General features: G+C 34.9%; 1 protein-coding gene and 2 long non-coding RNA genes across 3 annotated transcripts; 1 reads left to right on the top strand and 2 right to left on the bottom strand.

The window, feature by feature from the left end:
* Positions 1-35202: 35202 nt before the first annotated feature.
* On the bottom strand, positions 35203-35995 carry LOC149249335 (uncharacterized). The gene is made up of 2 exons (XR_016265834.1): positions 35888-35995; positions 35203-35791 (listed from the first exon to the last, which is right to left on the bottom strand). It is a non-coding gene; the product is annotated as an uncharacterized LOC149249335 (long non-coding RNA).
* Positions 35996-36796: 801 nt separating this feature from the next.
* Positions 36797-41918, top strand: LOC149249334 (uncharacterized). Its single transcript, XM_089452710.1, has 9 exons — positions 36797-37501; positions 37611-37748; positions 37919-38054; positions 38247-38896; positions 39584-39657; positions 39760-40375; positions 40466-40521; positions 40605-41178; positions 41727-41918. The coding sequence occupies exons 1-9, from the start codon at positions 36797-36799 to the stop codon at positions 41916-41918; spliced, it is 3141 nt and encodes a 1046-aa protein (XP_089308836.1).
* Positions 41919-43192: 1274 nt separating this feature from the next.
* Positions 43193-44016, bottom strand: LOC149249333 (uncharacterized). Its single transcript, XR_016265833.1, has 3 exons — positions 43878-44016; positions 43704-43781; positions 43193-43619 (listed from the first exon to the last, which is right to left on the bottom strand). It is a non-coding gene; the product is annotated as an uncharacterized LOC149249333 (long non-coding RNA).
* Positions 44017-72089: the final 28073 nt, after the last annotated feature.

The raw sequence follows: 72089 nt of genomic DNA, 5'->3' as shown, positions 1-72089 counted from the left end.
TCATGAGTTTAATTCGACGATCATGAAATAAACAATTTATATAATTTAGTAAATTAAAAAGGAATCTTTCTTCGATCAATTTACCTTGGTATTAGAAAAAGATGGCAAACAGGTTGGTGGTAAGAAATATGAAGCACAAGACCATGAGAAACAACATATCAACTAAATCCATGGTTGTTGTAGTCTCACTAGTGAACATCAAATACATTTTTGTTTAAATATATGCATGTATATTTTTCTACCACATGGGGAAAATAAATAATTAAAAAATTTAAACAAAATGTTAAATATTTAGTATGCCTAGTCACAAATATAATTATGTCACAAATGCACTAAAATTCCTTATGAGTAGTCCACCGCTATGCCCTATTTTCATAAATAAAAATAAGGTTGTACTAGTATATTTTAAACAACATCGAAAATAAAATTTTCATAAGATTATACCTAGACATTGCAGGCATTTTGACATGGATGTATAACTCAATAAAGAGGTACAAATGAAGCGGCAATAACTATGACAAATGAAATGGTGATTGCATCCAATTATGGAAGGACATAATCCCAATTGTCAACTTAGAAGGAACCAACGCCGACATGGAAACTCTCTTAAGTAGTTGAAGGCCAGTGGCACTGAGAAAATTGTTGATATATCCCTCTGGAACAGAGATGGGGTCTCAACTGGTATACTATGCTGTTAAAAGAATCCCCACATTTTTCGCCAAGCCGACTTTGGAAGAACATATGGAACTCATCCACGGAAAAGTATTGACTGCATAAAACTTAAATAAAAGGAACATTTATGGGCCTTCACATCATGCCTTAGGTGAACAAGAAGAAGAGCACATTCCACATCTTTTTAGAAAATTCTCTTATGCTTTAGAAGTCTAGAAACATGCTTTGTATGCACTAGTATGCATAAATTAAGATTGAACACCAAATCCCCCGATCAGAATATAAGACATTCTAATCGTTTCGAAACAATCATAGCATTATTTAGTATGTTTGCTTGTTTTTTCTCCTCGAAAGTTTCACGAATTCTCCTCAAAAGGTTGACGAAAATAAATTTTTGAATTTGGCTAATGGCTCTTCCAATGAGCTACATTTACAAAATTTCCATTCTTTATTGATTTCTATACTTGCTATTGCTATTCAAGATATACGCCTAGGTTTTCCATAATCATAAAATTTCCAAAACGGATAAAGTGATTATGAGTTGCATAGGGTTTTAAATTTTAATCTTTATCTAAATGGTATCTATAATTTTTAAGCATAACTCATTTCATTCTTTTCTTTAAAGACCTTACCTAAGATCAGGACCTCGAGGGATCGGAATAAGGGGCATAGACCTGACCTTACTGATGCTAAAGCGCATTTGAGGACGTGCCAGCCGAGAAAGTGAAGGTAATCTCTATTTGATTAAGAAACTTTACAAACCGATTTTAAAAATTTTAATTTTAATTTTATTTTTAAATTGGAGATTATTATTCATAAGTTATAAGTCAATTTTTTAAAAATTAACTCTCTATATATAGATAGATATATATATTATTTTTATAATAAAATTAAAAAATATATTTCAAGAACTCATAACAACAAACAAACAAAAAAACAGGGAAAAGGGGAGCATTGTCTACGAACAGAATGTATATCCGATTTTTCCGGCGTTTTAACTTTTTGTGGCTTTCTTTTTCAGTTTTTTCCTCTTTTGATAACGTTCAAGTTTTATATAAATATGGATAATTATTCAAAATATTTTATCAATCTTTTTATAATTTAACTATAGTTATTTAAAATATTAAGAAAATAAAATAAAATAAAAAATAATTAGTTTATTATTTATATTTATAAAACTAAGGATCAGGATCGAGATGTAAAGGTGATAGTCATCTAATAGGGATTTGTTTGCACCTAGTATTTTTTTAAATTTGTTAAAAATTATTGTTATAATTTTTATTTTATTTGAAATTTAAATTTTAACCATTTTTTTATTATGATTTTTTATATTTTTTAAATAATTTAAAGGTGAAGTACTTTTTAGGGGTATAAGTTTTTTAAATTAAATTGATATTAAATTACATAGTATTCATTTTTTTTTCCATAGTAACATTAAAATCTTTTTGCCATGGACAATTAAATTGTAAATGCAAACGATGGTTCTGCGTGGTGTAACATTTGTTTATTTGTTTTAATTCTTTTATTATAAATTATGACGAGTATATAATTTAGTTGTTAAATAAAGTTAAGAAAATTACATTTTTAAAATTAATATTATTAATTATAAAAGCAATAATTAGATATCTACATTTAAAGGAACTTGTTAGAAAATTTTTAGTAGTGGAGATTATTCATCATTTTATTATATTTATTTTATAAGTAAAATTATTTAAAATATTATTCGTAAATATTATATTTTATTAATATTATTTTTAATTTATAAATAAGCTTGCTTAAAATATTATGAGTCAATATCATACTTTATTAATATTAGGTGAGAAAAAATTATGATTCATTTCACATTTAATATATTGTAGATAAATGTCCTAACATATGACTAATATTAGCAAGGAACTAATATTTCGATATTTATGGTTCTGATGCTGCGTTTTACTATTTATAGTTCCCTACCTCTTTATTACTATTTAAAATTTTCCTATATTATGATTAATTTTGTTTAACATAATTATTATAAATATACTCTTAACATTTTCTTTTTCCTTTTACATAAATCATATTTTATAACAATTTCTTAATTCTTTATCTTTATTCATTTTTTTGCGATATTATAAATTTATTTAATATATTTAAAATTATTAAATACACTCTTAACTACTTTATAAATATATAATATCTTTATAGCAATTCTTAACCTTATCCTTTATAAATCTATTAAAATTTTGTTATTATAATTAGTTTATTTAATATAACGAAAACTTCCAACAACTACTTTATATTAAATATACTAATTCTTATTTTGAGAGAGTTTTTTTAATTAATTATATAAAATTTTATCAAAATTGTGTAAAATTTAACTCTTTATTATTTATCTATAATTATAATTATTGATAATTAATTAAAATTTAAAAAAGTATATATTAAATTTTTTTTATATATTAAAATATTTGAAAAATAGTTTTATTTTAAATTATTTATAAAATAAATTATATATATATATATATATATATATATATATATATATATATATTTATTTATTTAAATAAAAATAATAAAGAAAAATATAATAAATTTATTAATTTTTAATTAATGAAAGTAAACTATTCCCATATACTTATTTGAATATACCTACAATATTTTTTTACTCTTAATATTTCACACTCTCTTACTTGAAGACCATGTTCTAGGGATTTCGAAAAATTTAAGTTATTGAGTAATAGGCCTAAACTACAAGGAAATATTATAACAATAAAATCACATTAGTATGTTAGTTTTTTTATTATCATAAAACCATCTATTTTTATGTCTTTCATTATGAACATCCAGTTCAACATCTTATATCATGTATTCCAGAATCAACGAGTTATGAATAACAAGTTCAACGTCTTATATCATGTATTTCAGAATGAACAAATTATGAATAACAACTTCAGTGCCTTATATCATGTATTTGAGAATGAACAATTAATTCAGTAATTACATCGTGTATTTCATAATGGCCAACAAAGTTCAATGTCTTATAAAGTGTATTGTATTTCAGAATGAACAATTAATTTAATAACTATATTGGATTTCCCATTCATGGTTATACCACCACTGCTTTGCCAACAATAGACAAGACATTTATTAAAAAATAAAAAAAATTACTTCCCTTACCATTTCAACATTGTACTCTGACCAATACAATTCGTTTAAAAACAAATCTGCAAAAATAATTTGAAAACAATTTCGACCAACATATTTTTATTACAAAATAAAAATTTACTTTTACGATTTCAGTATTGTACTATGAATAATACAAATCGTTTAAAAATAATTTCGAAAAAATTTCAACGGGTATGCCATCTGCAACGTAGACCTTCTGACAGAACCTGGCACGGACTACTAGCTACATGCAGCACTTGTTATTCATAAGTTATAAGTCAATTTTTTTAAAAATAACTCTATATATATAGATATATTATTTTTATAATAAAATTAAAAAATATATTTCAACAACTCATAACAACAAACAAACAAAAAGACATGCAAAAGGGGAGCGTTGTCTACGAACAGAACGTATATCCGGTTTTTGGGCGTTTTAATTTTCTATGTTTTTTTTTTTTCGGTTTTTTCTTCTTTTGATAACATTCAAGTTTTATATAAATATATGGATAATTATTCAAAATATTTTATCAATCTTTTTATAATTTAATTATAATTATTTAAAATATTAAAAAAAAATAAAATAAAAAATAATTAGTTTATTATTTATATTTATAAAAATAAGGATCGGGATCGAGATGTAAAGGTGATAGTCATCTAATAGGGATTTGTCTGCACCTAGTATTGTTATAATTTTTATTTTATTTGAAATTTAAATTTTAACCATTTTTTTTATTATGATTTTTTATATTTTTTAAATAATTTAAAGGTGAAGTATTTTTTAGGGGTATAATTTTTTTTAAAAATTAAATTACACAGTATTAAATTTTTATTTTTTTTCCATAGTAACAATAAAATCTTTTTGCCATGGACAGTTAAATTGTAAATAACAACAAATAAAATTTCTAAGTGAAATAGAGAAATCATAAATTAATTGAATCTATTAATTAAACATGAAAATAACAATAGTGCTTGGAATTGATATATTGACTAGAGGTATAGATTTAGTTTGTTATAGAAAGGTTACTCAGTGTTAGCCCATTCTTCCACCCCCAGCATGGTCCAATTTAAGGAAAAATTAACCAAATTAATATATTTTTGTTTTCATTTTAATCTTTTAATTGTTATTCTACTAAATTATATTTTTATTTTTATTCAATTTTTAATTCATTTTAAAAAAATTTAATAAAAATAATCAATTAAATAATTATTTATTATTTATAACATTTTTATAATTATAATTTAATAGAAAAAATAAACAAATTGTTAAAACATTATTCTATACTTCTTATATTTCTTCCGTCAACCATGTGGAATAAACATCAACTTCCCTCCCCCACTACTCACTGCCTCTCTTCCTTTCCCTCCCGCTTCCTTCCCCCCTCCTGCCCCCCTCTCTCTATCCTTATCTCCCTCTCCTCTCTCACCCTCCCTCCAACCCTCCCTCCGTCTCTCTCCTCTCCCCCTTGCCTCCCTCCCTTCGTCTCTCTCCCCCTCCCTCTCTGCATAATCCCCACCACTCGCTCCCTCTGTTCCTCTCTGTCCCTCCTCCTTCACCACTTCCCCCCCTCTCTCTCCCTCTCCCCTGACCCACCCTGCCTCCCTCCTCTCTCCTTCTCCCTCCTCATTAATCACTCCCTCTCTTCCTCTCCCTCCCTCGTCCTCCCCCCTCCTCTCCTACTCTCTATATCCTTCTCTCACTCTCCTTTCACCCCTGCCTCCCTCCCTCCATCTATCTCCTCCTCCCTCTCTTCATCTCCCCAACACTAACTCCCTCTCTTCCTCTTTGGCCCTCCTCCATCCCCACCTCCACCACCCCTCTCTCTCCCTATCCCCCCACCTACCACCTACCCCCTCTGCCTCCCTCTTCTCTCCTTCTCCCTCCCTCCCTCCATCTCCCCCTCTCTTCCCCTCCCTTCATCCCTCCCTCCATCTCTCTCCTCCTCTCTCTCTCCCATCCTCCGTCTCTCTCCTCCTCTCTCTCTCTCCCTCCCTACATCTCTCTCCTCTCTCGTGCTCTCTCCCTCTCTTCTTGTTGCCCTCCACCCCCCTTCGTCTCTTCCTCTCTATCCCTCCTCCTTCGTCGCTGCCACCCCCCTCACTCTCCCTCTCACTCCACCCCCTTGGCCTCCCTCCTCTCTCTCTCCTCTCTCCCCTTGCCTCCCTCTCTGCATACCCCCCACCATGCGCTCCCTCTCTTCCTCTCTGTCCCTCCTCCTTCACCGCCTCTCCCCCCTCTCTCCCCCCCTCCTTCTCTGCATAACCCCCACCACTTGCTCCCTTTGTTCCTCTATGTCCCTCCTCCTTCACCACTTCCCTCCCTCTCTCTCCCTCTCCCCTCACCCACCTGACCCCCCTCCTCTCTCCTTCTCCCTCCCCATTACTCGCTCCCTCTCTACCTCTCCCTCCCTTGTCCTCACCCCTCCTCTCCTTTGACACCCTACCTCTTACACTCCTCTGCCCCCCTACCTCCCTCCCTCCATCTCTCTCCTCCTCCCTCTCTTCATCCCCCCAACACTAACTCCCTCTCTTCTTCTCTGTCCCTCCTCCTTCCCCACCTCTACCACCCCTCCCTCTCCCCATCCCCCCACCTACCGCCTATCCACTCTGCCTCCCTCTTCTCTCCTTCTCCCTCCCTCCCTCCATCTCTCCCTCTCTTCCCCTCCCTTCATCCCTCCCTCCATCTCTCTCCTCCTCTCTCTCTCCCATCCTCCATCTCCCTCCTCCTCCCTCTCTCCCTCCCTACATCTCTCTCCCCTCTCGTGCTCTCTCCCTCCCTTCTAGTCGCTCTCCAACCCCCTCCGTCTCTTCCTCTCTATCCCTCCTCCTTCATCGCCGCCCATCTCTCCCTCTCTCCTTCTCTCCCTCCCTACATCTCTCTCCCCTCTCGTACTCTCTCCCTCCCTTCTTGTCGCTCTCCAACCCCCTCTGTCTCTTCCTCTCTATCCCTCCTCCTTCGCCACCGCCCATCTCTCTCCCTCTCCCTCCACCCGCCTAGCCTCCGTCCTCTCTCTCTCCTCTCTCCCCTTGCCTCCGTCCCTCCGTCTCTCTCCCCCTCCCTCTCTGCATACCCCTCACCACGTTCTACCTCTCTTCCTCTCTGTCCCTCTCCCCCCACCACCCGATCTCCCTCCTCTATCCTTCTCCCTCCCCCATTACTCACTCCCTATCTTCCTCTCCCTCCCTCTTACTCCCACCTCCTTTCCGCCTCTTTATATCCTTCTCTCGCTCTCCTCTCTTCCCCTGCCTACCTCCCTCCATCTCTCTCCACCTCCCTCTCTTCCTCTTTGTCCCTCCTCATTCCCCACCTCCACCACCCCTCTCTTCCTCTTTGTCCCTCCTCGTTCCCCACCTCCACCACCCCTCTATGTCCCTATGCCCCCACCTTCCCCCAACCCCCTCGGCCTCCCTCCTCTCTCGCCTCCCTCCCTCCCTCCCTCCATCTCCTCCTCTCTCTCTCCCACCCCCCACCTCTCTCCTCCTCTCTCTCTCCCCCCCCCACCTCTCTCCTCCTCTCTCTCTCTCCCTCCCTACGTCTCTCTCCTCTCTCGCCCTCTCTCTGTACCTTCATGTCCACTCCTCCCCTCCTCCCCCGCTCCTCCGCCTCCCCCACTACTAGCTCCCTCTTCCTCCCCCTCCCCTCCCTCTCCCACTCTCTATATCCTTCTTTCCATCTCCTCTATCCCCCTTCCTCCCTCCTTTGTCTCTCTCATCTCTCCCCTTTCCTCCCTCTCTGTGTCTCTCTCCTCCCTCCCTCTCTCCATCCCCCCCACGACTCACTCCCTCTCTTCCTCTTTGTCCCTCCTCCTTCCCCAACCCCTTTGCCTCTATCCCTCAATCTCTCTCCTCCCTCCATCTCACGCACTCGCTCCGTTGTTGTTCCCTTGCCTCCCTCGCTACTCACTCCCTCTCTTCCTGTCCCTCCATCCTCCCCTTTCCTATCTCACTCTCCCTTTCTCTCTCTAATTTTCATGATCAACTGTATACTAACCTAATTTGTCATATCATTTATTAAAATAAAAAATAAAAAATAGTAAATAATTATTTCAAGAGTAGTGAGATGTTTTATAATTTGGCATAAGGGATAAGTGTTTACACTAATATTTAAAAAAAAATACAATTCAATCTCATCTGAAACAACATATAGATAAATATATATGGAAAACTTAAACTATATATATATATATATATATATATACTCGGATCATAGGATGTCATATTTTATGTTTTATTTTACTTGGGTGAAAAAATTACTATAATTTGTTTTTTTATAACATTTTTTTCAATATTATATGTATTTTTCAATGTTCTTTTTACAAGTGGGAAACGTATTTTTCAGAATTCCATTAAAACTATTTGTATGATTATTATTTTTATTATATTTTTTTCAATAATTTATAAAAGTCATAAAAACATTATTTTTTTTTATAGATTATTGAAAAGAATGTAATAAAAATAATAATGATGCAAATATTTTTAATGGAAAACGTTTTCCCGCTTGTAAAAAAGAACATTGAAAAATACATATAATATTAAAAAAAATTACAAAAAAATTAACTATAGTAATTTTATAATTGACCTTCGCATGTTTCGTCCAATTTGTGCGTACAATCCAACAAGACACAAGCCAATTAGTTAGCTAAGCTGTCATGCTCCCGTACAATAGCAAATTCACAGAATGGGGTGGAGATGGAAATACTAAAATCATTATGTAACATCCAACTGAATAGAATCCACCAACCTAGATAGAATATTAGCATAACACTCTCGTGACTGGATATGATACTCACTGCATCTTGAAACCGGGTTTTTCGATGCGACGAATTAGGTTTAGGTTTAGGAAGAAAGAACAGAGCCTCATTCTTTTGTTTCGTTGAGAACAGAGCCTCTATTGCGTGTTATATTCCCCTAGTCAGCTGTTATATTCCGTCTAGAATATTAGCAGAACGTTCTGGTGATAAAACCATCATGGCTTAATTCATGGTGTGCCAGGGATGGCAGAGTTGTGGGACTCTGTATCTCCAAATTCTTAATAGCTAAGCCCAACCCAACCTCAAGATGAATGGAGAAAGACTGTGTTGGCGGCTGAGACATAGAAACAAAATTATGAAGATAAAAATTAAAAATGTTTTAAGAGTAGGGCCACCACCCAGAAATCAAACATCTAAACTAAAAACCGATTCAAATGGAGAGCAACCTAAAATCCGAAGATAAACTCTTCGCTTAAACTAAATTTGTTCAGAACTATTAAGCCATTTCTGCTTCAGTAATTCACCTTCATTTTCGTGATTCCTAAATCTACGTGAAGGATTGAGCTTGACAATGGAAAACTTATTCTTTAAGATGGAACTTATTCTTTATGTTCTCAACATATTCTGTGAAGCCCAACTTTGTATTAGTTAAGTAAATTGATATGTAAAGCCACAACACCCGAATCAAGAAGGTATTGAGAAGTAACTACAAGGTGCATTTTAACTATTTTTTGTGCGCTGAGTGCCTCCCACTCTCTTTTTAATTATGAGGTAATTGAGAGAGAAATCACACGCTATACTTATTTTCCATAGCTATTTCTATATTTCCATATCTACAAATTAGAAAAACGTCTTTATATTTTTTAACCAAAGAGTTCTGAATCTTATAGATAAATCGATTTTTAAATTAACTACACTACAATCAAGAAGGTATTGAGAAGTAACTGCCAGGTACCTTAAAACTGCTTGCTCCATAGTCGTGTTCACTCCCTGGTTTTTCCTTTCTAAATGCGCAGTAAAGAAGCTGCAATAATCAAGAATACCAAAAAAAAAAAATTCAGATATAATCAGTAAATTCACAATACTAAAATTAAAGAGATTTAATAAAACAAATGAAAACGAGATCTGCCTTATCTCATCCATCCATCGAGAAATAGCATGGAGATAGCACTGGATGGTTTGGTTATATATAATTGTATTTTTTTATTTTATAATAGTATTTCAAAAAATATTTTAATAGTTTATAAAATCACAACCGATGTTATGTACATAACCGTTTATACACAACACCAGATATACAACATCGACACATCACTGCATATAATACATGTACACAACACCATCACTGCATATAATACATGTACACAACACCACAGGTACAACATGTACAACATATACACAACAGTAGTACTTCACATGGAGAGACCACACTCTCTCTAGCAGGCAACCTAGCTTTTAGGGGAAACATTCTTAGAGCACTCTAGTATTCACTTGGATTGGAGAAAGAAGGCAAAGGAAAGCGAGAAAGCAAAGGAAAAATTTCGATCACTAACTACGGGTGGATTTCTTTGCAGTTATTGAGTTGTGTGTATGACTTCCTTGCTAGTTTTGGAATTCATGGTAAATGCATCTGGTTTCTTAGTTATGTGTTGTCATTGGCATGGAGGATTCCCTGAATTGACAGTGGTTTGAGCCTTGTCATTTCCTCGATATCCATGGTGTTGTGGGTTTCCCACTTGATTATTTTATTATTGTTGCTCATGCACTTATGGTTGTGCTTTGAGTTAGTAGTTCTTGGAGCCTTGGTTTGACAAACACTCTGGAAGTCCTAGAATAGCTTGGGTTGAGTTACTGATCCTGGAGCCTGGGTTGGAAAAACGATCTGGAGCCCTTGGTGGGTTAAGTTACTAGTCAGAGAACCTTGGCTGGATAAATTCTTTATAGCCTTGTGGCAGTTGTGGGTTGAGTTACTAGTCCTAGAGACTGGTTGGAACAAACACTATAGAGCCCTCGACACCTTGGGTAGAGACCGTTCTAGTTGGTGTTGGTGATGTCTAAGCATGAGGTGGAATCACTGGATGATGGTTGAGGTGGTTTGGAATCTGGAAGACTCGGTTTGGTTTTGGTTGGTTTATTCCATATGATCATACATTCATGCTTGGAATATGGCAAGGGGGTGATTGGCTGAAAGAGAGATTTGGTTCAACCCAATCTATGGTTAGGTGGTACGTGGAAGTCCCTGACTTGGTTGGATTTTTCATATGTTCATAAGAAATATTTTTCTCTTTTATTTCATGAGTATTTACACTTGCTATTATGTGGCTTTGAAGGTTTTTCCATCATTGTTATTATGCTGGTTATATGTTGGTTATAAGCATGGTTTTATAATAGGTTCTAGCTATGGCTCTTCATATGTTTGGAATTTTTGTGAATAGTTAATGAATGCATCAGATAATAGATATTATTGGAGCTATTATGCGAGTTCATTAGACCTTCTTGGAGAATCTCAAATAAGTACCAGGCCTCTATGTTCAGATATGCATTCATTACTTGTAGATTTCATGTTCACCATATGTTTGACGAAATGATTGTCATGGTTAGGCTTGGTTAGATAAATTTATTTACTAAGTTTTTTATGAATGGATTTGTCTTGATGTTATATATAATTCTAGAAAGTCTCACTAAGTTTTGGGCAGTGTTTGGGAGACAAGCCTTGAAAAGGTGGAAATTATTTTGGGGACGCAGGCTTAGAACTAAGCAATTGGGTGAGATGGATGTTGATGCTACTTTGGATCGGTTTGTGCATATATTTATGGTTATGATATTCATGTATGAGTCGATATAATTGTGATATTGTGTCATACTAATATGGACTGACTTGTGCAAATGTGATAGCCTCCCCTGAGATATATTGAGGTATGAGTGTGATTATGTCATATGTTTGATTTATCTAACATGATATGTTTAGAGTTTCTCTCAATGTTTGATTAATTGCATTATATGTGTATGTGTCTATAATATTGCATGAAAGAATTATCTTGTTTTAAGATTATTTTAGTATCACAATATGCGTTGGGACAACTAATATGCACTTGAGTGTAAGTCGATGCTAGTTGTAGTATTATGATTAATGACTGTGAGTTGATTATGGCATGACTATCAATCTTGGTAAAGGTTGATTTCAAATTAATATACATTATGTCTTGAGCTTTGGAGCATGTGACTGACATGTGTGAATAGTTGCAAGGTAACATGCTTGGTATTAGCATGACAAGGTAATAGTTGATTTGTTTATATGAATAATAGTAGGGTGATCTGATAGTACATATAAAGACTCCACTGTAGTAATGAAAAATATAAAGGAAAGGAATATGGTGAAAACTCATTTGGCTATGTTTGGAGACCTCTTGTTCCAAATGAATGAGTGCTTTGCATGAATACATGTAGTCTTCTTAACCTTTATTTTGCCTGACATTGTGTGGACATATGTTATATTCATGAACATGTATTTGATAGGTGTAACATCTGGTTTCATGTTATGGGGGATTCATCAAGGAATTGGAGTGCCTTGAGAGATAAAATATGTATGTGTTCAGTTACAAGGAAGTGTGCTCAACACAACAAGGTAAGGTGACAAGTATATTGTTACATTTATGTGTGCACTAATAGACGTGTTTATGGAAGTATGATGCAGGGGATTGCATGGAAAAAGAGATGGCCATGGAATCCTGGAGAAGGGTGAGATTGATCTTTCCCTTGGAGGCATTGGGAACCCATGGGGTTGAGTCCTGGTTCTTTTTTACTAGTCTTGTGATTTCGATGCTTTGTGATCTATTTGCACTTGATTTGTAGTTCATTTTATGTTTGGTACATGGCCATGCACTTTGTTTGTGGTATTATAATGTTTTTGGTTTTTCATGGTTTTCTTCATGTTCTTTCCTTTTATGTTTTGGGGGACTTGGGAATTCATTGGGGAAAGAGGGAAGTTAATGGATCTTGGGAAGAATTAAATGAAACCCAAGAGGTAATGTAAGACTCGAATGAAGCTTCGTGCATGAGTAAACGACAGTTGAAGGAAATAATATGACAGTCAGTTGGATTGGTTGGGTCCATTGGGATAAATGGATGGTGGTAGGACATTCATGAGAAATGTGATGGGAAAGGTAAAGTGAATGAATCTAAGGTATTAGATGTGTTGGCTATGTTGAGAATTTTCCTTCTCAATGTTGTGCATGTCATGGAGGGTAAAGAGAGTTATCTTAACCTTGACCTTACAATATTAGGTAATTATGTTCAGAACTAGATTATGTTGATGTTTATATATGTATACATGTATGTATGTCATTGGCTGACAGGGTTGTTAGGGATCATGATTATTTTATGCTAACGATTATATATATGTAAGTATGTATGTCATTGTCTGACAAGATTGCCAAGGATCATGCTTTTGGAGGAACAATTTCTTATGCAGGTGAATGGCATGAAGAGGTACTTGGCTTTGTGAGGAATCAAGTGGGAAGAATAACCTAGAAGATCCATGAGGTTAATATTTCATGGATGAGATTTGATAATGTATTCTTTTACTATGCCTATGTTGTTTTATGGATAGGTAATGATAAAGGATACATCGGCTAAATCAAATCATTGTGATCGGCGACATGTTGGAACATGAATGGAGAGTGGAAAGACCCTAGAAGCTAGGTTCCCTGTGAGAGAGAGTGTGGTCTCTCCATGTGAAGTACTACTGTTATGTATATGTTCTACATGTTGTACCTGTGGTGTTGTGTACATGTATTATATGCAGTGAAGTGTCGATGTTGTATATCTGGTGTTGTGTATAAATGGTGCTATGTACATAACATCGGTTGTGATTTTATAAGCTATTAAAATATTTTTTGAAATACTATTATAAAATAAAAAAGATACAATTATATAATTATATAATTATATACAATTTTTTAAAAATTAATTTAAATTAAAAATATAAAATATAATTCAAAAATAATTCAAAATAATTTAAATTAAAATTATAAAACATAAATTAAAAAATAAAAGGATAACATGTTATTTAACCTTTTTAGAAATAAATTAATGAATAATAACCTCTAACTTATAAATAAAAATTATATTAAAAAAATTTCATATCGATGGAAAACCTCCGCCAATATTTTAAATACCCTAAGTATTAAAAAGCAATAATGAATGGAAATATCATAAATGTAACTCATGGAAGTGATTTTAATGAAATTCAAAATTTTATTTTTACGAACCTTCCGAGGAGAAAAAGCAACTAAACCATATAAACTATACATACTAAATGATGCTATGATTAGAATGTCATGTATTCTGATAGGAGGATTTGGTGTTCAATCTTAAATATGTATCATTGTATTGTATAAAGCAGATTTCACATAGACTAGACGATCCAGAATGCGTTTAGTGATAACCTTTGTTTCGGAACGATGATTTGGATCGTTGTATGAAGATGCAGGATCATTGACATTGTGGTTTAAATGTTATGCTCTTAACCTGCAAAATAATACCCAGATACAGAATATGCGAAGAAGAGATACCCAGAACACAGAATATGCAAAGAAAAGATACCCAGAACACAGAATAGAAATGATGTTATTATTCAAAGAGCAATGTTCACATGCCTCTTTGAGGGGGCAACCTCCAATAGAGCAGAGCTCGATTACAAAATAAGACATGATGCTCCTCGCAGGGAGTCTCTATCCTTTATATATGACTCATACATGCAATACCACGGGCCAATATCGTGCGTTTTATTAATACCATCTATCTAATACTACGGCCCATTTGCAACTAACTGTGGTCCCGTCATTAATTGCGGGTTAACCACTTACAAATATTAATATGGGCTTTATTGACTCTTGACTATGACGTGATCCCATGACATAAATAAGGGGGTTAGGGTGGGACCCTAACATGCCCTCGCCCTTAAGACTAGCCTTGTCCTCAAGGCTGAAGCTGCGGAAACTGCTGAAGAATAGTGGCTGGTTCCCAAGTTGCATCTTCCGGGGAGGTGTCTTTCCATTTGACGAGGACTTCCTTAATCATGCGGCCACGCAGGTGCTTGTCTCGTGTGTCTAGAACCTGTTCGGGTTGAAGCCAGATTGACCCTTCTTCGTCCAATTCAGGTATACTGGTTTAAACTCGGCAATTGTTCCCAATCACTTTCTTGAGGCACGATACATGGAAAACTGGATGGATTTTTGCCGTAGGTGGCAAAGCCAACTTGTAAGCCACTTCTCCAATGCGTTGAAGTACTTGGTATGGTCCGTAGAATTTGGGAGAGAGCTTTTGACAACCCTTGTCTTTGAGTGATGTTTGCTTATATGGTTGCGGCCTCAAAAATACCTAATCCCCTTCTTGAAATTGGCACTCTGAGCGATGTTGGTCGACTTGTTGCTTCATGCGGTTCTCAGCTTGATGAAGATTCTCATGAAGATGGGCGAGCATGGTTGCGCGGTGTTGTAAGAGTTGATCCATTGCTTGTACTTTGGAGCACCCCTTGAGATAAGAAGTAGGGGAAGGCGGAAGTTGACCATAGACTGCTTCATAGGGAGTCATTTTGGTGGTGGCATGATAGTTGGTGTTATACCACCATTCGGCCAGAGGTAACCACTGTGCCCAAAGGTGTTGCTTTTCTGAAGTGAAACACCTAAGGTAAGTTTCTAGACATTTGTTGACGGCTTCGGTTTGACCATCTGTTTGGGGATGATATGAAGTACTGAGTTTGAGTTGAGTGCCTTGTATTCTGAAGAGTTCCTGCCAAAAATTGCTGGTGAAGATCGGGTCGCGGTCGGATACTATAGAAGTGGGCATGCCATGTAATTTGAAGATCTGATCCATGAAAGATTGAGCAACCAAAGTTGGTGTAAATGGGTGGGGTAGGGCGCAGAAATGAGCATACTTCGACAGTCGGTCCACAACCACCATGATGACTGACTTGTTCCTTGACTTTGGAAGACCTGTTATGAAATCCATAGAAACCTCCGTCCAAATTGATGCCAGAATGGGAAATGGTTGTAATGTGCCTAGTGTGTTGACAGTTTCCCCTTTGTGGCGTTGACAGACATCACATTTTGCTACGAAAGTAAGGATGTCCTTTTTCATGCCTGTCCAAAAGAATGATCTTCTCGTGCGAGCATACGTCTTCTGAAAGCCCGAATGTCCTGCGATGGGAGATGAGTGCAATTATGCCAAAATGCGACTTTTGAGGGTGGATGTTGGTGATATTACGACTCTGTCCTTGTAGCGAAGAATATCATTCGGCCACGAGTAGCCCTTGCTGGAATTAGGATCTACCTGCAATTGAGAAATGAGTTGGGAGAGCCTTGGGTGTGAAAACCATTCCCTGCGAGCCTCTTCAATCCAGTCTGGAATGGGAGAGAAAATTGCGAGCAGAGTACTTTCCTCCTCAAATTGGCGCGATAATGCCTCTGCTACACTGTTGTCTTTCCCTTTCTTGTAAATGATCTCATAATCATATCCCAACATTTTGGCTAACCATTTATTTTGTTGTGGGGAGGATAGGCATTGCTCAAAAAAATATTTAAGACTGTGATGATCTGTGCGGATTTGGAAACATCGCCCCAATAAGTAAGGTCTCCAAGTCTCGACTGCATGTAAGATGGCCATCATTTACTTCTCGTAGGTAGATTGGCCCAGATTCCTCCCAATGAGTTGTTGGCTTGTGAAGGCCAATGGTCGCCCTTCCTGCATTAAGACCGCCCCAATACCTGTACCTAAAGCATCACATTCAATGACAAAGGATTTGGTGAAGTCAGGTAGTGCTAAGACTGGAGTGGAACACATGGCGTTTTTGAGAGCGGTAAATGCCTATTGTGCTTCCTCGTTCCAGAAGAAGGAATTTTTCTTTAGGAGTTGAGTGAGGGGCTTCGCTATGTGGCCATAGTTGCGGAAAAATTTACGATAATAACCTGTGAGACCCAAAAATCCTCTCAAGCTCTTCAAGGTCTTAGGTTGAGGCCATTCTTTCATTGCGTGGATCTTTTTGGGGTCCACCTTGACACCTTCACGCCCCACAATGTGGCCCAAATACTCAACTTCTTCCATGCCAAACGAACACTTAGACATCTTGACAAATAATTTATGCTTGCAGAGCAGTTGCAAGAGTAGATCTACATGCTGAAGATGTGCCACCCAAGTGCCACTATAGATGAGAATGTCATCGAAGAAGACAAGGACAAATTTTCTGAGATATGGTTTGAGGATGTGATTCATAAGACTCTGAAAAGTAGAAGGGGCATTACAGAGACCAAATGGTATGACCAGGAACTCATAATGGCCTTCATGAGTTCTGAAAGCCGTCTTGGGAATGTCAACTTCCTTCATGCGAATTTGGTGGTAGCCGAAGCGAAGATCCAACTTAGTGAAGAATTGAGCCCCATTGAGTTCGTCCATTAAATCGTCAACCAACGGGATGGGAAATTTATCTTTGACTATCAACTTGTTGAGGGCCCTGAATTCGGGACACATCCGCCACTCCCCATCTTTCTTGAGGACCATGACCACTGGGGATGAATAAGGACTAATGTTGGGACGAATGACACCTGCTTCCAACAATTCCTTTATGATTTTTTCTATTTCATTCTTTTGGGTGAATGGATATCCGTATGGCCGCACATTTGGGGGTTGGGCCCCTGGAACCAAAGTGATGCTATGATCATGTTCCCCTCACGAGGGTGGAAGCTCATGAGGCTTGTCAAAGACCGTCCGATGGTTATTTAAAATCTGCTGCATCTCAGGATGAATTGGCAGAGACATGGTTTCGACGACCTGGATGGCATTAAATTGAGCTACCACTCCATGATGGCCCTTTTTTAACAATTTTTCCATCCTATGCGAGCTGATGATAGAGGGGGCTCCCGCCTGGAGTCCACGGAGGGTATGTGGGGAGTTGTTCTGCTTAAAACTCATATATAACTCCTGGAAATCCATTTTGATTGGCCCAAGAGTGCGGAGCCAGTCAGCGCCTAGGACAATGTCGCAACCCCCCATGTGTACGGAAAACATGTGGGTTTTCAACTGATAATCCCCCATTTGAAGTTTGACATTTTCACAACGGCCTTCACATTTCATTGTGCGCCCATCTGCAATTTGGACTTGGAAGTTAGAAACTGCCCGTACAAAACAATGCGCTGCTTCGGCGATTTTTTGATGGATGAAATTATGGGTACTTCCACTATCAATCAAGACTACTACTGGGCGATGTTTAAGAAAACCCCTGATTTTGAGAGTTTGAGGGGAAGAAATGCCTGCCAACGCATTTAGCGAAATCATTGGTTCGTCAGATACAATCTCCTTTTGGTTGTCTTCTTCGATCGCCTCTAGTTCCTCAAGTGGTGGATCTTCCTCGGTGGAGCTGTAGTCAGTGGCATCTATTTGAAAAAACTTGGGCTCCTTGCGTTTATGACCGGGGGAATATTTTTCATCACAGTAGTAACATAGTCCTTGCTTCCTTCTTTCGGCCATTTCTGTAGGTGACACCTTTTGGATCTCAAGTGTCTGAGTCGTGTTGTGAGCTTGTGGGGAACGACCTTTAGCTGGGAAATTGGGGCGGCTGTATTGGGCTGCTATTGCACGTTCCATCTTACGAGCTACCTGGCAAGCCTCCGTCCACGTGGGAGGGTGGTGGAGTAGAACTTGAGCTTTGATGGCTTCTTTAAGACCGCTGATAAAACATTCCATGTAGAACTCATCTGTGAGACCCTTAGTGCGAAAGTCTAAGGCTTCAAAAGCGGTAATATATTCATCCACTGTACCCGTCTGTTGGAGCTTAGTGAGACGCCCCAAAAAAGAGTCTTCCTGTTCAAAGCGATCTCGAAGAGCTTTGGTAAATTGGTCCCAATTCTGAAAAGGTCCATTGCAACATTGATGCCATTCCCCCCATTGCCATCGTTCATTGTCCAAATACATGGTTCCCACCATAAGCTTAGTCCCCTCATCTAGGATATGATTCAATTTGAAATACTGCTCCATTTGTGCTAGCCATGTGGACGCGTGAGAACCGTCAAATTTATGCATATCCAACTTGGGAGGTCACTGACTGGGTGGTGGATGGGCGTTCCAGACATGAGGAGAATGGCTAGACTCACCCTCATGGTATTCATGGCCATTAGACTCCTCCACTTGGGCTGGCTCCTTGCCCTTCTCGAGTACTTTCTGTACCTGGATACTTAGTTCGCCAATCAGACGGTTGAGGTTGTTCAGATCTTCTTCAATTTTGTCTAGCCTTTCATTGACCATCGCTTGAGCTCTAGTTTCTACCATACACCAAGTTGATGGACAATTGGGACCACCAAATTTTTTTTTTTTCTAATAAATTGAATGGTACCACCTTTCTCAGCTCGTCGTCCTGATGCTAATGGGCTAGATCACTAATAAGCGCCTCGGAATATCTTAGACTTCTTTTTTTTTTTTTTGGAAAACTTGTAACGGAGTATTACTCATTCTTGATCAATACTGCAGTCGCCAAATCCTCAAAATGTCAATGCTGCCAAACGTCCTGCGAAAAGTATACCCCAGTACAGGAACCCTTCACAACAACTCTGATCTGGTGGATCTGAGAGATCTGAATGGTGGAACAACTGCTGCTGTGGATCTGATGTCTGTTGCTGCAGTACGTCTTTGCACACGCGGATCTGATGTGTGATCCCCGATAGAAAAAGGAATTATGGTCTAGAGGAGTGTCACGTGCTACAGATTGCAATATACATAAGGGTCTGATAGTAGTACTCGGCCCAATGTTTCAGGGCTCTAACTAAGGAGGATCGACCGTACCCTTAGCCGTACAACCCGACTACCCTATCGTACGGGCAAGTAATATCTCCGAGTGCTGTTCTTGGTGTATTGTAGCCACAAGACGGCCGAAGGTTTATCTATGGCGAGGTTTCAAGGGAGCCTAGGGGGCTTCCTATATACCCAGAGGGTACATGGAAGACAGTCCGTGCGCGGTTCTGTCTAATGCGCTACTACTCGAAGGGGTACCCACAGGGGTTACAAGGGAGTCCAACAGACGTGACCACCTCTTGTATTTCCTACATGCATGCCTCTCCAAATCCACAGGTTTATGCGCTTAACGACAGATCCCGTGGTTTAAAGATGTCGGAACACGTCTCTAGCCAAAAAAAAAATTGCTAAAAATTGGAGATCCCACCGAGCCCTAGAAAGTGCTCTGATACCACTTGTTATGCTCTTAAACTGCAAAATAATACCCAGATACAGAATATGCGAAGAAGAGATACCCAGAACACAGAATATGCGAAGAAAAGATACCCAGAACACAGAATAGCAATGATTTTATTATTCAAAGAGCAATGTTCACATGCCCCTTCAAGGGGGCAACCTCCAATAGAGCAGAGCTCGATTACAAAATAAGACATGATGCTCCTCGCTGGGAGTCTCTATCCTTTATATATGACTCATACATGCAATACCACGGGCCAATACCGTGGGTTTTATTAATACCATCTATCTAATACTACGACCATTTGCAACTAATTGTGGTCCCGTCATTAATTGCGGGTTAACCACTTACAAATATTAATATGGGCTTTCTTGACTCTTGACTATGACATGATCCCATGACATAAATAAGGGGGTTAGGGTGGGACCCTAACATTAAATCTCTTTGCATGTTATATTGAATTGGATGCAATCTTCCATCATCTACAAATATGACCGTGAAGTCGACAAAGAATATGAGAGAAGTTAGCCTTAATACGACCGATAATTAATATGACAATTAATTACTTATCATTCTCCAATTTATTTAAATTGTCGCTGCACATATGTAGGATTTACAAAAACCTAACCATTATCTCTATATTTAGAATAAAATTTGACAACCTGGAAAAAGAAAGGCACACCAACTGCAAACCCTGAGAAAGTAAGATAGATGAAGAGGAAAAGCTAAAAAATCCCGATGTGATCAGTATGAGACAACGCTCACCTATTTCATCTATGTGTTTGTCTATTCTTAGGTTTCTATGTCTCTGTGTGGGTTTGCATGTATCTCATTATTATTTTTGTTTGTGTGTGTTCCTTTTCGGTGAAATAAAGTCTGTGAGCCACAAAGCATGAAGCAGAGAAGGGAAAATTCCTCAAGCAGGGGTATTTTAGTACTATTCTATAGCCTAACCAAACCATCCAATGCAATCTCCATGACACTTCTCGATGAATTGATGAGGTGAGGCAGATCTCGTTTTCATTTTTTTATTAAATCTCTTTCATTTTAATATTGTGAATTTACTGGGCAAGCAGTTTTAAGGTACCTAACAGTTACTTCTCAATACTTCTTTAATATACCTGGAAGTGATGATGCTACTGTGTGGTGATAGGTATTTGGTTTAGTGATATGTGATGGTCTCGGTATGTGATTTATTGATTGATTCAATGTGATAATGATTTAGACTTAGTTTTTCAGTATTTTGAGATTTGTATGTAGGTAGTCTTCATGAGAAGTGCGTACATACAAAGTTGTGATTCATAAGAGTAACTTATACCTTATGACATATGATTGACCAAGATTTGCAGCGACATGATCTAATTTATGTGATGTGAATGGTTATGCACTGATATGATATGTTATGAATTAGTTTGATCCAGTTCCATTGGTTGATTAAGATTCAGTTACTACTTTGATGATTCAATTGGTTGCGTGATTGAGTGATTTGATATAGTGATTTATTTCACAAGTGTTATTTGATATTGAGCTTAAATGATGGAAGTGCATCTAGTCTAAAAATATGATGAAAATTGGCCTACAAGTTTGATGGTTTGAGTTAGTTTAATCCAGTATGAAACATTATGAAACGTGGTTCATAAAAGAGATAAGGGTTGGAGCCTTGAGTTAGGGAGTTAAGGCTTTCTTCTATCGATAGCTGGTAAATCTATTCAGGGGTAGGAGATCCCCTCCAATGGGTGTTAGTAAATGAGATTGGGGGTTTGGAACTCCCTTCTAGTGGGTGTTGCACAATGAGAGAATGTTGTAGCCTTCTGTAATTTGCTTCCTGCATAGTGGTATGAGTCTGCGCCAGTACAATATTGTAATATGTTTTCCCCTATAATAAAAGAAGAAGATATATACGATGACAGTTGTGGTTTTCTACTACTTTTGGTTTCCACCTAAAATCCTGGTGTCCTCATGTGTTGTTGTGTTTCTTATGTGTGATGGTTTATTCTGCTCGTATTGTTCATGGTTAATGTTTAATTAATGCCTAATGAATTAATGATGCACTTATTCAAGTTAAATATATTGTGAATAAATAAAAAGTTAGTTAAATGGGTGTATGATGTTTGTCTTCATCGTAGTTGTGTGCATACATTATTGTACTTAATGACAATAGCATACAGAAATTTGAATAAGAAATTGAAAGGTTTATGTGAGTTTTAAAATATTGATTCACCGGCCCCCAGTATTTTTTCCAACATCCATCGATTCTCTAGAATGTATATTTTGTATGCCTTTGATGATTTGTTATAACAAAAAAATATGATTTATTTCCTAAAGGATCAAGATTGTTCCTCTTATATTTAGGAACATGAATATATATAGGAGAACCGAACATTCTCATGTGTCCAACCTATGGCTTCCTTTCAGAGAATGTTTCTTCAAGATCCATACCCACTAGAACTTTACGAGGGATTCTATTTTGAATGTACATGGTTTTCAGTGATGCTTCAACCCGTAAAAAAATAGAAATTCCAAATCATGCATGATGTCCTTGACAGTCTCTTCAATGGACCTATTCTTTCATTTTTCTACACCATTCTAATATGGATTATAGGGTACAATTAGCTCCCTTGTAATCTTATTATGCCTATAGGCTTGTGTGTGGTATAGATCGAAGTGCCATATAACCCTTAGTATGTGGTATTTAACAGTTGGTAAATTCATCACTCACCAAAATCTTGTGTAATGGAATAAACCACTAGGAAACAGTCATTTCAATAACTTAGTACAAAGTTTCATAGTTGAGCATAATTTAGTGTGGAATTATGCAACAAATATTTATTTTACTATGCTGCTTTTAGTAATTATTTAATGGGAAACCAATAATAATATAAATTCCATTTAACCAAAAAGAGGTTCTATGACAATACTATGCAAATACCTAGCTTAAAGTTTGGTACTAAGAAAATAACAATAATCTCAGAATAATGATTAGCTAGATGTAACATCATTATTTAATTAATTACATTTAGTCTCATCTCATGTATATGTCCATACCTTTACAATACATATAGCGCAATATATTTATGGAGAATGTAACTTAGTTCAATTCAGTTTATGAAAGAATTTGAGTGTAAGTATGGAGGTAACTTAGTGATCTCTTTACAAGATATAATCTAATATAGATTATACATACAGAGAGAAATTTAAATTAATTGGGTTTATTTTGAATATTTTAGAGTAATGATTATTATCCTCTCCCCTCAAATTTCATTTTTGAAAGTGATTTATAAAAATGATATGATAAAAATTTTGATAATAGATTTTAACATTATTGTTGAGTTTAATCCTTTTACTATTTAGATAGAAAAATCAAGTAAACTCATATTAATGGTAATGAAATCCCATCATGCTTGAATGCTATTTTTTTCTTTTTAAAATATTTTTTGCATTTAATAATTATATATAATGGCATAAATAGGATAATTGATGTAACTTGGGTAGTTCAATTGGAAGCCATGGGATCTAAGAGTGGTTGTAATAGTAGTAGTTGTTGAAGCTTCACTAGTCATATTTTCCTAATCATTATATTCGATTTAAAAAATCCAATCTCATATGATTAGCATGAATAAGAACTTACCACTAGAGACAGGTGACTAGTATTTTGATGGTCAAAAGCACAAAGAGGAGTTATGGAGGTGAGCTTCATTGAAATAATCTATAAAAAAACATTTCCAAATATTAATATAATAAAAGTGAAGAAATGAAATCCGATTACAAATTTAGATATGTTATTTCTGACCATTTTAACTGAGGTAATTCATACCTTTATCTAGCTTTTCAAGGACTACACATAGTTGATGATTTCCTCTAACACAAGTGTAAGCTAGTATATAACATACATCGTAATAATAATTTTCAATTCAATCGCTAAAACAACATTACTCGTTAATTCAACCATATTTAAAAAAACCATTGACTCAAAAAACAAAACCATATTGATCCATCATTAATTTAGCAATCAGATGTAAGTCATCAATTCAACAAATATGAAAAGAGAGAACATTTTTTCAAGCTCTCACTAGACTTTATAAGATTTAAATGACAACATAAGAAAATATTACTTTTACAAAATTGTGTCACGATAAATAAATTTTATCTTAATGCACCTACTGCCTTTTCTATATATGCATTGTATTGATACTTCAACTTTTTTAGTGTTGTGAAAGAAACTATGTAAAAAGAGCAGCAATATTACACTTTTGAGCAACCATGAATAAGGTTTTGTACAACATTTATGCGATCGCTAGTCTATGGCCTTTTGAATTACATTTCATTGAAATTTAATGGATATAAATATATTATGCGTCAAACCAATAAATTATTAATGTTTTATGCGTACATATACCCTTTCATTCTAGTTACGACTGTCTATAAACTGGCCTCTTCTTGATCTCATGTGGATATAACCCTTCTGAGAATACAATGTTTCATTTGACCTCTACTTCTTCTTTTCTATTGTTGATGATCTCAAAAGCCTCACGATCATGTATGAGAATTGGTGGAGTTTCATGTTCACTTAGGTCACGAGATGTTCTAGTCAACAAGATTGATGCATGGAAACACTATACAAGATTAACAACCGATGTTAGAAAAGTGTGAAAATGTTGAAAAAATTCAATCGAGTGAAACATCATACAAGGTAAAGAATGAATAAATAGAGCTCATATGCACAAAGAAGTCATGGAAATGATGTTGCATGAGTGGATCCATAAAAGCATTAATTAATTGTAGACAAGTTTTCCTTACTCCATTGCAAATACGAAGATAAATTAGTGTTGAAAAGCGGGTACCTGTGGGATCCATAAAGGCATCGTGCATTGCTCGCAGATATATTGTTTTATGCAGAAGACCTAATATAGGATATCCCACTGAATAAAACCCTTTTCCAATTCCAATAAAGGCAATAGTTGTTTGTGCATTCCATGAAAGGATAAGATGTATGGATATGACAATTGCTTGACAAAATGATTTGGTTAATCATTCTACGCCATTATTCAAATCTGAGGAACCCTGAGGTATTGTGTCATACACCTCACCCGTCACACACATCATCATAGTAACATCAATAAGCCAGTGGCCATGGTGTACTGGAGGTTCACATAATGACGTATCTCTATAGATAATGGTGATTGTATCCCCAGATGCATAGTCAAGGTGGAGAATGAGGCCAATGTGGTAAAGGAAAGTGTGGTTGTTAATGGAATATTTGATACTTGAAGGAAAATTTACCTATTGGCAAGTCTTTTCACGTGCACATCATATTACGTTCGAATGCTTTTTACTTTAGGGAAATGTTGTTCAAAAAATCAGGTATGATAAAGCAAATTCACCAGCCCCAATTTGTCAGTTTTAATGATGAATATTGCATCCTTTCATTTAATTCTTAATTGAGTTCAAGTTTTACAACGAAGATTCACTTTATTCTGTGCATGATACTTTGGAGATAGGCTTCTATCTTATAGTGTACTCCACCTGCAAATGATGAAATAACAAAATATAAGTAGTGAACTCTATGTTTCAACAATAAATTCCACCTGTACTTTAGACATGAGGTTTTAATCTTACACTATGCCCCACCCATAAGTAAAGAGAGTGGAACATTATTATTGTGCAAGATTTGGTTGATATTGAATTGTTCCTTTCTTAGCTTATTTCTCTTTAATGAGATTAAAACCTAATAGCTTATCTTAATTAGCACGTTAAAATAATGAGATTATATTTTACAAAAATTAGTTAATCTAAAAAAATTTAAAACCATTATTAATTAAACCTCTAAATATTATGTTTAAAAAATATATATTTTTAATGTATTAAAATAAAAGTGTTTAAGGTTCGTTGTAATCTTCTGATTGTTGTTTTAGAATTGAATTAGTGATGTCAATTACAAGTGGAAATTATATGCAAGTGGAAATTTTATTGAGTAACACCCCTTGGAATAAGATTTCTCTAAAGTATCAAATGAAAATGTCTCTACGGAGGTAGAATGGTCAAAGAATGCACATGAAAGTTGACTGAGCAGAAAGAATAAATAAAATGAATATATTTTAGATTAAAAATTCCACTCAATTTTTTCAAGATATTATTAAACAAACTTCAATACTACGGGTGAGGCCAATATTCTATAAAGTTTAACCTCCAACCATTGGTTGGGCCACTAACCATAAATGAAGAAAAAAATCATGTATGAATAGTGAAGTCTATAATGAATTTTTCCTACTTACATCAGTATTGCTCACTTAATGCTCAAAGGAAATGATTCTGTAACACCCCCTAGCTGATTATCCATGTAAAAAAGATATAAGATGAAGGTAATGGGACACATATTCTAAGATGAATGGTGAGAAAAACATCGTAGTAGGTGTCACTTTCGGTTTATTTATGGCTAAGGAAATTGGCAAAGGAAATGGAAAAGAAAAAAATGTATTAATTGGCATTTATTTATGAAAATAATGGAAAATAGGAGAAAAGGAAGGTTAAAGGTCATAAAATTGTCTGAGGCTGAAATTGAAAGAAAATGAAGAAAAATAAGGAAAATAGAGGTCTTAATGATAAAAAAGGCTTCTGAGGATCACTTGACAATCTTTCTTCAGTTCAATTTTGGTGCTCTATTCTATTGTCTCATTCTCTTCCCACTTGATTCCTCATAAAGCATGATCCTTGGAAATTTTGTGAGACAATGACATACATACTTACATATATATAATCGTTATCATAAAATAATCATGATCCATAACAACCCTGTCAGACAATGACATACACACATACATGTATACATATATAGACATCAACATAATCTAGATCAGAACATCATTACCTAATATTGTAAGATCAAGGTTAAGATAACTCTCTTTACCCTCCATGACATCCACAACATTGAGAAGGAAAATTCTCAACATAGCCAACACATCTAATACCTTAGATTCATTCACTTTACCTCTTCTATCACCTTTCTCATGAATGTCCTACCACCATCCATTTATCCCAATGGACCCAACCAATCCAGCTGACTATCATATGATTTCCTTCAACTATCATTTACTCATGCACGAAGCTTCATTTGGGTCTTGCATTACCTGTTGGGTTTCATTTAATGCTTCCCAAGTTCCATTAACTTCCCTCTTTCCCCAATAAATTCCCAAGTCCCCCAAAACATAAAAGGAAAGAACAAGAAGAAACATGAAGAAAACCATGAAAAACCAAAAACATTATAATACCACAAACAAAGTGGCATGGCCATGTACCAGACAAAAATAAACTGCAAATCAAGTGCAAATAGATCACAAAGCATCGCAATCACAAGACTACTAAAAAATAACCAGGACTCAACCCCATGGGTTCCCAATGCCTCCAAGGGAAAGATCAACCTCACCCTTCTCCAAGATTCCATGGCCATCTCTTTTTCCATGCAATCCCCTACATCATACTTCCATAAACATGCAGCTATTAATGCACACATAAATGTAACAATATACTTGTTACCTTACCTTGTTGTGTTGAACACACTTCCTTGTAACTAAACACATACATATGTTATCTCTCAAGGGACTCCAATTCCTTGATAAATCCCCCATAAAATGAAACCAAATGTTACACCTGTAAAATACATGTTCATGAGAATAACATATGTCCATGCAATGTCAGGCAAAATAAAGGATAGGAAGACTTCATGTATTCATGCAAAGCACTCATTCATTTGGAAAAAAAGGTATCCAAACATAGCCAAATGAGTTTTCACCAATTTTCTTTTCTTTATATTTTTCCTTACTACAATGGAGTCTTTATATGTACTATGAGATCACCCTACTGTTATTCATATAAACAAATCAACTATTACCTTGTCATGCTAATACCAAGCATGTTACCTTGCAACTATTCACACATGTTAGTCACTTGTTCCAAAGATCAAGACATAATGTATATTAATTTGAAATCAACCTTTACCAAGATTGATAGTCATGCCATAATCAACTCATAGTCATTAATCATAATACTACAACTAGCACCGACTTACACTCATGTGCATATTAGTTGTCCCAATGCATATTGTGATAGTAAAATAATCTTAAAACAAGATAATTCCTTCATGAAATATTATAGACACATACACATATAATGCAATTAATCAAACATTGAGACAAACTGTAAACATATTATGTTAGAAAAACCAAACATATGACATAATCACACTCATACCTCAATGTATCTCAGGGGAGGCTATCACATCTGCACAAGTCAGTCCAACACCCACTGGAAGGCAGTTGCAAACCCCTAATATTTTCAGAGAGAAGTGATTAAGTATCATTATGGATTGCAAATTATAACTTTTTGTTCTTGGAGGAGCTATTATATTACAACAAAGGTTGAATAACAAAAATTTTAATTACTATTAGGTTGGAATCATGTATTTACAAAATGTAATCCTTCATAAGCTATCGCTTTATAGTTTACTTATGCTTCAAATATTTCCTCACTTTATATTTTTCTTAGGCTTAGTATTTTAGATTAGGGAAGCAATATGAGAAGTTCAACTTATTTGAAGATAGGTAATTCTTGTGCAAACAACAAATGCCTTGATTTATTGAAAGTGAATTTTAATATAAAACCTTATTATTTTCAAATCCTCTTGATATATTCTAACAAGTTATATAAATTTCATTATTATTACATAGATATAGACAAATTCTTTTAGTTCACTTGTTAGTTAATTATTTTAGGAGACTCTATTGATGTTATTTCAAATACGTTTTTTTCTTCACCAAATAATCTTACAAATGAGATGGTTCTGCCACAATATTTCTGCTAGATTGAATTGACTCAATACATAATGAATATGAACCATAATATAAATACAACATTGAATGTAAAAGTATTATAAAAAATGAAATTGTATTGGCTATATATATATATATATATATATATTCAATTTTTTTGCTACAAGAAAAAGATTTCACCCTCAAAATTGTCCCTAGATGCAACTTTCAAATAATTCTAAATGCATCGATTTTTTATTATATTATATCATCTGTTTAATTATTTTTCCTACATTAATTTAAGATATGAATAAACCAAAATAAGTCATTTTTTATTTGAAATTAATTGTAATTTCTAACATCATTATTATTACTCTATTCCTTTTGTTTGTTATGTCATGTGAATCTTTATATGACTCACACCCTTAATCTTTGGTTTAAGTAGCCACGACTGAGGGATATCTAAGTTCTCAATATCTCTCGAGGGCACCTGAACTATGCTACAAAACCCTTTAACATGGATGGATTTTTTCCCATGAGATTTCGAACTGGTAATATTTTCAACATGGAGTGCCTTAACAAAACACTATGTCACTACCTATTATATGCCCTATAAACTTATTATTACTTTATTTTTAATGCTATGAAATAATATATTAACCTATTCTATAATATACAATATTAAAACAATAATAAAGTGTAAATCTTCACAAGAATCTTATTATATTACTTTTACGTTTATAGTATCCATAAATTGTTTGTCCATCATTTTTTTCTTTAAACAAAATTAACCATAAACATAAATATAATTTTCAAAATTCATAATTATTCTTAGTATAATGATATACTTCATAGTTTCATACTAACTTGATTAATACCCTACAATCACACGTTGGTGAACAATGAAATGTAATAATAAACATGTACGGTGAATCATGGCTACCTCCAACATGTTCAGGGTTAAAATTCCAATATGAGGAAGAAAGGGGAAGGGAAAGAAGAACCAAAGCGATTAAATACGGTGCGACTATTCTATTGGTACAAAAGAAATTGAATGGGATGGATCCGGAATAAAATCTACACAAACATGAGACTCCTAGAAACCTCAAAGACAAAATATTGGGATCATTGATTATTCTATTGATTTGAATTGATGGGCATATCTATACATTGGGGAAGTGATTTATGCTTAAACAAGTTATCCACTCAGGAAGTGGTACAATTAAGGAAAATAAAGATATATATATATATATATATATATATATATATATATATATATATATATATATATATATATATATATATATATATATAGATATATATAGATATAGATATAGATATAGATATATATATATATATATATATATATATATATATATATATATATATATATATATATATATATATATATATATATATATATATATATATATATACATATATATATATAAGTTTTGTGGGGTTTACTCCTCATTAGGTAATAGGTTCAAATATTATGGGGAGGGGTTGAGGATGGGAGATACCTCTAGAAAAATAAAACTATCCCAAGGGGTGCATTGAGATTCCAACATGCCTTAATAAAAAGATAGTATGAAACTTGTTATGTGCAACGCACGGAACTTGTTACGTGCAACACACAAAATCATAGAATTCAAAGTTTGTGGAACTTGTTATGTGTAGCACAAGAAATCATAGACTTGAAAGTGGGTGGTGAAATAGCACGCAACTATCACAATTTTAGGCATTTACTCTTGTTTATAGTTTTGTTGCAACATAGTGTTAGGTGCCTCTTTGGAGAAGACCATGATTGTTAAGGATCCTATCTTCAAGTTAGGCTCATCAATCGCTACAAAGAAAGAAGACAATTTCTTGGGTGGTTGATAGAGAGCATTCATTGGAGAACACATCTTGGGGATGATAGAGAGTCCATTATCATGGGAGCATCCTTCTTCTAGCTTACAAAAGTGCCTTCTTCAATTTGATAATAGATTTTGAGATCTGGGTGTTGCTAAGAACTTGTAGTACCTCTAAAAGTATTTAATATGGCTTCTAACACCTAGGGAGTACCTCTCTCTCCCTCCCTCTCCCTCTTCCCTCTCACTGTTCCTCTCCCTCTCCCTCTCCCTCTTCCTCTCCCTTTCTCTCTCTCTCTCCCATGCTCCCTCTCTCTCCCTCCCCCTCTTCTCTATCCCTCTCCCCCGTCCTCCCATCTCTCTATGTCTTTATCTCTCTACCCCTAACTCCCTCTCCCTCCTTGTTCCCTCCTTCCATCTCTCTCTCTCTCTCTCTCTCTCTCTCTCTCTCTCTCTCCTCTCCCTCTAAACCCCTCTCTCTCTCTCTCTCACTCTTGCTCCCTCTCCCTCACCCTCTTTCCCTCCCTCTCCCTCTTCCCTCTCACTGTTCCTATACCTCTCCTATTCCTCTCTCTCTCTCCCACTCTGCCTCGCCAACACGTCCCCCCTTCTCCCTCTTGCTCCCTCCTCCCATCTCCCTCTCTCTCTCCCTCTCTCTCTCTCTCTCGGATCTCCCTCCATATATTCTCTGCCTCCCCGACGTCTGTCTATCTGTGCATGTGACCCCCCCTCTCTCCTCCTCCCTCCCTTTTCCCATCACCTCTCTCTCTAAATAATAACAAAATACAATTCACATAGGTAAAATAAAACATCCCTCTCTCTCTCATAACAAAAGATAATAAAAAATAAAACATCTCTCTCTCGCTCTCTCCCTCACTAATAAAAAAATATATAATAATTTTTTCACATAGGTAAAATAAAACATGTCTCCCTCTCACTAATAAAAAGATAGAATAATTTTTTCACATAGGTAAAATAAAACATGTCTCTCTCACTAATAACAAAATACAATAATTTTTTCACATAGGTAAAATAAAACATTTCTCTCTCATAACAAAATATAATATTTTTTTCACATGGGTAAAATAAAACATCTCTCTCTTTTTTAGTAATATCTCTTTCTCATAACAAAATATAATAATTTTTTCACTTAGGTAAAATAAAGAATCTCTCTTAACAAAATATAATAATTTTTTTCACATAGATAAAATAAAATAACAAAATATAATAATTGTTTCACATAGGTAAAATAAAACATTTAATCCCATATTTGAGAGTATAATAGTCTCTCTCAAATATAATAATTTTTTCACATAGCTAAAATAAAATAATGAATCCTTTTTGGAAGATCCATTGTTTTATTTTACCTATTTGGAAAAATTATTATACTTGAGAGAAAAGATACAATGTTTTATTTTATCTATGTGAAAAAAGTATTACATTTAAGAAATAAATCCTATTGTACTTTGGATCATAAGATCTAAAAAAATTATTATATTTTGTTAAAATAAATGTTTTATTTTACAGAGACTCTATTATACGCTCTATCATAGGATCCAACGTTTTATTTAACAGAAAAACCAGAAACATAAATCTGTGTTTTATATTAACTATGTGAAAAAATTATTATATTTGAGAAAGTATAATAGGCCCTTGCATGCGTTATTCCAATGAAATATAACCGCAACAGTGTGATGACGTTCTTGCAATGAAATATAACCGCAACAGTGTGATGACGTTCTTCCAATGAAATATAACCGCAACAGTGTAATGCAACAGTGCGATGACGGTGTAACAACCAACCGAATACAATCCACCTACCTAGCTGAGCTGACACGCTCCTAACGAGAGATAAACGGGTTTTTTTTAAGAGACGACGGATTAGGTTTAGGAAGAAAGAACAGAGCTTCACTCTTTTCTTTTGATGTTTTATATAGTTATTTTTGACGTTGCATTCTGGATTCTAATGGAGAGAAGTTAATTGTTATAAGGTCTGGATTCCAATGGAGAGAAGTTAATTGTTGGCATTTATTCGGTCTAAGAATCATCTACACCGAATCATCTATATTTCCATCTACATAACAACACCAAAAAGTTAAGTAAATCGATATTTAAAGCAGCAACACCACAAAGTAACAATACCAAAAAGTTTCAAGTAAATCGATATTTAAAGCAGCAACACCACAATCAAGCAGGTATTAAGTAACTAAGGTACCTTAAAGCTGCTTACTCCATAGTGGTGCTCACTCCGTGGTTTCTCCATTCTATATTAGCAGTAAAGACGTTGAAATAAATCCATAAATAATTGGTAAATTCGGAATACTAATTCGTAATTCGTAATCAAATGAGAAAAGATCTGCCTCACCTCATCCATCCATAGAGAAGTGACATGGGGATTGCATTCGCCACTTTCATTGCCTATAGAATTTCTTGGAATTTTCACTTTTTTTTTTTGAAGATTAAGATGAGAAAAACAAAAAATGCAGAAATAATCAATAAACTTCCATTACTAAAACTAAAGAGATTAGAGATTTAATAAATCAAATGAAAACAAGCTTTGCCTCACCTCATCCATCGAGAAGAAGTATGGAGATTGCATTGACCAATTTAATTGTACAGGAATACTTGAGGATTTTTCATTCTCTCCTTCATGCTTTGTGGCTCTCAAACAAGAACAACCCAAATAGATTGTCACACCTTTGATCACATACACATAAAAAAAAAAAAATTAATGTATACCTCATATAAGGTACTTGCTAAATACTACATGATTCATCCCTTATGCATGTGGGCATGTTTAACTCTTGTCGAATATTCTCATACTTTATGCAATGTATTTACAGTTGATTAGCCTATGTTTAATTACTGTTGTAATCCTTGTTTACACATGCTACATGGCATTATATTATGTTGTCATATGGGTTTTAGTGTAAGCATTGACTTCACGATGGAGCCCAGCTATTAGACTACCAGTCTGCTGTGAATATTAATGTGGCGCGGGCTTTGGTGGTCCTGTCGCAGCCCTTGTGTAATGACCCTAGATTTATGTAAATTTGAAAGTTACTGTGGTAAAAGACTAATACAGTTGTTGTTATGTTTTAAACAAAACTGTGGCAAACTAATTCTGATTGAATAATTTAAATTTAAATATTTTCTTGGAATTGCTGGCAGCCTCTAAGAGGTGAATCTTAAAGAAAATGATCAGTTGGGATAACTGATGGAACTACCCTCCAAAAGGGGGAAAAGCCCTGACTGAGGGATTCTGTGCTGTTGGGACAGACAGAGGAAAAAAAAACAAATCTTGCTCCAAGAGTAAAGGAGAAGAGGGAGGTTAAGTCTGGTGAGGACCAGATAACCTGGCACAAGAAGTGCATTGTTCCTGTTGAGGGCTGGAGGCCTGTAGGAGTGCTCGGGGGGAGAACACCGTCTGAAGGATGGATTCTCATGGCTGGGAGGAGAGCAGAAATTTAAGCTCAGGTGACTTTTTGTTTGAGCAAAACCATTCCTGACCGAGGTGATCAGGTACGGTTCCAAACTAGCAGTCCCTGTTATGAAAATATTGTGTAGGAAATTTACAGTGATTTACTTAGGTGAGACTGTTTAATTCCTAGATACTGTTGCAAAAATAGTATAATGTGCATCTGGAAAAGCTAAAAGAGGAAACTGTTGTTAATGGGTCAACTGTGATAATACCCAGACAGTAATCATAGTGCAGAAATGTAGAATCGAAGAGCTGTACGGGTATACAGAACCCTACACCAGGACTGGCTACCGAAATAGCAGTCTCGATTCCATAGCCATTAGTAAAAGAGTTATTATTCACATTGTTAAACTTGGAACAATTAAGTAATAATATCTTTATATCCAGCAGACTGTGAGTGTCGTGGAACAGTGAATGAACGAGGGTTTATACCCTTGAGAGAAAGAATAGGCAATGCCTGTAATAAAAGAAATCTCGGGACAGAGAATGTACCCTGGTAGATAGCATAGGTTTCCTAAATCGTGTGTGTTCAATAGAGAAACTCTGCGCAGAAGAGCGATGGATGATGGGTCAATGCCCTTATGTTATATTAAGGGATTAACACCAAGCCTCAATGCTTTGGTACAAAACCCAAAGGGAAATCTGTAATAACAACCAGTTCTGCGAATAGAACGAATACATTTCCACATGCTGTGAAATACAGTGACGGAAAACATTAACTGAAACGAGGAACAAGATTCTGTGTATTAGAGCTAAAACCGATAACTATGAAAGCATATATTCATTGTAGTGCATGTAAACAAAAGAGGAACATTCATCTGTAAACCTGAGACGAGAACATGCATCTGGTAATAACATATAACCTTGTTCAATCCGAGCAAAAGAACTGTGCATGCGAGTAAAGAAATGTGACTCCATTGAAAAGTAAGTATATGTATGCAAACCATAACCCTTTCGGACTCATGCATGCGAGCAAAAAAAAGAAGGTAACCTTGTGAAACCGCAAGTCTGTGTATAAAAACCATAACCATAGACACATATATAATAGCCTGCGGGACTGTATAATGGAACAGAGGTCATGCATGCAAAGTAATCCTTTCCACAGGATAAGGAATTATTATTCAAACATTATTTATGCGCCAAACTATGATAAACCAGCTGGTGGAACCTTAATATTTTAATACAGAAATCTATAGCAAGATTATCATCATAATATGGTAGTATCAAGACAGTACTGTGCGGAAGGAAAAGACCAAAACCCGTATAGTATATAATCTCTAAGACTCTGTCCTGAGGAATGAACATTCAAACGAAAATACCCAATACATTAGCGAAATGTCTGTGGGTCGAGGAAAGTCTTTACAGAATTAAAAGACAAATTTATATCCTGAGCATATCCATACATATGCGAATAGAAAACAGTTCCATTATATACATTCATAATCATATCTGCGCGTGGAGGCCAGATATAAACCCTTGTAAACACAGTAATAGTTTAAGCCTGCCAATAGAGGCTCGGCAGTTCTCAAAAAGAGGCAAACTCGATGGTTACAACAAAACCCAGAACCTCTGTAAGAAATAATTTGTAATCGGTTAACACAGTCAACCTTAGCTAAGCAGCGAGCTGACTGTAAGGTTCTTCACCGAGATCACTCGGAAGTAAACGAGACAACCATAAGGGAAACAGAGACCTGCATAGACCATAGAGGGTATGCACAACTGTAAACCCTGAACCATATTCAAACGAACCAACCCTCAAATGCCGAGAAGCTTACCTAGTGTGGTTCGAGACCGCTGTCGAGCAAACCACTGTGAAAGTCGACCAAAGCATAGCCAGGGCAGCTGCACAAGAACTTGACAGGGAAAAAACGAGAACGCAATAAGTGATAAGTCGTGATATTCCAGCCATGAAACGAAACACAGAACTGAACAAAAACATTCTTCATTACCTGTGAGGTCGATGCGAATAGGATCCAGCTCCGGTCATGACAGGGTTGCAGTATAGAGCTGTTGGTAGCGAGCTCGTGGAGCAGCAAAGAGCCCGTCCGCAAAGACCGTGGACATCAAATGAAACAATGCAGTGTATGGTCGATTAAATATCAACGAAAAACCCTGAGTGAGCTCCAGCCCTCCGACCTCCGGAAGAGATCTGGACCGTCGGAGCATGGCGGGAGTAGCTGGCGGAGAAATCAAGGTTGGCGTTACCGAGAGGTCACATGGCTGGGGAAACCAGGCCATGCCACCTGCCCCCAGAAGGACGGACGAACATAAAAGCGACTGTGATCTGTCAATGGTCAAGTACTGTGGCGGGATCCAAGGAGCCCACGCCATTAATACAAGCAGCTAAATATCTGTGGTGGTTGAAGTAAATCAAACAATACATAACTTAGGACATGGTACCAGACATGATGCCGCGTGGGAGACTCAGCCGAGACCATAGCATAGGTGTCAACCAAACAAAATATACATGGTATAGATTGTGTAATGTAGTATCGTATGCCAACTGTACCGTGTAACCTATGTTCCATGAAAAGCAAGCCATAGACATATATATTTATAATTGTAAAGTGTAATGCGCACATAAAGCTGGTAACCATATGGTAAGCTCAAAGTAAAAGGTTAACATGCATGTAATGTATATTTACAATTTTTTTTTATGTATGTGTTAAAGTATGTGTGACAAATTGGTATCAGAGCCAAGTTTCAACACTGTGGCCTCAAAGTAAAGCATGTACAGTATGCAGAAGGGTACACCAATTAAACTGATGCAAACTAACAAACGTACTTAACTGTGTTCTGTTTATCTGGAATGAAATACAGAATTGCAATAGTTGGTAGTTAATCAAAGTGGGGACAAAATGCAAGGACCCGGCAGTAACCCTCAAGAGAATGCAGGACTGTGGGTGCAATTGGATGCAGAATCACGGAGTACTAATCTTGCAATCCTGGAAACTGTCCAGGAATTGAAAAATGAAATGGCACGGTTGCGAGAGGACAACGCACGTCTAACAGTTGAACAGGAAAAGATTCTGAAGAGCCTGTCAGACAGGCAAAACCCACCCCTGTCCAACCCCAGTGCAGAACAGCAAAGGATAACAGAAGATCAAGATTATCAAATGGAACCTGAAAATTCTGAAGATAAGGAGGATCACTCTGATAATGCACCTCAACAGAAAACATCAAAACGTCAGAAAGTGGAATTGCAGGGAGAATTTCGAAAGATTAAACCTCCACATTTTGATGGTGAGCAGGAGGAAGCTGCTGAAGCCTGGTTGATCAATATGAACAAGTATTTTCAGTTGTATGAGTACGACCACAACCTGAAAGCAAGATTGGCAATCTTCCAGTTACAGGGCAAGGCAACCTTGTGGTGGGAGGAAATCAAGATTGTCAAGGGGGTCAGCGAACGAACTATTACATGGGAAAAGTTCCAGAAGTATTTCAAGGAGAGGTACCTGACAGAGCGCTTCTATGATGAGAAGGCCAGAGAATTCCACGACTTAAGACTGGGACAACAAACCATGGACGAGTTCATTAACCGGTTTACCTCACTGCTACGTTATGTACCTTACATTAAGGAGGAGAAGGCCAAGGTTCAGAGGTTTGTGAGCAGCCTACCTTCATATATAAGGGAAAGGATTGAATTCGATAATCCTAGAACCATGGATGAAGCCATCCGTAAGGCGAGAATCTGTTACCAGCAGAGTAAACAGAAGGGGGACACTTCAAGTAAGAGATGGAATAAGAAAAGAAGTGGTCGGTTGGTTGGAAGCAGCAAAGGAGGTCGCAACAGTGGGAATAAGGGTGCTGGTAAAGGACTAAGTAGTAGACCTGTTGCAAGGAATGTGCCCCGGTCCAGACCAATGAGCGAATCTAAGGCGAATGATCAGTCTGTTAGACCAGATGGTGAGGGGATGACCAGACCACCAGTGCAATGCTGGGGTTGTGGAGGACCCCACTATGTTAAAAATTGTCCACAGAGGAAAGGAACAGACCAGATATCTCAGATACATGAGGCATCAACGGTTGGGGACGTGGCACGTAGCATACCCAGAATCAATGCAGCGCTGGAGGACCGTCAAGCGGAGTACCAGCCATCTATGATCGAGTTTGAAGGTAAAATCGCAAACCTATCCATAGCTGTTCTTATAGACCCAGGGGCTACCTTAAGTTATATTAGTCCAAAAATTGTAGAACAGTGTAAACTGCAAGCTGAAAAATTCAAGAATCCGTGGCTGGTCCAACTAGCTACAGGAGCCAAGAGACGAGTCTTGGCCAAGGTAAATAATTGTGCCTTAGCCTTAGCAGGGCAGCCAGTAGTGGCAGATTTGAATGTGTTACCGTTGGGCTCCTACGATATTTTGATTGGGATGGACTGGCTGGAGAAACACTGGTCCTTGGTGAACTGCAAGACCAAGACCATATATTATAAAGATGACCAGAGAGATCAGCAAGAATTACAAGGAATCAGACACCCTGTGCAGATCCGACCCATTACAGCTACCCAGCTAGCTAAGTGCATCAAGAAGAAATGTCAAATCTACGCTATCCAGGTGGGGTATGCAAATCAAAAGGACAAAACTGCCATGCTGGGTAACATTCCGATAGTGCAAGAGTTTGCAGATGTTTTTCCCGAGAAAGTGTCGGGATTACCACCAAAACGGGATGTGGATTTCACTATTGAGCTAATTCCGGGGGCAACACCTGTATCACGGGCACCCTACCGTATGAGTGTGCCAGAACTAACAGAATTAAAGATGCAGCTACAAGAACTGTTAGATAAAAACTATATCAGACCCAACGTGTCGCCTTGGGGAGCCCCAGTGCTGTTTGTCAAAAAGAAAGATGGAACCTTTCGGATGTGCATTGATTGTCGCCAGTTAAATAAGCTTACAATCAAAAACAAATATCCTTTGCCTAGAATCGACGAGCTCTTTGATCAGGTGAAGGGAGCAACGGTATTTTCAAAAATTGATCTGCGATCTGGTTACCATCAGATCAGAATAAAAGAGGAAGATATCGCTAAGACCGCCTTCAGAACGCGGTATGGGCATTATGAGTTCGTGGTGTTACCTTTTGGGCTGACAAATGCACCTGCCACTTTCATGTGTTTGATGAACAGTGTGTTTCATCGGTTTTTAGATAAATTTGTGCTGATATTCATAGATGACATCCTGATTTACAGCAAATCAAGGAAGGAACATGAGGAGCACCTTAGATTGGTGTTGCAAACTTTGCGGGAACATCAATTATATGCAAAGTTCAGTAAATGCGATTTTTACAAGGAGGAGATACAATATTTGGGCCACGTGATCACTAAAGAAGGCATTGCAGTGGACCCTGAGAAGATTAGAACTATAATGGAGTGGCCTATACCAAAGGACGTGGCAGATATTAGGTCCTTTATGGGGTTAGCAGGGTATTATAGAAGATTTGTCGAAGGCTTTTCGAGAGTAGCATACCCAATCACCTCTTTGCAGAAGAAAGGAAAAGTATTTAAGTGGACCTCAGAGTGCCAGAAGAGCTTTGAATAGCTCAAGCACTTACTCACTACTGCACCTATATTAAGTATAGCTGATCCTAACAAGGATTACGTGGTCTGCACGGACGCAAGTAAAGAAGGTGTGGGAGGAGTGCTGATGCAGGAAGGAAGAGTCATTGCTTATGAGTCCAGAAAACTGAAAGAGCATGAGCAGAAGTACTCTGCTTATGACATGGAGTTGGCTGCTGTCATTCATGCCCTGAAAATGTGGCGACATTACCTTTTGGGCAGAAAATTTTTGTTATTAACAGACCACCACAGTTTAACGAACTACTTCAGTCAACCCACCTTGAATACGAGACAAGCTCGCTGGGCTGACTTCCTAAGTGGGTTCGACTTTGAAATTAAGCATCTAAAGGGTAAGGAGAACCGAGTAGCGGATGCATTAAGTCGGAAGGTGCAATGCGTGTGCAAAATTTCAGTTAGTAAGTGGCAAAGTACCTTAGTGGAAAAGATAAAAATAGCGGCTGAACAAGATGCTGTTTATCAGCACATCAAACAGCAATTACAGCAGCAATCTGATAAGGAATTACAGCAAGGGTACAAACTAGATGATGCTGATATGTTGTGCTTTAATAATAAGCTGTATGTGCCCAATGAAGACAGCATTAAGAAGCTGATCTTGGATGAATTTCATACCAGCCATTATACGGGACATCCGAGCTACCAGAAAATGGTTACTGCACTCCGCAAAGAGTACTACTGGCCAAAAATGAAGAAAGAGATAGCTGAGTATTTAGCACGCTGTCTAGAATGTCAGCAAATTAAGGCGGAACACATGCACCCAGCAGGGCTGTTACAACCTCTACCCATTCCGGAATGGAAGTGGGAGACTATCTCCATGGATTTTATAATGGGACTGCCCAAAACCAAGAAGAATAATGATTCCATTATGGTGGTAGTGGATAAGCTGAGTAAGGCAGCACACTTCATACCTGTGCAATCGACATCTAAGGCTGTACAAATTGCCCATATTTTCATGCAGCATGTGTTCAAATTGCATGGACTGCCGAAAGTGATTATCTCCGATCGGGATGTCAAGTTTACATCAACCTTTTGGAGGACATTGTTTGCTGAACTGGGAACACAGCTGAACTTTAGTACAGCTTATCATCCCCAAACAGATGGCCAAACAGAACGAGTAAATCAAGTTGTGGAGGACATGCTGAGAGCATGCGTTATGATGAAGCCAACTCAATGGGAGGACATCTCCACTTAGTCGAATTCGCATACAACAATGGATACCATTCCTCAACTCAGATGAGTCCTTTTGAGGTTATGTATGGGCGGAAGTGCCGCACACCCGCAAGCTGGGGTGGACCGGAGGATAGGTTGCGAATAGGTCCTGATATGTTACAGGAAATGGAGAATACAGTAAAAAGGGTGCGTACTAACTTGAAAGCCGCTCAGGACAGGCAGAAAAGTTTCGCTGATCGAAAGAGAAGATTTAAGGAATTCCAGGTTGGGGATCATGTATTTGTGAGGATCCAACCAAGAAGGAGTACCTTGCAGTGGAGCGGATGTGCCAAACTAGCACCTCGTTACTTTGGACCTTTCCAGATCTTGGCCAAAGTAGGACCGGTCGCTTATCAACTTGCCCTACCAAGCCATATTAGGATTCACAATGTGTTTCACGTATCCGTATTAAAGCAATACGTTTACGATCCTAAACATGTGATTCAATGGCAGAATGTGCGGGTAAGAAGTAATCTGGTTATTATGGATGAGCATTGTTTATAAACTGAAAAATAACTAAATCTGTTGCTTCTTGCAGGTCGAGCCGGAAGGCGAGGTTCTAGTCGAACCACTGACCATTCTCGACCGGAGAGAAGTGCAGCTGCGAAAACGAGTTATTTCCCAAGCTAAAGTGCAGTGGCAGCACTATGGACCAGAGGAGGCCACTTGGGAAGATGAGGAACTCCTTAGAGAGGCTTATCCAAACCTCTTTACAGGAGATAGACATCGGGACGATGTCCAATCTCAGGAGGGGGAGATGTAATGACCCTAGATTTATGTAAATTTGAAAGTTACTCTGGTAAAAGACTAATACAGTTGTTGTTATGTTTTAAACAAAACTGTGGCAAACTAATTCTGATTGAATAATTTAAATTTAAATATTTTCTTGGAATTGCTGGCAGCCTCTAAGAGGTGAATCTTAAAGAAAATGATCAGTTGGGATAACTGATGGAACTACCCTCCAAAAGGGGGAAAAGCCCTGACTGAGGGATTTTGTGCTGTTGGGACAGACAGAGGAAAAAAAAACAAATCTTGCTCCAAGAGTAAAGGAGAAGAGGGAGGTTAAGTCTGGTGAGGACCAGATAACCTGGCACAAGAAGTGCACTGTTCCTGTTGAGGGCTGGAGGCCTGCAGGAGTGCTCGGGGGGAGAACACCGTCTGAAGGATGGATTCTCATGGCTGGGAGGAGAGCAGAAATTTAAGCTCAGGTGACTTTTTGTTTGAGCAAAACCATTCCTGACCGAGGTGATCAGGTACGGTTCCAAACTAGTAGTCCCTGTTATGAAAATATTGTGTAGGAAATTTACAGTGATTTACTTAGGTGAGACTGTTTAATTCCTAGATACTGTTGCAAAAATAGTATAATGTGCATCTGGAAAAGCTAAAAGAGGAAACTGTTGTTAATGGGTCAACTGTGATAATACCCAGACTGTAATCATAGTGCAGAAATGTAGAATCGAAGAGTTGTACGGGTATACAGAACCCTACACCAGGACTGGCTACCAAAATAGCAGTCTCGATTCCATAGCCATTAGTAAAAGAGTTATTATTCACATTGTTAAACTTGGAACAGTTAAGTAATAATATCTTTATATCCAGCAGACTGTGAGTGTCGTGGAACAGTGAATGAACGAGGGTTTATACCCTTGAGAGAAAGAATAGGCAATGCCTGTAATAAAAGAAATCTCAGGACAGAGAATGTACCCTGGTAGATAGCCTAGGTTTCCTAAATCGTGTGTGTTCAATAGAGAAACTCTGCGCAGAAGAGCGATGGATGATGGGTCAATGCCCTTATGTTATATTAAGGGATTACCACCAAGCCTCAATGCTTTGGTACAAAACCCAAAGGGAAATCTGTAATATCAACCAGTTCTGCGAATAGAACGAATACATTTCCACATGCTGTGAAATACAGTGACGGAAAACATTAACTGAAACGAGGAACAAGATTCTGTGTATTAGAGCTAAAACCGATAACTATGAAAGCATATATTCATTGTAGTGCATGTAAACAAAAGAGGAACATTCATCTGTAAACCTGAGACGAGAACATGCATCTGGTAATAACATATAACCTTGTTCAATCCGAGCAAAAGAACTGTGCATGCGAGTAAAGAAATGTGACTCCATTGAACAGTAAGTATATGTATGCAAACCATAACCCTTTCGGACTCATGCATGCGAGCAAAAAAAAGAAGGTAACCTTGTGAAACCGCAAGTCTGTGTATAAAAACCATAACCATAGACACATATATAATAGCCTGCGGGACTGTATAATGGAACAGAGGTCATGCATGCAAAGTAATCCTTTCCACAGGATAAGGAATTATTATTCAAACATTATTTATGCGCCAAACTATGATAAACCAGCTGGTGGAACCTTAATATTTTAATACAGAAATCTATAGCAAGATTATCATCATAATATGGTAATATCAAGACAGTACTGTGCGGAAGGAAAAGACCAAAACCCGTATAGTATATAATCTCTAAGACTCTGTCCTGAGGAATGAACATTCAAACGAAAATACCCAATACATTAGCGAAATGTCTGTGGGTCGAGGAAAGTCTTTACAGAATTAAAAGACAAATTTATATCCTGAGCATATCCATACATATGCGAATAGAAAACAGTTCCATTATATACATTCATAATCATATCTGCGCGTGGAGGCCAGATATAAACCCTTGTAAAAACAGTAATAGTTTAAGCCTGCCAATAGAGGCTCGGCAGGTCTCAAAAAGAGGCAAACTCGATGGTTACAACAAAACCCAGAACCTCTGTAAGAAATAATTTGTAATCGGTTAACACAGTCAACCTTAGCTAAGCAGCGAGCTGACTGTAAGGTTCTTCACCGAGATCACTCGGAAGTAAACGAGACAACCATAAGGGAAACAGAGACCTGCATAGACCATAGAGGGTATGCACAACTGTAAACCCTGAACCATATTCAAACGAACCAACCCTCAAATGCCGAGAAGCTTACCTGGTGTGGTTCGAGACCGCTGTCGAGCAAACCACTGTGAAAGTCGACCAAAGCATAGCCAGGGCAGCTGCACAAGAACTTGACAGGGAAAAAACGAGAACGCAATAAGTGATAAGTCGTGATATTCCAGCCATGAAACGAAACACAGAACTGAACAAAAACATTCTTCATTACCTGTGAGGTCGATGCGAATAGGATCCAACTCCGGTCATGACAGGGTTGCAGTATAGAGTTGTTGGTAGCGAGCTCGTGGAGCAGCAAAGAGCCCGTCCGCAAAGACCGCGGACATCAAATGAAACAATGCAGTGTATGGTCGATTAAATATCAACGAAAAACCCTGAGTGAGCTCCAGCCCTCCGATCTCCGGAAGAGATCTGGACCGTCGGAGCATGGCGGGAGTAGCTGGTGGAGAAATCAAGGTTGGCGTTACCGAGAGGTCACATGGCTGGGGAAACCAGGCCATGCCACCTGCCCCCAGAAGGACGGACGAACATAAAAGCGACTGTGATCTGTCAATGGTCAAGTACTGTGGCGGGATCCAAGGAGCCCACGCCATTAATACAAGCAGCTAAATATCTGTGGTGGTTGAAGTAAATCAAACAATACATAACTTAGGACATGGTACCAGACATGATGCCGCGTGGGAGACTCAGCCGAGACCATAGCATAGGTGTCAACCAAACAAAATATACATGGTATAGATTGTGTAATGTAGTATCGTATGCCAACTGTACCGTGTAACCTATGTTCCATGCAAAGCAAGCCATAGACATATATCTTTATAATTGTAAAGTGTAATGCGCACATAAAGCTGGTAACCATATGGTAAGCTCAAAGTAAAAGGTTAACATGCATGTAATGTATATTTACAAAAAAATTTTATGTATGTGTTAAAGTAGGTGTGACACCTTGCAGGCGCCAACACACCCTTGCCTTAATGATTTCAGTCCTTATCGAGGCAGGTGGCATGGTTTGGCTCCTTTGGCCATGTGACACCTCGGTTACGGTGTTCTCGACCTTCTCGCTTCATGTTCCCGCCTTGCTTGGACGGTTGGGATCTCACTCTTGGATCGAAGGGCTGATATGCATTCGAGGGTTTAAGCCTTTACATAATCACCTCCGAGCAGTCTCAAGATTTATTTGCTCGTTTGGCCTTTTCGGCTTCGTCTCAGTGTTCAATCTCTGGTTCAATACCACCAGCATTATCTTCTCACCCTGCAATTGCTCCAGAAGCTGTGAAGTGCCCACCATCAAGCCATCACAGGTATTGACCTTCGGCTCCTAAATTTACAGCATGCATTTACAGTTCTGGTTAATTGAACGATCCTTACTGACTTATTTCCGCTTCATTGTTAGGGCGTGCAGCTGGGTTATTCAAACCCCTCTGTCGGTGCCAAGGTGGCTATACACGACGGTTCAACCCTCTCGGCGGTCACAGGTAAGCTATCAGTTCTTGTTTACTCTGCCCTGCATACGAGAGCTCGAAGTTCGTAGGTCTTGAGCTGTGGTTTTTATGGTTTGGTGCAGACCGCCATTCAGAAGCGGGTTTCCTTGCTTCAATTGCTGAGGTATTCTCCACCGAGAACCCTCACGGTTTACATTTATGTTTGTAGTCTGGTCATGTCAATGACTCGCCTGTTAAGTTATTATCCACGGCGGAACTCCTGAGTTCTTTTACATGTGTTTGCGGATTCATTTTGTTTATATTGCTGCCCTTGCGGCATAGCCGGATTTTGGTTTGCTTTATCTGCTATCAGACATATGGCTTCGGATCTGGCCGTAATGCACAGATCTGGGCTAACGGATTCAGGTTCTGTTTGAGGTTTTTCCTTATCAATGTATGTACAGTTATATCCTTTCCAAGGTTTCACCATCCGGTGTTATTTTTGTAATTATATACATGGAACTGTGACTCTGTCTGAGCCCTCAGGCAACTTACGCTTTGCATCTTATATGAATCTATTTCGTGTACTCAACAGTATTAGAACAATGCATGGGGTTTATCTTGTTATTGCTGGTTTCGCTCGTCTCAATGACGACAACCTCATAGATTTACTCAGGTTATGATCATTGTTCCGAGTCACTCGCTCTGGTGTTCACCATGCGACTTACGTCTTTGCTAAAACTTGTACAGGATGGTTTCAGTTAATTATAAGAACAATATCATACTTTCTCCTTTCTTTATGGGAATGTCGAATATAAGTATGCCTGAAGTTTTTCTTCTTTAAAATAACATGCACAGGGTTTTTTTTTGTATATATATATATATATATATCTCGTTTCCTTTACCGCTCTTAACGAACTGGTTTCTCTGTTTTATACTTGTGAGCACTGTGTTTTAATAATGTTGGTATAATGGAATACGGTATGGTTCTCGCTCTCGGTTTTGCACAGTTTACAGATTAAAATCTCCTTGTCTGGAATAGCTTATTTATTTCTTCACATATCAACAGTCAATTATTATAGATAGCTGTATTTTATTTCCTTCCGTCGACAAATTAGAATCCGACTAGAGTCGGTACTCTCTACCCAGACTCAGAGGGTTCTAATTTCGTTCATGTCGACACATTAAAATAACTGCTGTTTATATTCAAGGTGTTCTGCACTGTTTATTCCATTATTCGTTGTTCTGTTATTAACACAGAGCCTCTGTCTCTCTGACGAGGTTGTGTCCTGTTTATTGTTCAATAGCCGGTTTCTGGGTAACTTCCCTTCTTATTCTATAACCAGTCTTTAATTTAACTACACCTATTGTAGCTTTATTTACCACATGACTAGTTTTAGATTATGTCTTTCGATTGGTAATTTGACCTTTCACTTAAAACTACACCTGTGCAGTTCTTAGACAATATAACAGTATCTAGGAGAATGAAACATAATCCTTATTTACCTACTGTAAATTCACTGTATATTTATATTCAATCAGAGACTCTGCAACTTGAAACCGTACCTAGTTCACCAGAGTCAGGAATAGGTTCTCAAGCAAGTCACATGTGCTTTGTTTCTGCTCTTCCACCCAGCCATGAGATCCATCCCTCAGACGGAATTCTCCCCCCGAGCCATCTTGCAGGCCTCAAGCCCTCAACAAGGTTTGTGCACCTCGTGCCTGGTTATCTGGTCCTTACCAGACTTAACCAGTTTTCTTTTGTATCTTTTCTCCTTTTTCCTTTCCTTGGAAAAGGTCTCTTCTGTCTGTCCCCACAGCACCAAACTTCCTCCCTACAGCCAGGACTTTTCCTGTTTTGGGAGGGTAGTTTCAATTAGTTATTATAACTGATCTTTTTCTTTTAAATCCACCTCCTAGAAGCTGCCAGCATTTCAAGAAAATATTTAAATTACTTAAATAAAATAGATTGTCACAGTTTGTTTTTAAAACATAAAACAACAACTATCATATTGTCTTTTACCACAGTAAAATCTCACATTTACATTGTCTGGGGTCATTACATAGATTGACAAGAACAAAACATAGAGACATATATAGATGCAAACCCAAATAGATGCACAAGAACAAAACACAGAGACATGGAAAAAGAGAGCGTTGTTTTATAGTGAGCATATCAGACTACCACCGCCTAGAAGAGCGAAATCAAATTCGAACAGAACGTATATCCAGCTTTTTCGGATTTTTCTATTTGTGTTCCCTGATTTTGAGGATTTTTCTGTGTACCGTGCTTTTCCTCTTTTGATAACGGTCAAGTTTTACTATATCTCCAATGCCATTTTAAATAAATTGGAAAATGATTTTCCTGGGTGATAATCAACTGATTTTCTCCTGATTCTTCTTCAACTTAACGGTCATCTTTCTAGATGACGGAAGATTACATCCAAACACATAGTATCGCATAGACAGTGGGAAATCCCCATCTTCATACAACAATGATCCAATGCATATGGAGAAAAGAGGACATTCATTCTATGAAGAAAAGAATATTATAAAAAAAAATATTATATTTTAATCATCAATATTCACATATTTAAAAAAAAAAAGATTATTTATGATTATAAATTTATCATAAAGAAAATATCTAAAATAGAAAATGATTAATAAAATTTGTATTTATAAAATAATTAATGATTTTTTTATAATTTAAATATCATTAGTCAAAATATGTTATTTTTTTTTTATGATTTAGTTATAATTATTTAAAATATAAAAAGATAACATAAAACCAAAGGTATTTATGAATCTTACTAGTTGTATTTATAAGATATTCAAATTTTAAATTTAAAGCTAAAAATTATTGGTATAATTTTATTTTAGGGGTATAATTTTTTAAAATTAAATTGATATCAAATTACACAATATTAAAATATCTTTACTAATATAACATTAAAATCTTTTTTCTATGGTTCCCGAGATTGTAAACTATTAAATAAAATTTTAAGTGAAATAGAAAAACCATAAGTTAATTGAATCCATCAATTGTACATGAAAATATCAATGGTGCTTAGTCCGATGGCTCAAGCGCTTTGGCAAAGGCTTAGTTATAATGCGTGGGAGGTCGAGTGATCGACCTCCCTCCCTCCTTCTCTAGCGCACACTACTCAACAAAAAATTTCCCACGGGGTTTTGGATTGATGGTAAACGGGTGCACTATTAAGGCACTCCTTGCGATATGTCACTAGTTCAAATCCAGTGTGGGTGCTTACCTACCAAAAAAAAAGAAAATGTCAATAGTGCCTAACTAGAAATACTAGACATGGTTTGTTATAGAACCGTTACTCAATGCTAGCGAGTTCTTCCATCCCCAATAGGATGCAATTTAAGGAAAATTTAGTCAAGTAGATATATTTTCATTTTCATTTTAATATTTTAATTGTTATTATACTCGAATATATTTTCAATTTTATTTAAAAAGTTTAGTAAAAGTAATCAATTAAAGAATTATTTAGTATTTATATCATTATTATAGTCATAATTGGATAAAAATAAGGAAGCAAATTGTCAAAATATTATTCTATATGTCTTCTCTCAACCTTCTGGAGTAAACATCAAATTCATTACTTCTTGTGTTTCTTCCTTAACTCAAGAGGTACAAGAGATCTTAAGAGTCTCACTTAGTAATGATCAACATCCTCATATAGTTAGTTAGGTTTATAGGCTATAGGAGTCATCAAGTCTAGAAATTGTCTAAACACCTTAACCTAGAAAGTTACATATTCCAACACCATGTTGTTTTCTCCAATAAAAATGAGGATAAGGTTAATAAAGATATGCCATCTAACAAAATCATACATTTAATCTAGTTAATTGGGTTACAATGTGTCTAACCCATATTTCCCATGGGAGCATAGACTTTATGAACTTCACGCTTCCTTTTAGGATAAAATCAAGCAAATGGGCATAACACATTCTAATCTCTAGAGGTAAAAAAGGTAGTAAGTTGCCAAAAAAAATATAATGGTCTACATCCAAAAAGTCTATTGTTTGTTACTCATAACCCCCAAATAGGAACCTCATTTTAGAAGCTTCTTCATCATTCATGGAACAAAATATTCCCTTGTAACATTTTTAATTTAATGGGGGAAAAGACAAGGATTAAGGATATGGGAGAACAAATGAGGAGGCACTCACTAATAGTGCATCTTATTTAAGATCAAGTTTAGTACTCCATAATATTGTCTTCCATTTCAAGAGAAAATAGAGGAGGACATTTTGTCTCTTAAACCTCTTTGATTTAAGAGAAATTATCATCGCATGTATAATTGTTCCTACCCTGGAAAAAAATACCATTATGCTAATAAGAAGCACATCGCAGAAGTATCATTATATCGCCTTCATTTCCCATGAATATCTCCCTATTTCTCCACAAAATGGAAAAGGATGTAGTGAAAGAATTCTAGACCATGTCAAGGTCTAGCTTCTTAGCGGTTTTCTAAGACATCTTTTCTCTACAAGGATACATCCCATAGATGTATAGATGAAGAACACACATGTTTCCTATTTGAAGCAACAATCAACACATACATGATGTTAGGTGTAAATATTTCCGATGTAGTTGGATTTGAAACAGATAAAATTGATGACCTGAAGCTTTTAATATAGAAATATATTGTAAAATTCCAATATAATATGGGAAAGATAAAAACAAATAATGAGTTTAATTCAGCGATCATGAAATAAACAAATTATATAATTTGGTAAATTAAAAATGAACCTTTCTTCTATCAATTTACCTTGGTATTAGAAAAAGATGGCAAAGAGGTTGGTGGTAAGAAATATGAAGCACAAGACCATGAGAAACAACATATCAACTAACTCCATGGTTGTTGTAGTCTCACTAATGAACATCAAATACATTTTTGTTTAAATATATGCATGTATATTTTTCTACCACATGGGGAAAATAAATAATGAAAAAATTGAAACAAAATGTTAAATATTTAGTATGCCTAGTCACAAATATGATTATGTCACAAATGCACTAAACTTCCTTATGAGTAGTCCACCACTATTCCCTATTTTCATAAATAAAAATAAGGTTATACTAGTATATTTTAAATAACATCCAAAATAAAATTTTCATAAGATTATACCTAGACATTGCAGGCATTTTTACATGGATGTATAACTCAATAAAGAGGTACAAATGAAGTAGCATTAACTATGACAAATGAAATGGCGATCGCATCCATTTATGGAAGGACATAATCCCAATTTTCAACTTAGAAGAAACCAGCGCCGACATGGAAACTCTCATAGCTAGTTGAAGGCCAGTGGCACTGAGAAAATTGTTGATATATCCCTCTAGAATAGAGATGGGGTCTCAACTGGCTGGCTACACCTGGACATCCTGTCAAATCTCAAACCCCATTGGTCAATTTTGTTCAATATTCTGAAAGGATATGCTCAAGTCGCCACTGCCAAGTTGGATCGATGAATTTGGACAGGATGCAAGAGCAATATGTACTTAGTCAAAGATGGCTATACTATGTTGTTAAAAGATTCCACACATTTTTCGCCAAGCCGGCTCTGGAAGAAGATATGGAATTCGTCCATGGAAAAGTATTGACTGCAGAAAACTTAAAGAAAATGAACATTTATGGGCCTTCACGCCATGCCTTATGTGAACAAGCAGAAGAGCACATTCCAAATCTTTTCAGAAAATTCTCTCATGATGCTTTAGAAGTCTAGAAACATGCTTTGTATGCACTAGTATGCTTGGTATGCACTAGGATGCATAAATTAAGATTGAACACCAAATCCTCCGATCGGAATATAAGACATTCTAATCGTTCCGAAACAATCATGGCATTATTTAGTATGTTTACTTGCTTTTTCTCCTCGAAAGTGTCTCGAATTCTCCTCGAAAGGTTCACGAAAATAAATTTTTGAATTTGGTTAACAACTCTTCCATTGAGTTACATTTACAAAATTTCCATTCTTTATTGATTTCTATATTTGCTATGACTATTCAAAATATACGCAGAAGCTTTCCATAATCATAAAATTTCCAAAACGGATAAAGTATTTATGAGTTGCATAGGGTTTTAAATTTTAATCTTTATCTAAATGGTATCTGTAAGTTTTAGCATAATCTCTATTTGATTAAAAAACTTTACAAACGCATTTTAAAAATTTTAATTTTAATTTTATTTTAAATTAAAGATTATTATTCATAAAAAGTCAATTTTTTTAAAAATAACTATATATATATATATATATATATATATATATATATATATATATATATTATTTTTATAATAAAATTAAAAAATATATTTCAATAACTCATAACTACACACAAACACAAAGACACGCAAAAGGGGAGCATTGTCTCATAGTGAGCACATGAGACTAGGAGGAGCGAAATAGAATTCGAATAGAACGTATATCCGGTTTTTCCGGCTTTTTAACGTTCTCTGGCCTTCTTTTCCAATTTTTTCCCCTTTTGATAATGTTCAAGTTTTATATAAATATACGGATAATTATTCAAAATATTTTATCAATTTTTTTATAATTATTTAAAATATTAAAAAAAAAAAAAAAAAAAAAAAAAAAAATTAGTTTGTTATTTATATTTATAAAAATAAGGATCAGGATGAGGTGTAAAGGTGATAGTCATCTAGGATTTTTCTGCACCTAGTATTTTTTTAAATTTGTTGAAAATTATTGTTATAATTTTTATTTTATTTGAAATTTAAATTTTAACCATTTTTTTATTAGGATTTCTTATATTTTTTAAATAATATAAAGGTGGAGTATTTTTTAGGGGTATAATTTTTTTAAATTAAATTGATATTAAATTACACAGTATTCAATTTTTTTTTTATCATAGTAATATTAAAATCTTTTTGCCATGGACAATTAAATTGTAAATCACATCAAATAAAATTTCTAAGTGAAATAGAGAAATCATAAATTAATTGAATCTATGAATTAAACATGAAAATAACAATAGTGCCTGGAATTGATATATTGACTAGAGGTATAGATTGAGTTTGTTATAGAAAGGTTACTCAGTGTTAGCTCGTTCTTCCACCCCCATCATGGTCCAATTTAAGGAAACATTAACCAAATTAATATATTTTTGTTTTCATTTTAATATTTTAATTGTTATTCTATTAAAGTATATTTTTATTGTTTAGATATCTTCGGCAAAATCACATAACCAATCTTTTGTCGACGCGTTTCGAACCAACCAGTGTGGTTCATCGTTAGGACAAGTTGAAGAACCAATGTGGATTATGCTTGATTAAATAGAGTGTGCAGAGACTCCAACAGCTATAATGCTAACGGCTAATTTTGACCCAATGATCCTGGTCAACCACCAAATTCGTAAATAGCTAAATTAGGTAAATAAAGTAATTCATATGTTAATTTAAATTAGATATATTAATATCTCAAATATTAAGAGAATCCAAAGTATTATTATTTAAATTATAATGGTCATTATATCTCATAATATAATAAATAATCTATATTTAATATTACTTAAATTAATAGATCATTATTATTTTATAATTTAGTTCTTTAAAATATATCATAATTCTTATTAAATATAAAAGTTCATTAAAATAATAAGTTATATAAAATAATATATGTTTATTAAAAAATCTTAATAATTTATAATTTCAAACAAAGTATTAAAACATTATTATTCCTAGAACTAAGATATATTAGGTAAAGTCCAATAGCATAACTGATATTGTTGGTACATCATAATTTATCCTAATGGTCAAATAATCAATAATGGTTCAATACTTTTTAATAAGAAAATTAAAGGTAAATAAGCCCTTAGGTAAATATATTATTACCTATAGGGTTGATAAAGCCCATGATTTTTTACCAAACCTAATGGTCAAATATCTATTAATAAACATTATTTATTCAGTATTTATTCATTTCAAAAAATATTAAAGTTCATTGCGTCATCAATATATTATTATTTTAATTATAATGTTCATTATATCTCATAATATATAATACATAATCTCTATTCGATATTATTCCAATATTATGATAATAAATCACTATTATTTTATAATTTAGTTACACCAGGTAATTGTGTAATAATCATTTAATGATCCATTGGTAAGTTAGATCCCTCACTATTTAGTTCTTTAAAATATATCATATTTCTTATTAATTATAAAAGTTCATTAAATTAATAAGTTATATAATATAATATATGTTTATAACAAATCTATATCTACTTAATAATTTATAATTTCAAACAAAACATTATTATTCCTAGAATTAAGATATACTAGGTAAAGTCCAATAGTATAACGATATTGATGGTCCAATATTTATTCATGTCATTAGGTAAATCTATTATTCTTTTAAGGTCTAAAAAGGGGGTTTTTTTAGACAATAGTTAAAGGGAAGACTCAATTCTAAGGCTATACTAGAAATAATTATAAATGTATAAATAATGAAATTATGGAAGAAATCAAATCTAAGTAAACGGGTTAAGGATAATACATTAATTCACCCGAAACTAATTCCTAACTTATTAAAGACTTAAACATTCCATAATAATTGGACAAATATGCCAAAAGAAAAATTAAAGGAGGGGGAAGGCAGAAACCCTAAGACAAAGCAAAAAGGCTAGGAAGATAAAGCTGGGACCCAGCAACTGCTAATCTTCCAGCCATCATTCCTATTAAGATTGTTCGGCCTTTTCTCGATCTCCAGGGCCTCTCTAAATTTGCGATGGTGAAAATGCGCAACTTTGGCAATGACTTGAGCCTCCTCTATACATACATGATGCATAGTTTTCCCCGCATGCTCAGCCAGGGCCGAGGACTTGGTCCTACCATGTCTTAAGTCAGCCGAATGCTCGCTAATCTGCTGATTGATAGAGCGACCAGTCTCACCAATATAAGGGGTCCCACAGGAACAGGGAATGACATAGACCCCCTTCATGTCCTTAGGGTCAATCGGGTCTTTCACAGACCTGAGGGAGCCACGGATAGTATTGAGAGGTCTAAAAGTTGCGGTAACACCATACTTCTTCCGAATCCTCGCAATCTTGTCTGTGGTTCCTTGGATGTAAGGAAGGTTCACACCCATGATATGATCATTAGGAACCTTACGGATTGAAGGCTCCTTCTTGGCCCTGAGGAAGGCTTTTTGACCGAGGTGCCTATTGTAACCATTCTTCTCAAAGACCTCTAGGAGGTGAGCCTTCTCCGTCTCCAGGCTCTCCTTATCCAAAATTCTAACAGCACGGGTGGCAAGCGTGCTAAGAACCCCTAACTTCTGAGCAGGGAAATGATGCGACGAAGCATGCAAGTATTGCTCAGTATGCGTCTTCTTTCTATACACCTGATGAGAAAAGGAGCCATCCACCTTCTTAGAGATGAGAACATCCAAGAACGGAAGACAACCATTATCCTCTTTTTCCATTGTGAATTTAATGGCGGTGGATTGGTTATTGAGGTGATGGAAGAAACGATCCAGCTCGTCAGGACCATGAGACCAGAAAACACCCGTGTCATCAATGAATCTTTTCCAAAGCTTTGGTAAGAGGCGAGAGGAGGCCAAAGCCTTAGACTCAAACTCCTCCATGAAGAGATTAGCCACGACAGGGGACAAGGGGGAGCCCATGGCAACTCCGCAAGTCTACTCATAGAATTCTCCTTCGAAGCTGAAAAAGGTAGAGGTAAGGCAAAGCTCAACTAACTTAGCCGTATCAGGGTCAGTTAGCTTATTAATAACCTTCATTGCCTCATTGATATGAATGCAAGTATAAAGAGAGACCACGTCGAAACTTACCAAAATGTCCTCGGGCTCAAGATTAATTTTCTTAAGATCCTCAATAAACGAAGCTGAGTCTTTTACAAAGGACTCAGTTTTCCCAACCAAGGGTCTCAACTTTGCAGCGAGGAATTTGGCCAGGAGGTAAGTCGGACCACCGATGGTATTGACAATGGGTCTCAGGGGGACCCCATCCTTATGGATCTTAGGAAGACCATAAATCCTAGGAGTGATGGGGTTACCAGGATCATTGGGTCAAAATTAGCCGTTAGCATTATAGCTGTTGGAGTCTCTGCACACTCTATTTAATCAAGCATAATCCAGATTGGTTCTTCAACTTGTCCTGACGATGAACCACACTGGTTGGTTCGAAACGCGTCGACAAAAGATTGGTTATGTGATTTTGCCGAAGATATATAAACAATGTTATGGATCACAGAAGTCTAAATTCCTTAATATATTTTTATTTTTATTCAATTTTTAATTCATTTTTAAAAAATTTAATAAAAATAATCAATTAAATAATTATTTAGTATTTATATCATTATTATAATTATAATTTAATAGAAAAAAGAAACAAATTGTTAAAATATTATTCTATATTTCTTATATTTCTTCTGTCAACTGTGTGGATTTATGCTTCTTTTTAAGGTAAAATGACCCAAATGGGTACAACAAATTGCTATCTTTCAAGGTCAAATATGGTAGTTAGTTTTCTAAAGAGCATTATTTATTACCCATACTCCCCCAACAATAAACAAATTCAAAAAAATTCTTCATCACTCTTGGGAAAAAATAGTCCCTTAACCCTTATTTAACATAAGGCGAAAAAGAAAAAAGCTCAAGGATATGGGAGAACAAAAGATAGAAATCTCATGTTTATTAATAAATAATATATTTTCCAAGAGCTAGTGGAGGAGGAATGTTTATCTTTGAAACCTCTTTCCTTTCATTGAAGAACACATATCATCGGATGTATAGTTGTCCCTACCCTAGAAACAAACTTGGCATTATGATGGCATGAAACACAAGGTGAAAGTATCATCATACCACCTTTATTGTTCATGAATATTATGAAGACACTTATGCGAGCATTCCAACTCAAACTTCTTGTTTCTCCACAAACTAGAAGAGGATTCTGTGGAAGCATTCTAGGCTTCACAAAGATGTAACTTATTAGAGGTTTTCTAAGATATGTTTTTCTACCAAGATATATCTGAAAGATAAAGGGTTTAATAATACATCTTTTTTCCCATTTGTAACAACATATAAATGAATTTAAGCACATATTTTTCCCACATAGTTAGATTCAAAAAATACAAAATAGTTCACATAAAAATATTGATATAGAGGAATATAAATGAATAATTTCTAATAAAAATCACTTTATGAAAATCCGTTTTCTCCTAAACCTTTGTAAGGTTCAAATATTGAAGGGACAATGTAAAAAAAAGAATAATAGATAAGAATTAGAAGCAAGTGGGTTTATGAATCACAACCTCATGTCACAAGAATTTTCTCTCCACCACCTTAAAGTTTTCCATATCAAAATTAATGGGTTCTATTTTTCTTAGCTCTGTATTATAGTATAAAATTATTCACAAGCTTTAAATTTGATTAACTATTTTGTTTAATAATAAATCATTTTATCTCTAATATTCAAGCTTCCAAAAATGTAATTTTTTATTTTTTAATACATCTCACTTTATAATGATGGTTCATATATTTTCATAGAGAAATGATTAAGTATCATTATGGATTGCAAATTATAACTTTTTGTTCTTGGAGGAGCTATTATATTACAACAAATGTTGAATAACCAAAATTTTAATGACTATTAGGTTGGAATCATGTATTTACAAAATATAATCTGTCATAAGCTATCCCTTTATAGTTTACTTATGCTTCAAATATTTCCTCACTTTATATTTTTCTTAGGCTTAGTATTTTAGATTAGGGAAGCGATATGAGAAGTTAAACTTATTTGAATATGGGTAATTCTTGTGCAAACAACAAATGCCTTGATTTATTGAAAGTGAATTTTAATATAAAACCTTATTATTTTTTAATCCTCTTGATATATTCTAACAAATTGTATAAATTTCATTATTATTACATAAATATACAAAAATTATTTTAGTTCACTTGTTAGTTAATTATTTTAGGAGTCTCTATTGATGTTATTTGAAATAAGTTTTTTTTTGTCTGTATCTCATTCACCATATACTCTTAAAAATGAGATGGTTCTGTAAGAAGATTTCTGCTAGATTGAATTCACCCAATACATAATGAATATGAACCATAATATAAATACAACATTGAATTTAAATAAAACTTTTAAGAATAGTAAAAGTATTATAAAAAATGAAATTGTATTGGCTATATATATAGATATATACATATACATATACATATTCAATTTTTTTGCTATGAGAAAAAGATTTCACCCTCAAAATTGTCCCTAGATGCAACTTTCAAATAATTCTAAATGCATCAGCTTTTTAATTATATTATATCATCTATTTAATTATTTTTCCTACACTAATTTAAGATATGAATAAACCAAAATAAGTCATTTTTTATTTGAAATTAATTGTAATTTCTAACATCATTATTATTACTCTATTCCTTTTGTTTGTTATGTAATGTGAATCTTTATATGACTCACACCCTTAATCTTTGGTTTGAATAGCCATGACCGAGGGATATCTAAGTTCTCAATATCTCTTGAGGGCACCTCACCTATGCTACAAAACCCTTTAACATGGATGGATTTTTTCCCATGAGATTTCAAACTAGTAATGAAAATCCATTTTCTCCTAAAACTTTGTAATGTTCAAATATTTAAGGGACAATGTAAAAAAGAGAATAATAGATAAGAATTAGAAGCAAGTGGGTTTATGAATCACAACCTCATATCACAAGAATTTTCTGTCCACCACCTTAAAGTTTTCCATATCAAAATTAATGAGGTTCTATTTTTCTTAGCTTTGTATTATAGTATAAAATTACTCACAAGCTTTAAATTTGATTAATTATTTTGTTTAATAATAAATCATTTTAGCTCTAATATTCAAGCTTCCAAAAATGTAATTTTTTATTTTTTAATACTAATATATCTCACTTTATTAATGATGGTTCATATATTTTCAGAGAGAAATGATTAAGTATCATTATGGATTGCAAATTAAAACTTTTTTTTCTTGGAGGAGCTATTATATTACAACAAAGGTTGAATAACCAAAATTTTAATGACTATTAGTTTGGAATCATGTATTTACAAAATGTAATCTTTCATATGCTATCCCTTTATAGTTTACTTATGCTTCAAATATTTCCTCACTTTATATTTTTCTTAGGCTTAGTATTTTAGATTAGGGAAGGGATATGAGAAGTTCAACTTATTTGAAGATAGGTAATTCTTGTGCAAACAGCAAATGCCTTGATTTATTGAAAGTGAATTTTAATATAAAACCTTATTATTTTGGAATCCTCTTGATATATTCCAACAAATTGTATAAATTTCATTAATATTACATAAATAAACACAAATTCTTTTAGTTCACTTGGTAGTTAATTATTTTAGGAGTCTCTATTGATGTACCCTGCTTTTTCGGCTTTTTCTCTTTTGATAATGGTCAAGCTTTACTATTTTCAAAAATCCTACATATCTCCAACGCCATTTTAAATAAATTGGAGAATGATTTTCCTGGGTGATAATTAACTGATTTTCTCTTAGGATTCTTCTTCAACTTAACGGATCTTTGTAGATGACGGAAGATTGCATCCAAATGCATAGTATGCATAGACAACCGAAATGTTTTATGATCTTCCAGACACTGGGAAATCCGCATCTTCATACAACAATGATCCAATGCATCTGGAGAAAAGAGGACATTCTATGAAGAAAAGAATATTATAAAAAAAATTATTATATTTTAATCATCAATATTCACATATTTAAAAAAAAAAGATTATTTATGATTATAAATTTTACGTAAAGAAAATATCTAAAATAGAAAATGATTAATAAAATTTGTATTTATAAAATAGTTAATGATTTTTTTATAATTTAAATATCATTAGTCAAAATATGTTATTTTTTTATAATTTAGTTATAATTATTTAAAATATAAAAAGATAACATAAAACCAAAGGTATTTATGAATCTTACTAGTTATATTTATAAGATATTCAAATTTTAAATTTAAAGCTAAAAATTATTTGTATAATTTTTATTTTATTTGAAATTTAAATTTTAACTATTTTTTATTATAACTTTCTATACGTTTTAAATAATTTAAAAGTGAAAATTTTTTTAGGGGTATAATTTTTTAAAATTAAATTGATATCAAATTACATAATATTAAAATATTTTTTCTAATATAATATTAAAATATTTTTTCTATGGTTCGCTAGATTGTAAACTATTAAATAAAAAATTAATTGAAATAGAAAAATCATAGGTTAATTGAATCCATTAGTTATACATGAAAATATCAATGGTGCTTAGTCCGATGGCTCAAGCGCTTTGGAAAAGGCCTAGTTATAATGGGTGGGAGGTCGAGTGATCGACCTCCTTCCTCCTTCTTTGGCGCACACTACTCAACAAAAATTTTGCCCACGTGGTTTTGGATTGACGGTAAATGGGTGCACTATTAAGGCACTCCTTGCGATATGTCACTAGTTCAAATTCCCTATGGGTGCTTACCTACCAAGAAAAAAGAAAATATCAATAGTTCCTAGCTAGAAATACTAGACTTGGTTTGTTATAGAACCGTTACTCAATGCTATCGAGTTCTTCCATCCCCAATAGGATGCAATTTAAGGAAAATTTAGTCAAGCAGATATATTTTCATTTTCATTTTAATATTTTAATTGTTATTATACTCAAATATATTTTCAATTTTATTTAAAAAGTTTAGTAAAAGTAATCAATTAAAGAATTATTTAGTATTTATATCATTATTATAGTCATAATTGGATAGAAATAAGGAAGAAAATTGTCAAAATATTATTCTATATGTCTTCTCTCAACCTTCTGGAGTAAACATAAAATTCATTACTTCTTGTGTTTCTTCCTTAACTCAAGAGGTACGAGAGATCTTAAGAGTCTCACTTAGTAATGATCAACATTCTCATATAGTTAGTTTGGTTTATAGGCTATAGGAGTCATCAAGTCTAGAAATTGTCCAAACACCTTAACCTAGAAAGTTACATAGCATCAACGAAATCCACATTTAATAAGATAATCAAATATTCCAACACCATGTTGTTTTCTCCAATAAAAATGAGGATAAGGTTAATTAAAATATGCCATCTAACAAAATCATACATTTAATCTAGTTAATTGGGTTACAATGTGTCTAACCCATATTTCCCATGGGAGCATAGACTTTATGAACTTCACGCTTCCTTTTAGGATAAAGTCAAGCAAATGGGCATAACACATTCTAATCTCTAGAGGTAAAGAAAAGGTAGCAAGTCGCCAAAAAAAATATAATGATCTACATCCAAAAATTCTATTGTTTGTTACTCATACCCCCCAAATAGGAACCTCATTTTAGAAGCTTCTTCATCATTCATGGAACAAAATAATCCCTTGTAACATTCTTAATTTAATGGGGGAAAAGACAAGGATTAAGGATATGGAAGAACAAATGAGGAGGCACTCACTAATAGTGCATCTTATTGTATGATCAAGTTTAGTACTCCATAATATTGTCTTCCATTTCAAGAGAAATAGAGGAGGACATTTTGTCTCTTAAACCTCTCTGATTTAAGAGCAATTACCATCGCATGTATAATTGTTCATACCCTAGGAAAAAAATACCATTATGCTAATATGAAGCACACCGTGGAAGTATCATTATATCGCCTTCATTTCCCATGAATATCTCCCTATTTCTCCACAAAATGGAAAAGGATGTAGTGAAAGAATTCTAGACCATGTCAAGATCTAGCTTCTTAGCGGTTTTCTAAATGCATCGGTTTTTTAATTATATTATATCATTTATTTAATTATTTTTCCTACACTAATTTAAGATATGAATAAACCAAAATAAGTAATTTTTTATTTGAAATTAATTGTAATTTCTAAGATCATTATTATTACTGTATTCCTTTTGTTTGTTATGTAATGTGAATCTTTGTATGACTCACAACCTTAATCTTTGGTTTGAATAGCCATGACCGAGGGATATCTAAGTTCTCAGTATCTCTTGAGGGCACCTGACCTATGCTACAAAACCCTTTAACATGGATGGATTTTTTCCCATGAGATTTCAAACTAGTAATGAAAATCCATTTTCTCCTAAACCTTTGTAATTTTCAAATATTTAAGGGACAATGTAAAAAAGAGAATAATAGATAAGAATTAGAAGCAAGTGGGTTTATGGATCACAACCTCATGTCACAAGAATTTTCTGTCCACCACCATAAAGTTTGCCATATCAAAATTAATGAGGTTATATTTTTCTTAGCTCTGTATTATAGTATAAAATTACTCACAAGCTTTAAATTTGATTAATTATTTTGTTTAATAATAAATCATTTTAGCTCTAATATTCAAGCTTCCAAAAATGTAATTTTTTATTTTTTAATACTAATATATCTCACTTTATTAATGATGGTTCATATATTTTCAGAGAGAAATGATTAAGTATCATTATGGATTGCAAATTATAACTTTTTGTTCTTGGAGGAGCTATTATATTACAACAAAGGTTGAGTAACCAAAATTTTAATGACTATTAGGTTGGAATCATGTATTTACATAATGTAATCTTTCATATGCTATCCATTTATTGTTTACTTATGCTTCAAATATTTCCTCACTTTATATTTTTCTTAGGCTTAGTATTTTAGATTAGGGAAGTGATATGAGAAGTTCAACTTATTTGAAGATAGGTAATTCTTGTGCAAACAACAAATTCCATGATTTATTGAAAGTGAATTTTAATATAAAACCTTATTATTTTCGAATCCTTTTGATATATTCTAACAAATTCTATAAATTTCATTATTATTACATAAATAAACACAAATTCTTTTAGTTCACTTGTTAGTTAATTATTTTAGGAGTCTCTATTGATGTTATTTCAAATACATTTTTTTTGTTTTTTTGTCCACATCTCATTCACCATATACTCTTACAAATTAGATGGTTCTGCAACAAGATTTCTGCTAGATTGAATTCACTCAATACATAATTAATATGAACCATAATATAAATACAAAATTGAATTTAAATATACTTTTAAGAATAGTAAAAGCATTATAAAAAATGAAATTGTATTGGATATGTATATGTATATGTATATGTATATGTATATGTATATGTATATGTATATGTATATGTATATGTATATGTATATGTATATGTATATGTATATATATATATATATATATATATATATATATATATATATATATATATATATTCAATCTTTTTGCTACGAGAAAAACATTTCACCCTCAAAATTGTCCCTAGATGCAACTTTCAAATAATTCTAAATGCATCGATATTTTTATTATATTATATCATATATTTAATTATTTTTACTACACTATTTAAGCATCGATATTTTTATTATATTATATCATATATTTAATTATTTTTACTACACTAATTTAAGATATGAATAAACCAAAATAAGTCATTTTTTATTTGAAATTAATTGTAATTTCTAACATCATTATTATTACTTTATTCCTTTTGTTTGTTGTGTAATGTGAATCTTTATATGAATCACACCCTTAATCTTTGGTTTGAGTAGCCATGACCGAGAGATATCTAAGCTCTCAATATCTCTTGAGGGCACCTGACCTATGCTACAAAACCCTTTAACATGGATGGATTTTTGCCCATGAAATTTCAAAATGGTAATATTTTCACCATGCAGTGCCTTAAGAAAACACTATGTCACTACCTTTTATATGCCCTATAAACTTATATTAACCTATTCTATAATATAAAATATTAAAACACTAATAAAATGTAAATCTTCACATGAATCTTATTATACTACTTTTACGTTTATAGTATCCATAAATTGTTTGTCCATGATTTTTTTCTTTAAACAAAATTAACCATAAACATAAATATAATTCTCAAAATTTTGAATTATTCTTAGTATAATGATATATTTCGTAGTTTCATATTAACTTGATTAATACTCTACAATCACACATTGGTGAACAATGAAATGTAATAATAAACATGTACGGTGAATCATGGCTACATCCGACATGTTCAGGGTTAAAATTCCAATATGAGGAAGAAAGGAGAAGGGAAAGAAGAACGAAAGTGATTAAATATGGTGTGACTATTGTATTGATACAAAAGAAATTGAATGCGATGGATGTGGAAGAAAATCTATACAAACATGAGACCCGCAGAAACCTCAAAGACGAAATATTGGGATCATTTATTATTCTATTGATGTGAAGGAATATTGGGATCGTTTTGAATTAATTTGAATTGGTTAGGTGGGCATATCTATACATTGGGGAAGTGATGTATGCTTAAACAATTTATCCATTGAGGAAGTGGTATAAAGAATACATACATACATATATATATATAGATATATATATATATATATATATATATATATATATATATATATATATATATATATATATATATATATATATATATATATAAGTTTGTGTGGGGTTTACTTCTCATTAGGTAATAGGTTCAAATCTTATGGGGAGGGGTTGAGGATGGGAGTTCAAATCTTATGGGGAGGGGTTGAGGATGGGAGATACCTTTAGAAAAATAATACTATCCCAAGGGGTGCATTGAGATTCCAACATGCCTTAATAAAAAGATAGTATGGAACTTGTTATGTGCAACGCATGGAACTTGTTACGTGCAACACACAAAATCATAGAATCCAAAGTTTGTGGAAGTTGTTATGTGTAGCACAAGAAATCATAGACTTAAAAGTGGGTGGTGAAATAGCACGCAAGTATCAAAATTTTAGGCATTTACTCTTGTTTATAGTTTTGTTGCGACATAGTGTTAGGTGCCTCTTTGGAGAAGACCATGATTGTTAAGGATCATATCTTCAAGTTGGGCTCATCAATCGCTACAAAAAAACGAAGGCAATTTCTTGGGTGGTTGATAGGGAGCATTCATTGGAGAACACGTCTTGGGGATGATAAAGAGTCCATTATTATGGGAGCATCCTTCTTCTAGCTTACAAAAGTGCCTTCTTCAATTTGATAATAGATTTTGAGATCTGGGTCTTGTTAAGAACTTGTAGTACCTCTAAAAGTATTTAATATGGCTTCTAACACCTAGAGAGTACCCCTCTCTCCCTCCCTCCCCGTCTTCCCTCTCAGTGTTCCTCTCCCTCTCCTCTCCCTCTCCCTTTCCCTTTCTCTCTCTCCCATGCTCCCTCTCTCTCCCTCGCCCCTCCTCTCTATACCTCTCCCTCGTCCTCATGTCTCTCTCTCCCTCTTCTCTCCCTCTCCCTTTCCCTTTCCCTCTCTCCCACGCTCCCTCTCTCTCCCTCGCCCCTCCTCTCTATACCTCTCCCTCGTCCTCATGCCTCTCCCTCGTCCTCATGTCTCTCTCTCGAAGATCCATTGTTTTATTTTACCTATTTGGAAAAATTATTATACTTGAGAAAAAGGATACAATGTTTTATTTTATCTATCGTGTTTTATTTTAACTATGTGAAAAATTATTATATTTGAGAAAGTGTAATAGGCCCTTGCATGCGTTCGTCGAATGAAATATAACCGCAAGAGTGTGATGAAGGTGTAACAAGCAACCGAATACAATCCACCTACCTAGCTGAGCTTACACGCTCCAACCAATAGAATATTAGCAAAACGAGAGATTAGGGTAACTGCATCTTGAAACGGTTTTTTTTAAGAGACGACGGATTAAGTTATTTTTGACGTTGCATATCGTTATATGTTCTGGATTCTAATTGAAGTTAATTGTTATATGGTCTGTATTCCAATTGAGAGAAGTTAATTGTTGGCCTCTATTTGGTGTAAGAATCATCTACACAGAATCATCTATATTTCCGTCTACGTATTACTTCGTATTTACCAGATTTGTGTTTGTAGAGGTGGTCAGATTTCGACATGGATTCATTCGCAACATTTTTTTTTAGGAGCGGGTGGTAGCAGAGTTGTGGTGCTCTGTATGTCCATGACTCTCACCAGCTAAGCTCACCCCACTTCCATGCCCGATTTGATAGAGAAGAGGTCGAACCTTGAAATGAATGTAGGAAGACTGTTGGCAGCTAGGAAAGAGAAAATGTCTTAAGAGTATGACCACTACCCAGAAATCAAACATCTAAACTAAAATCGATTCAAAGAAGGAACAACCTAAAATCTTAAAATAAAACCTTTTGCTTAAATTATATTTGATCAAAACTATTAAACCGTTTCTGCTTCAGTAATTCACCTTCATTTTCCTGATTCCTTAACTCTACGAGAAGGATTGAGCTGGATAACGGGAAAACTAGGTGTAAGAGGCAAAATATGTTCTGTGAAGCTCGATATTTAAAGCAACAACACCGCAATGAAGCAGGCATTGCGAAGTAACAACACCAAAAAGTTCCAAGTAAATCGATATTTAAAGCAGCAACACCACAATCAAGCAGGTATTGAGAAGTAACTATAAGGTACCTTAAAGCTGCTTGGTCCATAGTGGTGCTCAATCCGTGGTTTTTCCATTCTATATGAGCAGTAAAGACGCTGAAATAATTCAGAAAAACCAAAAATTCAGAAATAATTGGTAAATTCGTAACACTAAAATGAAAGAGATTAGAGATTTAATAAATCAAATGAAAACAAGATCTGCCTCACCTCATCCATCCATAGAGAAGTGACATGGAGATTGCATTCGCCGCTTTCATTAGCTATAGAATTTATTGGAATTTTCCCTTTTCTTTTTGAAGCTGAAGATGAGAAAAACAAAAAATGCAGAAATAATAAAAAAATTGCCATTACTAAAACTAAAGAGATTAGAGATTTAATAAATCAAATGAAAACAAGGTCTGTCTCACCTCATCCATCGACAAGAAATATGGAGATTGCGTTGACCAATTTGGTTGTACAGGATTTTTTCATTCTCTGCTTTATGCTTTGTGGCTCTCAAACATAATTTCACACAAAATAATAATGACCTAAAACCCAGACAGATGCACAAGAACAAACAAACACAGAGACGTGGAAACATAAGAATAGACAAAGACATAAGAACAAACAAACACAAAGACAGGCAAAACGGGAGCGAAATCAAATTCAAGCAGAACGTATATCCGGTTGTTCCGGATTTTTCTATTTGTGTTCCCTGCTTTTGCGGATTTTTCTGTGGACCCTGCTTTTCCGGTTTTTACTCTTTTGATAACGGTCAAGTTTTACTATTTTTTTGAAGTCCTACATATGTCCAACTCCATCTTAAATAAATTGGAGAATGATTTTCCTGGGTCATCTTTAATTTAACGGTCATCTTTTATGACATAAGATTGCATCAAATGCATAATATCGCATAGACAACCAAAATGTTTCATGATCTTCCAGACATTGGGAAATCTGCATCTTCATACAACAACGATCCAGATGCCTGGAGAAAAGAGGACATTCTATGAAGAAAAGAATATTATAAAAAAAAATATTATATTTTAATTATTAATATTCACAATATTTAAAAAAAATAAATTATTTATGATTATAAATGTATTGTAAAGAAAATATCTAAAAAGAAAACGATTAATAAAATTTGTATTTATAAAATAATTAATAATTTTTTTATAATTTAAATATCATTAGTCAGTTATCTTTTTTATAATTTAGTTATAATTATTTAAAATATATAAAAAAATAACATAAAACCAAAGGTATTTATGAATTTTACTAGTTGTACTTATAAGATATTCAAATTTTAAATTTAAGGCTAAAAATTATTGGTATAATCTTTACTTTATTTGAAATTTAAATTTTAACTATTTTTTATTATAACTTTCTACCAGTTTTAAATAATTTAAAAGTGAAATATTATTTTAGGGGTATAATTTTTTAAAATTAAATTGATATCAAATTACACAATATCAAAATAATTTTTCTAATAGAACATTAAAATCTTTTTTTCTATGGTTCTAGATTGTAAACTATTAAATAAAATTTTAAGTGAAATAGAAAAAGCATAAGCTAATTGAATCCATCAATTGTACATAAAAATATCAATAGTGTTTAGTCCGATGGCTCAAGCCCTTTGGCAAAGGCTTAGTTATGATGGGTGGGAGGTCTAGTGATCAACCTCCCTACTCCTTCTCTGGTGCACACTACTCAATAAAAAAATTTCCCACGGGGTTTTGGATTGACTTTGAATGGGTGCACTGTTAAGGCACTCCTTGCGATAGGTCACTAGTTCAAATCCCATGTGGGTGCTTACCTACCAAAAAAAAAGAAAATATCAATAGTGCCTGACTAGAAATACTAGACTTGGTTTGTTATAGAACCGTTACTCAATGCTAACAAGTTCATCCATCCCCAATAGGATGCAATTTAAGGAAAATTTAGTCAAGTAGATATATTTTCATTTTCATTTTAATATTTTAATTGTTATTATACTCGAATATATTCTCAATTTTATTTAAAAATTTTAGTAGAAATAATCAATTAAAGAATTATTTAGTATTTATATCATTATTATAGTCATAATTGGATAGAAATAAGGAAGCAAATTGTTAAAAGATTATTCTATATGTCTTCTCTCAACCTTATGGAGTAAACATCAAATTCATTACTTCTTGTGTTTCTTCCTTAACTCAAGAGGTGCAAGAGATCTTAAGGGTCTCACTTAGTAATGATCAACATCCTCATATAGTTAGTTTGGTTTATAGGCTATAGGAGTCATCAAGTCTAGAAATTGTCCAAACACCTTAACCTAGAAAGTTACATAGCATCAACGAAATCCACATTTAATAAGATAATCAAATATTCCAACACCATGTTGTTTTCTCCAATAAAAAAGAGGATAAGGTTAATAAAATATGCCATCTAACAAAATCATAAATTTAATCTAGTTAATTGGGTTACAATGTGTCTAACCCATATTTCCCATGGGAGCATAGACTTTGTGAACTTCACGCTTCCTTTTAGGATAAAATCAAGCAAATGGGAATAACAAATTCTAATCTCTAGAGGTAAAGAAAAGGTAGTAAGTTGCCAAAAAAAATATAATGATCTACATCCAAAAAGTCTATTGTTTGTTACTCATACTCCCCTAATAGGAACCTCATTTTAGAAGCTTCTTCATCATTCATGGAACAAAATAATCCCTTGTAACATTCTTAATTTAATGGGGGAAGAGACAAGGATTAAGGATATGGGAGAAAAAATGAGGAGGCACTCATTAATAGTGCATCTTATTGTATGATCAAGTTTAGTACTCCATAATATTGTCTTCCATTTCAAGAGAAAATAGAGGAGGACATTTTGTCTCTTAAACCTCTTTGATTTAAGAGCAATTATCATCGCATGTATAATTGTTCCTACCCTGGGAAAAAAAATACCATTATGCTAATCAGAAGCACATGGTGGAAGTATCATTATATCACCTTCATTTCCCATGAATATCTCCCTATTTCTCCACAAAATGGAAAAGGATCTTGTGAAGGAATTCTAGACCATGTCAAGATCTAGCTTCTTAGCAGTTTTCTAAGACATGTTTTCTCTACAAGGATACATCCCATAGATGTAAAGATGAAGAACACACATTTTCCCTATTTGAAGCAACAATGAACACATACATGATGTTAGGTGTAAATATTCCCCCATGTAGTTGGATTTGAAACATATAAAGTTGATGACTTGAAGCTTTTAATATAGAAATATATTGTAAAATCCCAATATAATATGGGAAAGATAAAAACAAATCATGAGTTTAATTCAACGATCATGAAATAAACAAATTATATAATTTAGTAAATTAAAAAGGAATCTTTCTTCTATCAATTTACCTTTGTATTAGAAAAAGATGGCAAACAGGTTGGTGGTAAGAAATATGAAGCACAAGACCATGAGAAACAACATATCAACTAACTCCATGGTTGTTGTAGTCTCACTAGTGAACATCAAATACATTTTTGTTTAAATATATGCATGTATATTTTTCTACCACATGGGGAAAATAAATAATCAAAAAATTTAAACAAAATGTTAAATATTTAGTATGCCTAGTCACAAATATCATTATGTCATAAATGCACTAAAATTCCTTATGAGTAGTCCACCACTATGCCCTGTTTTCATAAATAAAAATAAGGTTATACTAGTATATTTGAAACAACATCGAAAATAAAATTTTCATAAGATTATACCTAGACATTGCAGGCATTTTGACATGGATGTATAACTCAATAAAGAGGTATAAATGAAGTGGCAATAACTATGACAAATGAAATGGTGATCACATCCAATTATGGAAGGACATAATCCGAATTGTCAACTTAGAAGGAACGAACGCTGACATGGAAACTCTCTTAACTAGTTGAAGGCCAGTGGCACTGAGAAAATTGTTGATATAGCCCTCTGGAACGGAGATGGGGTCTCAACTGGCTGGCTGCACCTGGACATCCTGCCAAATCTCGAACCCCATCGGCCAATTTTTTTCAATATTTTGAAAGGATATGCTCAAGTCGCCACTGCCAAGTTGGATCGAAAAATTTGGACAGGATGCAAGAGCAATATATACTTAGCCAAAGATGGGTATACTATGCTATTAAAAGATTCCACACATTTTTCGCCAAGCCGACTTTGGAAGAACATATGGAACTCGTCCACGGAAAAGTATTGACTGCAGAAAACTTAAAGAAAATGAGCATTCATGGGGCTTCACATCGTCCCTTATTAGAACAAGTAGAAGAGCACATTCCACATCTTTTTAGAAAATTTGCTTATGCTTTAGAAGTATGGAAACATGCTTTTTATGCACTAGTATGCTTGGTATGCACTAGGATGCATAAATTAAGATTGAACACCAAATCCTCTTATCAGAATATAAGACATTCTAATCGTTTCGAAACAATCATAGCATTATTTAGTATGTTTACTTGCTTTTTCTCCTCGAAAGGTTCACGAATTCTCCTCGAAAGGTTCACGAAAATAATTTTTTGAATTTGGTTAACAACTCTTCCAATGAGTTACATTAACAAAATTTCCATTCTTTATTGATTTCTATACTTGCTATTGCTATTCAAGATATACGCGGAGGTTTTCCATAATCATAAAATTTCCAAAACGGATAAAGTGTTTATGAGTTGCATAGGGTTTTAAATTTTAATCTTTATCTAAATGGTATCTATAAGTTTTAAGCATAACTCATTTCATTCTTTTCTTTAAAGACCTTACCTAAGATCAGGACCTCGAGGGATCAGAATAAGGGGCATAGACCTAACCTTAGTGATGCTAAAGCGCATTTCAGGACCTACCAGCCAGGAAAGTGAAGGTAATCTCTATTTGATTAAGAAACTTTACAAACAGATTTTAATTTTTTTTTTTTTTTTTTTTTTTTAAATTGCAGATTATTATTCATAAGTTATAAGTCAATTTTTAAAATATATATATATATATATATATTATTTTTATAATAAAATTAAAAAATATATTTTAAGAACTCATAACAACAAACAAACAAAAAGACAGGCAAAAGGGGAGCGTTGTCTACGAACAGAACGTATATCTGGTTTTTTCGGCGTTTTAACTTTTTGTGGCTTTCCTTTTCAGCTTTTTCCTCTTTTGATAACGTTCAAGTTTTATATAAATATACGGATAGTTATTCAAAATATTTTATCAATCTTTTTATAATTTAATTATAATTATTTAAAATATTAAAAGAATAAAATAAAATAAAAAATAATTAGTTTATTATTTATATTTATAAAAATAAGGAAAGGTGATAGTCATCTAATAGGGATTTGTCTGCACCTAGTATTTTTTTAAATTTGTTAAAAATTATTGTTATAATTTTTATTTTATTTGAAATTTAAACTTTAACCTTTTTTTTTATTATGATTTTTTATATTTTTTAAACAATTTAAAGGTGAAGTATTTTTTAGGGGTATAATTTTTTTAAATTAAATTGATATTAATTTACACAGTATAAATTTTTTTTTTCCATAGTAACATTAAAATCTTTTTGCCATGGATAGTTAAATTGTAAATCACAACAAATAAAATTTCTAAGTGAAATAGAGAAATCATAAATTAATTGAATCTATCAATTAAACATGAAAATAGCAATAGTGCCTAGAATTGATATGTTGACTAGAGGTATAGATTTAGTTTGTTATAGAAAGGTTACTCATTGCTAGCCCATTCTTCCACCCCGAGCATGGTCCAATTTATGGAAAAATTAACCAAATTAATATATTTTCGCTTCCATTTTAATCTTTTAATTGTTATTTTACTAAATTATATTTTTATTTTTATTCAATTTTTAATTCATTTTTAAAAAATTTAATAAAAATAATCAGTTAAATAATTATTTAGTATTTATATCATTACTATAATTATAATTTAATAGAAAAAAGAAACAAATTGTTAAAACATTGTTCTATATTTCTTATATTTCTTCCGTCAACTGTGTGGAATAAACATCAACATCCCTCCCCCACTACTCACTGCCTCTCTTCCTTTCCCTCCCTCTTCCTTCTCCCCTCCTGCGCCCCTCTCTCTATCCTTATCTCCCTCTCCTCTCTCACCCTCCCTCCAACCCTCCCTCGGTCTCTCTGCTCTCGCCCCTTGCCTCCCTCTCTTCGTCTCTCTCCCCCTCCCTCTATGCATGAGCCCCACCACTCCCTCCCTCTGTTCCTCTCTGTCCCTCCCCCTTCACCACTTCCCCACCTCTCTCTCCCTCTCCCCTGACCCACCCTGCCTCCCTCCTCTCTCCTTCTCCCTCCTCATTAATCACTCCCTCTCTTCCTCTCCCTCCCTCATCCTCCCCCCTCCTCTCCTACTCTCTATATCCTTCTCTCACTCTCCTCTCACCCCTGCCTCACTCCCTCCATCTATCTCCTCCTCCCTCTCTTCATCTCCCCAACACTAACTCCCTCTCTTCCTCTTTGTCCCTCCACCATCCCCACCAACACCACCCCTCTCTCTCCCTATCCCCCACCTACCGCCTACCCCCTCTGCCTCCC

This window comes from Pinus tabuliformis, chromosome 7 (assembly GCF_031772625.1).
Source record: "Pinus tabuliformis cultivar Carrire ecotype Pingquan chromosome 7, CPIR1, whole genome shotgun sequence".
NCBI lineage: Eukaryota > Viridiplantae > Streptophyta > Pinopsida > Pinales > Pinaceae > Pinus > Pinus tabuliformis.
The sequence above is the reverse complement of the archived record's forward strand: the minus strand, read 5'-3'. Positions and strand labels throughout refer to the sequence as shown.

Bases quoted from the DNA above. Each gene is read 5' to 3' on its own strand.
- LOC149249334 (XM_089452710.1), top strand. From the start codon at position 36,797: ATGCAAGGACCCGGCAGTAACCCTCAAGAGAATGCAGGACTGTGGGTG. The intron at 38,055-38,246 runs GTAAAATCGCAA...TAGCCTTAGCAG, and splicing joins ATCTATGATCGAGTTTGAAG to GGCAGCCAGTAGTGGCAGAT. The intron at 40,376-40,465 runs GTGGTAGTGGAT...ATTTTCATGCAG, and splicing joins AGAATAATGATTCCATTATG to CATGTGTTCAAATTGCATGG.